The 72,089-nt window shown below is 32.3% G+C and overlaps 2 pseudogenes; both read right to left on the reverse strand.

Annotated features, from left to right (window-relative positions):
• The window catches only part of LOC120149303, a 19,033-nt pseudogene extending 11,912 nt beyond the window's left edge, over nucleotides 1-7,121 (reverse strand).
• Nucleotides 7,122-14,108: 6,987 nt separating this feature from the next.
• LOC120149280 lies at nucleotides 14,109-27,266 on the reverse strand (annotated as a pseudogene).
• Nucleotides 27,267-72,089: the final 44,823 nt, after the last annotated feature.

A 72,089-nucleotide genomic window follows, 5' to 3' on the forward strand; every position in this document is an offset into this window, starting at 1 on the left:
TTTTATATATAATTCTGCATATTTATCCATCGAGTAATCTACCTGAACTGGAATAAAGTGAGTTGTCTTGGTCAATCTGTCTACAATTACCCATATCAAGTCTTTTTTACCTGGTGACAAAGGTAGCCCTAAAACAAAATCCATTGTAACTCGTTCACATTTCCATTTAGGAATGATATCGGTTGTAACAATCTAGATGACACTTGATGTTCAGCTTTCACTTACTGATATGTCAAACATCTTACAACAAACTCTGATACAACTATTTTCATGCCAGGCCACCAATAATGACTCTTTAAATCCTTATACATCTTATCTCTGCTTGGGTGCATCGTCAAAGGACTATAATGTGCCTCAGAAAGAATATCTTTATTTAATTTCTCATTATCGGAAATGCAAAGTCTTCCATGATAATATAACATCCATCAGCCCTCATTTCGAAGTCTTTGACCTCTTGTTTTTCTACTTGCCCCATTCGTGCCAAGCATTTCTCATCTCGACCTTGCAACTCTCTTACTCGATCCAAAAGCATCAGATTTAACTTAAGTTCAGCAATCAAGGCACCGTCTTTCTTTAAAAACATTCACGCATCCAAAGCCTGTAAATCGGCAAAAGTCTTTCGGCTATGTGCATCCGCTACCACATTAGCTTTTTTGGGATGATAATCAATGATCAAATCATAGCCTTTTAAAAGCTCGATCCATCTTCTCTGTCTCAAATTCAACTCTTTCTGAGTTAGCAAGTACTTTAGAATCTTGTGATCCGTATAAATATGGCACCGCTCACCATACAGATAATGACGCCAAATTTTCAAGGCAAACACGACCGCTGCCAATTCCAAACAGTGTGTTGTGTAATTTTTCTCATGATTCTTCAACAATCTTGAGGAATAAGCCACACATTTTCCATCTTGCATGAGTACACATCCCAACCCATTATGAGATGCATCACTAAAGACTACATAGTCTTTACCCGACTCAGGTTGTACGAGCACTAGGGCCTCTGTTACTATTCTCTTTAACATTTCAAAACTTTCTTGGCATTTCTCTGTCCAAACAAAAGGCACATCTTTCTGTAATAACTTAGTTAGCAGCGAAGCTAACATTGAGAAGTTCTTCACGAACCGTCTATAATAACCAGCAAGCCCAAGAACTCTGAACTTCTGAGATATTCTTTGGGGGTTGCCAGTCCACTATAGCTTGAATATTTTTTGGATATACTATTATTCCTTCTGTGTAGACTATATGACCAAGGAAAGCAATCTCAGCTAATCAAAATTCGCACTTGGACAATTTGACATACAACTTCTTCTCTCGAAGTGTCTGAAGAACCACTCGAAGATGAGCATTATATTCCTCTCTTGACTTGGAATACACCAAAATATCATCTATAAAGACTATCATGAATTGATCCAAGTAAGGTTGGAATACCCGGTTCATCAAGTCCATAAATGTTGCAGGAGCATTAGTCAATAAAAACAGTATCACCATAAACTCGTATTGTCCATATCGAGTCCTAAAGGTTGTCTTTGAAATATCATCCTCTTTTATCTTTAATTGATGGTATCCCGACCTCAGGTCTATCTTAGAGAAAACTGATGCGCCATTTAGTTAATAGAACATATCATCAATCCTCGAAAGAGGATACTTATTCTTTATTGTTACTTTATTTAATTGACGGTAGTCAATACATAATCGTATAGACCTGTCCTTCTTTTTCACAAACAACACAGGTGCTCCCCAAGGAGAAACACTGGGTCTCACAAATCCCTTATCGAGTAACTCTTGCAATTGAGCTTTTAATTCTCTTATCTCCGTTGGAGCCATTCGATATGGAGCCATAGAAACAGGTTCGGTACCCGGGTAAACCTCAATCTTGAATTCCACCTCGCAATCTGGATGTAATCTCGGTAACTCCTAGGGAAAAACATCCAGAAATTCCCTAACCTTGGGGATATCATCTACTTTCACTTTCGATACTCGAGTGTCTATCACATTAGCTAGGAAAGCTATACACCCTTTTGACATCATTTTCCTTGCAGTCATGGTTGATATCACATTGAATGGTGATTTCTCTTTTTCATCGATCACCACAATTTATGAGCCTTCCGCATCTTTTATAAATAATCACTTCTTGCAAAAATCCCACATGATTGTCCTACTGTTACTGACAAGTCAACCTTAGATTGATGATAAATGTTGCTACTATTGCACTCCTTACTCAGCTAGTCTTTGCCTTTACCTACCCGTGAAATCAATACACGTTAAGTATTAGTGAGGCATAACACTGTAATTAAACTATAATTCATACGTAAACATAACATGACTATCAAAATCCAAAATAATTTGTATATTTCATGAGAATCTTTTAAAACCTTTTAAGTTAAACCAGGGGTGGCACCTTTTCTGCCAAAATGCATCGTTATGCATTTTCATTTATGGCACCTCTCTACCAATAATGTACTGTTATGCATTTTCATTTATGGCACATTTCTCCCAATAATGCACCATTATGCATTTTCATTTACGGCACCTTTCTGCCAATAATGCACCGTTAAGCATTTTCATTTATGGCACATTTCTGCCAAAAATGCACCGTTATGCATTTTCATTTATAGTACTTTTTTGCCAATAATGCACCGTTATGCATTTTCATTTATTCATTCATTTTAGAGCACTTCTGTTAGGATTTTCGGATCAACAACTTCATACTCTAAAACTTATTCATAATATCATTTCCATACACATAATGAAAGTATATTAAATACTGTAAAACATACATTAAATCAAAACATTCTAAGTTAACTCATTATTCGGCTAGTTTTTGCTTTTACCTACGCGTGAAATCAACACACGTTAAGTATTTACTTAGTGAGGCATAATACTGTAATTGAACTACAATTCATACGTAAACATATCATGACTATCAAAATTCGAAATAATTTTTATATTTCATGAGAATCATTTAAAATCTTTTCAGTTAAACCATGAGTTGTACATTTTTGCCAAAATGCATCTTTATGCATTTAAGTTTCATTTGTGGCACCTTTCTACCAATAATGCATCGTTATGCATTTTCATTTATGGCATCATTCTGCCAATAATGCACCGTTATGCATTTTCATTTATGGCACATTTCTGCCAATAATGCACTATTATGCATTTTCATTTATACATTCATTTAAGAGCAGTTCATAATCTAAAACTTATTCATAATATCATTTCCATACACATAATGAAAGTATATTAAATACTGTAAAACATACATTAAAACAAAATATTCTAAGTTGACTCATTGCGAGTCTTCCTCATCTCATATAAATACAATAAATATACTCACCTGATAAGCCTCGCTAATAAGATGTAGTGATGTCCGACTATTCGACATCTTTATCTTTGCTCTTTTTCTTGCTAGACTCAAGAGCTTGGTTATGATCTATACAAGAATCCATTAATGCACATACCATACCAATGTTAGTATATTCCCTAACATTTATACTTTAATAATACTTAAAAGTACTATTATTTTCAATTTTTATTACAATTTCAGCCTATCTTATAATTCCAGGCTCAATAGTATTGGTACTCCTACTATGGTATCGATACTTCTATACTATGGTATCGATACTCCCTTTCAATATCGATACCGTTTATGCATTCTGTAATTCATGGTATCGATACCTTTCTCTTTGTATCGATACCCACATCAATATCCATACTAATTGCATCAGTATCGATATTGTTTGTCATAATTCTTCAAATTTAAACCTATAGGATTGATATTGTTCTTCCAGTACTGATTCCCTACCCAGATTTTCCATTTTTCAGCTCGATTTTCACCAAAATTTTGTTTAATTCTCTTAATTTTACCTTAAACAATACCCTTAAACTTAACATCACTTAACCCAGCTAAATTTCCTCTATTTAGCTTCTTATAACATCCAAATTTTCTAAAGAACATCTCAAACCAAAAAAGCATACTACTTTTTCAAACATGTTTTTAATCACATCCAAGGCTTCTAATCTCTTATTTACTTCTTTGACAAGTCAAATATACTAGTAAACGTCAATAAAAACTCATATATCAACATATCATTCAAAAACTCATTTTCTTCAATCTCAAATAAATCATCAATCTCTTAGTTTTAATCCTATTTAACCCTTCCTTAAGCCTCTATAACACTCAATGTTTCAAGAACAAACCAAGAACGAAATGAAAAGCTAGCTAGATGAAGCCTTATCTTTGGCTATAGAGGAGAGCACTGTCACGGGAAAGAATGAGAGAAGATAACGTAGTGTGTTTGTCAACTTTCCCCTTTTCCCTTTTTCTTTAATACCCTAATTTAAAATAAATTTTAAATTCATTTCCCTTTAAAGGACCAAAATACCCCTTTCATTCTTCTATTCTTACTAATTGGTCTTAAACATAATTTCTAAATCATTTTCTTATACTTTTCTATTTATTCAATTTAATCCTCCAAATTTTTAAATCCTTTCTATATAGTCACTAACATGATATTTGGGGTATTACATTCTGGAAGTGGAGTCCCGGTGAAAAACAAATAAGGTCCTTACTAACTACACTAAATAATGAAAACCCAAATATAACAACAGAATTCCATGTATTATGACTCCGAGAAGTCTGTCAACGAGAAATACCCACCTTGAAACTTCAATAGCTTTAGCAGTATCAACAACAACAATTGCTACTTTGAAAGCAACAAATAATGCAACTTCATCATTGTTAGTAGTTTTGAACTCCTGAGGATAGAAAGAAAGTAATTGATGATAGATCTCTAAAGCAAAGCCAAAATTAATTTTCTTTGAGGGGAAATGGAAAAATGAAACAACATAATTATTAGATCAACCTTGTACCTCTAAAGCAACACACTTGACAACTTCGGTTGCAGCTTCGTCAGTAGCTTCTATGGCTTTAACAGGTACATTGGTTACCCTAGCTCAGCTTCAACAGCTCTAAATATTTTTGACCAAATCAGAAAAATCTTTACTTCCAACTCTGCATCCTTGAAAGCATTCATCATTATCTTCTCTTTCCACTACCAGATTATCAACATTGGTCTTTCCCACACCCTTCTTTGCTTCCGGCACCCTTCTCACATATAAATGCTTAGATGAACTTCTGTCTCTCATACTATGTACGAGTCCATAACGACTTCCAATCCTGATGAAGCTAATGATTGTTCATTCTCCATAATCTCCTCAGAAGTCCTTCCCTTACCGTTTGAACTTGTAGAACCATGATTTATCTTACGCCTGGAGGATTCATCTCTCCCATTTACATCGACTACACCATATCTCAATTTTCCATAACGAAGATCTTGAATATGCCATATTTCCTCACTATCAGCATCCACACTACGCATGTAAATCCCCTCACACACCCCATCAGGTAGTTCTCGATCATGTTCGGGATAATGGTCATCAAAGGTTTCTCATCAATTAGTCTGGAATCATTTATATGAGTTGTCTCTACAACTTTCCGAATCCTACTTCGACCTTCATCTCTACTTCTGAAAGAAGAAGCACCAGATAGGCTCTTACTTTCAAAAAAATGTAAGGCATCATTTTGACATGTAGTAATCTCCCTAAGGACGCGCACACGAAGATAACACATAAGCTTGGCAGACAACCCAGAAGTTAGGACATCTTCTCCTACTTGACCACCACTGTAACATCCAATAAAGTTAATAATGATCGGAAGGGAAAACGAACATGAATAATAGATGAATTTCAACACCATCCAATGAAGGACAAGAAAAAGAGAGAAACAAAAACATTGAGATAAAACCAGACATTTCCAAACACACTACAAGAAGTCCAGTGTAATAGGTTTTTAAAATTTCAGCATCTGAGGCTTCATTTCTCATCAAATCATCTTTACAATTCTGATCTTCAATAGAAGATCTAGAACTGTCATTCATTATCTGAGTTTTGATGTTCTTCAAAACTAGGTCTTCAAAAGCATTAGGATATTGTGACCCATTTACAGATCAGTCAGAAAACATCTACAAAATTGAGATAAAACTGAAAAAATTAAATACTTTGACAAATATAGAAAATCTCACAATCCAAATAATAGAATAACTTAGAAGAAGTCTAGCAGTAGCTGCCTAAATAGAGGTTGAATATCTACTCTCAGAAAGAAACTTGATGATATCAAATAAAAAAAATCATCATTCTCCTAAGGGAAAAGGGAAATGCTCCAAGTAAGAACTTTTCAAAAGAAAAAAATGTTCTAAAAAATCATATCATAATACAATTATTGTTATTAGTATAATAACAAACTTATATTGCAGTAAAAGCAAAAAATGATTCTAGTAAAGAAAAGTCAATTACCCTGATTAAGTTCCCTAACTGTCCAATATTATGAGAGGCATGACCATTGCTAGAAGGATTGTTCTCTTCAAGGCATCTAAAACTGAATAAAAAGATAATTCAAAAGAATGTACACTACACAATAATCAAAGATGAATACCCAAATGAAGATAAATCACTTATAGTACTAGAAACTTAATATATCATCCACACATTTACTTGTCAACCTCCCCAACTTCATATATCAATTTATGCATTTTGCTATGGCTCATTTTTGAAACACGATTAAATATTCAAACCAACAACATTTCTCCACCTCTAAACCATATGCTTAATAAGAATTTGTAAGCAATTGATTTCGTAACCTAGCATTAGACGTAAATATTATACTAAATTGAACTACCAGAATTTGCATTATGGCATGGTTGTTTAGTAAAAATAAACTTAGTAAGTAAAAAATTCATTTAGTAAACAAATAAATATGTAGGGCATACAGAGACTCATGCATTTTGAGAAGGGAGGAAAAAGCATGGAGCATGGTAGGATTAGCGTTATCAAGAGAAGAAGTGATATTCTCCATGAGAACCAGCGTTTTTCCATCAATTCATCGTCTTCCTTCCACCCTTCTTCTTCTTCCTCATCTTCCTCCGTTTCTTCTATTCCTTGGCGTTGCAGCTCCTCTCTTTCTATAGGTTGTTGCCCTTCCGTTTGATTCTGATTATCATTTTTGATTGGGATTAAAATTGGAATTGAGATTGGTGGGTTGCGCTTGGCTCGACATATCATCCATGCCCGTTGATGTAAGGTACTCCTACCTTAAATTGATTGTGGATCTAGGAATGAAGCAAAACAACCAGCATAAGTGAATGGCTCAAATAAATGGCTTGGTAGTTTATGTAAATGTGAAATGGAGGGCTATTTATGTTATGAGATTGGTAGCGAAAGTATGTTGATATGACTATGGTATGGCTTATGGAAGACATGATGGTTGGTGAGGATAGAGGTTGACGCCACAAGTAAGGATTTACTTGATAAGTCGATAAAAGTCACAAGAACTTGATAAAAGAGAATAATCTCACTTTAATTAAGAACAAATGTTTATTTTATAATGGAAATAACCTAGCCTATTTATAGGAAATGAAAAGGAAATAGCCAAGAGATAGGTGGTTATTCGGCTAGGTACATTCCTTTTAATTAAAAGACACAATTTAATTAAAGAAATATAGATAAATTGACTTAATTATTCGGTCACAATGAATGAATATGCCCCTTGGCCAAATGGTTTTTCTTGATTGTTCATCTTGGCGCCATTTTGAAGAGTTAACTTGCTTTGGCCGAATGGTTATGCAACCATTCACATTTGCACCACACGCATAGCACATGGGTGGGCTGGTCATGAGGTACTCACATGGTGTCATAGGATGCTTATGGTATGGCCTCGTCAATGGAATGAAGATAAGCAGCAACTAGGCGTGACTTAGCTTCATACAAGCTTTCAATGAGTTAGCTAGGCAAGTAAGGGTTGATATGTTTCAAGCTTGTTAGCCGTGACTTCATAAGTTTTCCTAGCATCTCCTTTAGCTATGTTCAGCTGCGCTTGGCATCACTTATAGTAACTTGACTTCAAATGGTTCATCCAGCTATGTTCAGCTACATGCTAGTCCTCCATCTGAGTTGAGCTTTCCATAATTCTCCATGAGCTAACAAAACCTTTGTGAGCTAATTGTGAGCTGCATATGAATTCCAAATACTCCCTTAAGCTACCGCAATGTGTTCCTTGCTTCCATGTACCTATATGTGCAAAGAAAACAAGGTAAATCAATGGAAATGAGCTTGAATGAATTAAATACCTTGTTGTAGTGCATGTATATGTCCTTGTGATCTATGATTGCATGCCATGAGCTAAGTATAGGATGATATAACATATGTAAGCTAATATATAAACTTAGGAGCTGAATTGAATGCAAATGAGCTAAGAAATGAAAGATTAAGCATGATTCCATTTCATGAATGAATTGAAACATACTTAAATGAATGCAAAACTAATATAATATAATAATATGCTTTGAAATAACATTGTGCGTCAATTATCATAAAAATGTGGAAACATATATCATGTATGAAAATCATATAGTATGCAAGTGAATGATAACATATGATTATTCAAGAATAGTTTAAGGAGAAAAAGCATGCTTATAAGATTACGTGGTGCATATAGAAGATAATAAAGGATAAAGTAAGGAATAACTCCCTTCGAATCAGCTTTGAAGATCATCCATGGTGTGATAAAGTCTTGGAGAAAGTTCTTCCCTTTCTTTTAGGCAATTTTCCTCAAATCGAAGTAGTTTCTCATTAAAGATATTCTTGATGTAAGAAGGATTGAACCCTTATGCTTTCATCCAATAGATGTTTCACACGAAATGTTCAACCTCTTGGCTTCGAATATGGTAACTTCGCGTCCTTTGATGGGAGGACACAATGTTTGAGAACCATCACTTGTCATTTGAATGGGAGAGACATAACCCTTCACCAACCAACTTGTTCCTTTTTATTTATTCTTTGAATCATCACAATGCTTGGAAAGGACTTCTATCTCTTTAATTTTTTCATTTAATTCATCATGCTTGTTGGTGAAAAGGTTTGTCTCTTGGTTGGATTCATCACATCGCTTGGTGAAGATATTTGTTCTTTGAATGACTCATTGGTGCTGATTTAAATGATCACGTCCTTTCACCTTTATGCCTCTCCAAATGATTGCCTTTAAGGTTGGTAGGATTTCACCATAAGGATGAAACAAGTTGCTGCAATACAAATCAAAGTTAGTAAATGAAAAACTATTAACAAGATGAATGGAAATAGCAAACCATGGAGGATGTTTAATGGGTGTTGGTTGCTTGATGTTTAAAAACTCCATTGGTTGTTGAATTCTCTTCAATAGTTGTAATGTACTTGGAGCCTCAATAATCACAACTCGTGGCACTTCAAGTGACACATCTTTTTGAACTTCAAGTGGCATAATTGTTGGAACGTCAAAGGACATGTCTTGTGGATTACCAAAGGTCACACCTATTGGTTTTTCAAAAGACATGTTTCCTGAATTTTCTACTTGAAGTGACATGTCTATTGGATTGTCCTGCATAAAAAAAGAAAGAATAGGAATATGATTAGATAAAATATGTTCTTCACCCTCATTTTCCTTTTCCTCTTTGCTCCCTGATTCAATCCTTTCAATTTTCTCATTTTTCAACTCTCTCCACTCTTATTTGTTTCTCATTCAAAACTTCTCTTTCAACTTTCTTCATGCTTTAGTTTGCTCTCATTCCTCTATACGTGACTTAAGGGTCACTTGGCACTCATGGACTTGATTTAAAAGCATAGATACCAACGTGATCTTCCTCCCTTGGTGTTGGAATGAATACTCATTGGAAAATCCATCGTGAGTAACCTTCTTGTCAAATTGCCAAGGTCGTCCTAATATAATGTGACTTGCACTCATTGATACCACATCACAAAGAACATCATCCTTGTATCTTCCAATAGAGAAATGAACAATTACTTGTTTGGTTACCTTGGCTTCTCCCACATCATTGAGCCACTACAATTTTTAAGGATGGGGATGCTTGGAAGTCTTTAGGCCCACTTCTCCACCATGTGATTGCTTGCTACATTTGTACAACTTCCTCCATCAATGATCACTATGCATACTTTATCTTGCACATGACATTTTGTATGGAAGATATTCTCTCTTTGTTCATCTTTATGACTTTGAATGTTCAAAGTTCTTTTAACTACAAAGATGTTGGATGGAAGAGACATGTTAGCAAAATAAGAAAAGGAAATGTGTAAAGAATCTTACCAAATAATGCTCTCACAAAGCCTCACGAGTTCAATCCAAGGAAACTTGAATGCCACTCAATCCTCTCGTTTTTGCATTCTAGGATTTTAAGGCTTTTATTAGTCCTCTTTTAGTCTCCCATTCTCAAGCCTTTTTCCTCTCAATCTCTTTGTCTCGAGTTCTAAGTAACTTTACTCAAAAATATACCAAGTAATGCTTACTTGTTGTGCGTCGGCTACAAATGGTTAGTAGGTATGGAAAAATAAATAATAATGTAAATGGTGGATTAGAAATAACAAAGAAAAGAATAAAGGGGTTACTAACAACAAGTCATTTCACAACCTTTCTATCACCACAATCAATTTGAGATGCTTACTTGAATTGCTTGGTGATGAGACTTGTTGTTGTGCTTTGCACTTTTCTTTTCTTTTTCCTTTTGTTTCTTCTTTGAGTGCTTTGCAATTTTCTTTGCTGATTATTTTTTCTTCACTTGCACTTAACTTGCACTTTTTTTGCATTTTGTTTTTGTTGTTGTTTCACGTTACTTCTTCCACCAAAGCTCTGAATACCGCTTGATGTAAGGTACTCCTACCTTAAATTGATTATGGATCTAGGAAGGAAGCAAAACAACCTGCATAAGTGAATGGCTCAAATAGATGGTTTGGTAGTTGATGTAAAGGTGAAATGGAGGGTTATTTATGTTATGAGATTGGTAACGGAAGTATGTTGATATGGCTATGGTATGGCTTATGGAAGAAAGGATGGTTGGTGAGGATGGTATCTTAGAAAGACGAAGGAAGAACCAGTGCTACAATGAGCAAAGACCCAGCCTTACAAATCTCTCTAAGGGATGGTAGAAAAGGACTTGGACCCGCTATCTATAAAGAGATAGGAAACACAAGTATCAATGGAATAGAGGTTGACGCCACAAGTAAAGATTTACTTGATAAGTCGATAAAAGTCACAAGAACTTGAGAAAAGAGAATAATCTCACTTTAATTAATAATAAATATGTGTTTTACAATGGAAATAGCCTAGCCTATTTATAGGAAATTAAAAGACATAATTTAATTAAGCAAATGTAGATGAATGGACTTAATTATTCGAACACAATTAATATATATGCCTGGCCGAATGGTCTTCTTGATGGTTCATCTTGGCGCCATTTTGAAGAGTTAACTTGCTTTGGCCAAATAGTTATGCAACCATTCACATTGGCGCCTAATTGATCCACACGGATGACACATGGGTGGGCTGGTCATGAGGCACTCACATGGGGTCATAGGATGCTTGTGGTGTGGTCTCGTCCATGGAATGAATATAGGCAGCAACTAGGCGTGACTTAGCTTCATGCAAGCTTACAATGAGTAAGCTAAGCAAGTAAGGACTGATATGTTGCAAGCTTGTTAGCCGTGACTTCATAAGTTTTCCTAGCATCTCCTTTAGCTATGTTCAGTTGCACTTGGCATCACTTGTAGCAACTTGACTTCAAATGGTTCGTCTAGTTAGGTTCAGCTACATGCTAGCTCCTCAAGCTGAGTTGAGCTTTCCATAAGTCTCCATGAGCTGACATAACCTTTGTAAGCTAATTGCGAGCTGCATATGAATTCCAAATACTCCCTCAAGCTGCCCCAATGTGTGCCTTGCTTCCATGTATATATATGTGCAAAGAAAACAAGGTAAATAAAAGGAAATGAGCTGGAATGAATCAAATACATTGCTTTCGTGCATGTATATATCCTTGTGAGCTATGAATGCACATGAGCTAAGTATAGGATGATATAACACATGTAAGCTAATGTATAAGACTTAGGAGCTAAATTGAATGCAAATGAGCTAAGAAATGAATGATTAAGCATGTTTCCATTTCATGAATGAATTAAAACATACTTAAATGAATGCAAAAGTAATATAACATAATAATATGCTTTGAAATAACATTGTTCATCAATTATCAAAAAGATGTGGAAACATATATCATGCATGAAAATCATATAGTATGCAAGTGAATGATAACATATGATTATTCAAGCATAGTTTAAGGAGCAAAAGCATGCTTATAACATTAGGTGATGCATATAGAAGACAATAAAGGATAAAGTAAGGAATAACTCTCTTAGAATCAGCTTTGAAGAAAATCCATGGTGTGATCAAGTCATGAAGAAAGCTGGAGTTAGTTTGGATCGTATCACCCGTGCTACAAGAAAAAGAAATCAATGTATGCTACTCTACCAATGGAATACTATGATGAAAAGAAAAGGTCAAAAATCAAATATAATATATACTGAAGGTGATGATAAGTTCCCAATATGCAGGAACTAAAGAGTAAAGAGATGGGTTTGTTTTCGTCGACACGAGTCGCGAATGGAATCTGGAAAAACCTAACTCTCTCTATTTTTTTTCTTTTATAATTAGTAGAGGAGGGAGATGGAGAAAACTAAAAAGGGAAAAGGGATCCGAAGCTCCATGATTATACCCAATCCCCAACCCATATCTATTCGGGTCTGAATCTGGTTCCTTTATATATTTTATATTCCGTGCAGGTTTTTTGCTTTTAAATTGTTTTTCTAGAATCATATATCAAATTTATTATAATTTTATATTTTTCCTACTTTATTATTTATATATTGCTTTGATTATTTATTTGGTCACTCATTTATTATTTAATTTTTTATCACTCAATTATTATTTTAAAATTATACCCAATGTATATTTTAATTCTATTTTGATAGTTTATAGTAAAAAATTAATATATATTATTTCATTGACTACTTAATTATTACACATTTTGACTTTGATCATCGTTCTTTCAATTTTTTCAATAAAAGCACTCAACTATTTAAATTTATGACATACGACGACATGTGAATGTTTTTATCTTTTAACTGATAACGTGTGATTATTTTTATTTTTCAACTCAAATTTATGTTAATGGATTAACAAAAGTTAGTAATTGAGCGACTAAAATAGAACAACTCAATAACTTAAGGAACTAACATTATTTTTTAACCGATGATTAAAACCGGATAGAAAAAAAAAAACTACATGTGTAATTAACTCTATTATATAAATATGACATGGCGTCAAATTGGAGTTCTTCAAATTCATAATAACATCTGGCAAATTTCCAATAAACAAACTCGTAGCTTTATTTGCGTATGCTTAGGTCAGTCCCTTCGCCTGTAAATATTATTTAATAAGATTTCCACTCCATCCACAAAGCGCTTATTTCACCATGTAAAATTAATTCATGTATATTTTTTTTTTGAAATTCAAAAAGAAATATTTAAATTTAATTTAAAACTTAAAAAAGATAAACATGAACGTAATTTAAAATATGATTGTATTTTTAATATTTTCAGTTACAATCTAAAATACTATAAATAATGTAACATTTTCAATTATTAATAAAAAAATATTATAAAATATAACATTTTAGATTATAATTGAAAATGTTATAAAAAATGTGACATTTTAAATTACGTCCAACATAAAATATTATAATTTTTATAATATTTTATATTATATTTTTTATAATATTTTATATTACACTCATTCTTGCCGTATTTCAACCGCATGCAAACCAGAAGTACCACAGAACTTGGCATTTCTTTGGAGAGTAAAACTCCAACCTCACAAGATGTATACGTGCACATGCATAGTAAATCCAGAATATTGTCCTCAAATCATTAGGGGAACCCCTGCATTATATTATTTACATGTTTTCATCGGATATTTCATATTTCTTCATGAAAATTAATATAACAATACATTTAAACTGATCCGGGTGACGTGTGGCCAAGACAAGACAACGGGGGACTAACTCTACTGGATGAGGGACTAAAGACTGAAAATATTTGTCGCCAATAATTTACTTGCTTTTGCAAAATGCAAAATCAAATAACCAAATACATCTCAAAAGGCAAAGGAATCTTTTGAAAAATATATTACGGTTCAAGCAGAGCCAGATTTCATGTAATGGGGTTTGTTGTCAGCCAACAGTCGCATATGGAACTTGTGCATCTTACCATTGTTTGGAACCAAGTTCTAAGATAGGCCTGAGTGGGGTACAGTGCAGTCTCCAACACAAAGCAAGTCATCCACAGGTCTCAGACTCATCCTACTCAGATCAGATCAGAAGCCACAAAAAGACCGACCACTAAACAATTAATGCCACAAACTTAAAACATGTCAATTTATTCGCCTTCTCCTATCCCTCTCTCTGCCTCTATCCCTGTCATGCTCGTCCCTTTCCCTGCTTCCACTCTTTTCACGATAAGCTCGCTCCCTGTCTCTCCCCCTTTCACTTTCCGGATCATGACTTCTACCTCTATCCCTACCCGTGCCCCTGTGCCTTTCTTGCTCCTTTTCTGAACTGTTTTCTCTATCACTCTTTCTGTTTGATTATTTCCAAGGAGGGCTCTCGCTTTGGCTTTCACTGTGATGCCGCTTTCTTGCAGAGTCAAGTGCATCATCCCGCCCATCTCTCCTCCCTGCAATTCCAATAATGCATAAACTAGCATTAGGTATGCCTTCAACTTTGGGAAGTACATTAACTACTATAGATCCTTCGAAATGTCTTGTCAAATGGATAAACTACTTACTTCTTCCTAAATTACCGTCACCGGAATTTGTTAAACCATATTCAGATTCTAGCTGTTTTCGGTGAACAGTAACCATTCTCTCAATATCTTCAGCATTTTTAATTCCCCGCTCCTCAAGAGATTCTCGATATTCTATCAAAGCAACATCTAGGCGTCTCAACTTTTGCCTGTGGTATTAAGAATATGGTGAAACATTAATGAAGTATCAACTACATGTGCAAGTGATACTGCACAGAGTCGATAACATTTTGGTTTTGGTGTGTGAGGCCTTAAGAAATGAGAATTCATCGTACCTCTGCTCATCATTGATTGCACGTTCTGATGGAGCTGGAGTGTTCACATCAGTTCCAAATTCCAATTCATCAGCTTTAATAAGGCCATCATCAGCATTCTCACTTCCAGAAGACAACCGAGTGCTTCTATTTTCTTCGTCATCGCTGTCATCATCCTCTCTAGCCCATTTAGAGGCTGGCAAAACAGGATCGATTTTATCTTTCTTTGTTAATGGTATTAGTTCAGGCTGTGGGACTGGAAAGGTTTCAGCCAGAGGTACAGACACTTTTCGTTCTGAATGGATCTCGTCCTCTCTATAACGAGTCCATTCAGACAACCCCAAAGACTCTGGTTCAGTATATGCATCTCTCTGACCACTAAGATGCCTACTAGAACTAGATCGAAGCTTCAACTCGTCATCTAGTTCATAATTCCTTTGCTTTTCTGCATCTTCCAAGCTTAGGAGTCGTGCAACCATTATTTCTCTACCACCAACAAGAGACAGCCCGTTATGTCTACGTCTTTCAAGCTCAGCAAGTGGGAGATCCATCAACTCCCTCATAGCTGCACCTTTTCCCATTGCCAAAGCAGCATCTTGGTTGGCCTTAATCCCATCAACTGCATCTTATGAACTAATTTTCGTTTCAGTTTCTGGTGCATTACCACATATGGAATGGAATGAGGACACACCAGAGTTTCCTGATCGAAGAAAGGTAGCTCGCAGTCCATTAACATATTCATCTGAAAAAAGAAACCAGTCTGACCATACTTGCAACACTTTCAGAACCCTTTCCTGCAGAAACCAAGAAAAGATTAAAAAAATCCAAGAACCAGAAATAAATACATGCACATGGCCACAAGCCAATTCATTTTGCAGGTCCCAGCAGAACAAACATAATATAAAGCATACTGGAAGCAGCATTAAAGGTCAACATTATACCTACCTTAAGGGCCTCGGCCTTGATCCTTCCTGTCACACTGCGGTACAAATCATTAAAGCTCTCAATTATATAAGGCAATGTTGTGTCATGATCAGAGGAGAAGCGATAAGAATCGGAGCAAGAGAATTGGGGAAATCAGATAAAGGGTTAGGGATTTGGAATTGGGACTGGACCTAACACGTTTTACAGCCCACTAAGAATAAGAAACATCTTGCTTAACTGTGCAGGTGGTTATACTCAGTACAACAAGGACTGCAAGTTGTAGGGTAACTATGAGAACACTGTAATTATATAAACCATGTACTAGAGGAGGAGAAAGTATGCTTTGATTGAATGAATTCTAAGCTTCTTGAATCTTTTCTTTTCTCTCCTTAATCTTAATTCTCTCAAATCTTCGTCTAATTTCTTCTCTAATCTCCTAGGGTCATAACATGTTTCAAATTTGGTACAGTATGCAGATGCGTTTGTAACAGTAGCGCTGCTGTTATGAAGAATGTCAGAGAGGAGCATAAGCCTTGCAACTTTAGTTGGAATTGGGGTCTCTTTAAGTGTCAAGGACTCTGTCAAAACTTCAACTATCTGCTGGTGAAAAAGAGGAGGGGTGGACATGTATCAAATTAACTTCTCATGATATTGTTTAAGGTTCAAAATGTGGAATAAAACTAAGGATATACAGGATTTTGCAAATAATGAATCAACACGAATACTAGATCTGGAATGTTGTTCTTATCGCTGGTGAATTTTCTTTTGTTTCCACAAATCTCCTTTTTTCAACATTTAAGAGAACAATCAGAAAATTAAAGGGAAACCCTAAAGACAGACCCAGCCAGGAACCATTAGAATTCGAAGAATTGAAGACAAAACTTAAAGAGCATGAAATGCAGGAAGGCATGCTGTAGATATATGGAATACCTCTCCAGCAGCATCAACATTATCCAATGAAAAGCCCATAGCTTCCTTAATCCGACTCCTCTCTAATGTCAAGGCCCGTAGCATGTCCTCAAATTCATCTCTTTGAGGATCAGTAAGTGTTCGTTCTGGCTCCAGCCTCTATAATAATAAATAAAATATACAACTATTAACTCACTGAAATAAAAAAAGAATCATAATTGGAAACAAAACAAATTCATCTTTGGAATACCCTGCTTCTTCCTGCAGCATATGTGGCAGTGGACTCCTTTTCATGCTCCTGGCTTTTTGTAGTTGGCAGAGGAAGTGATACCCATCTAGAAAATAAATAAATAACAGGAACCAAAAATTATGCACCGCTAATACTACTTTCTGTAGAAATCAGAGTAATTATCTGTAATTTCTTATTCTTTTCAATAGGACAAATTATATATTTATATACAAATCATCTCTCTAAAGTAGGAAACTCTAAGAAAGGAAAAATACTAATCCTAGGAGATATGATCCCTTAAAATAAGGGATTGTAGAATATTTACAGAATCCCTTAATTAAAGGATATTTACATAATCATATATTTCTATAATTCCTATACTCCCCCTCAAGTTGGAGAATATACATTGTATAATCCTAGCTTGAATAGGAATTTATTAAAAACAGGCTTTGGCAAAGCCTTAGTAAGAATGTCTGCAGCTTGTTCTTCTGAAAGAATGTATGAAAGTGTGGTTGTCTTTTTGTTAACTTGATCAGCAATAAAATGCATATCAATCTCAACATGCTTTGTCCGACCATGTTGAACTGGGTTCTTGGCAATTTGAATAGCAAATTGATTATCACACAAAACTTCAAAGTGATCCTCTTGATTAGTGACAAGTTCTTTTAGTAGTTTAAGTAGCCAAATTCCTTCGCATATTCCCAATGTTAGTGCTCTGAATTCAGCTTCAGCACTACTTCTTGAAACGACAGATTGTTTCTTACTTCTCCAAGTTGTAAGGTTTCCCCAAACAAAGGTGCAGTAGCCACTAGTGGATCTCCTTTCAGTAAGGTCTCCGGCCCAACTAGAATCTGTAAAGATCTTAACAGTTCTGTCTTGTGTCTTCTTAAACATTAAACCGTGTCCTGGAGTTTTCTTCAAGTACTTGAGAATTCTATTTGCTGCTGCCATATGCTCTTCAGTAAGATTAGTCATGTGTTGACTTATCACATTTACAGGAAATGTTATATCTGGCCTTGTCAAGGATAAATAAATAAATTTCCCAACTAATCTTTGAAATTTCTCTTTGTCTACTAAGGACCCATCTTCTTTGTTAAATTTCAAGCTTGCCTCCATTGGTGTATCATTCGGCTTACAACCAAGAAAACCAGTTTCTTTGAGTAAATCAAGTACATATTTTCTTTGGTTGATCACAAGTCCTTCTTTTGACCTTGCCACCTCCATTCCTAGGAAATACTTTAGCTTTCCCAAGTCCTTGGTTTCAAATTCCTTATTTAACAACTTCTTCAAATTGCAAATCTCTTCTTCATCATCTCCGGTAAGAATTATGTCGTCCACGTACACAATAAGGATAGCTTTCTTATTTGTAGAAGTTACCTTGATGAAAAGAGTGTGATCGGCGAGGGATTGCTTGCAGCCGTTTTTTAGGATGACTTTAGTGAACCTCTCGAACCAAGCTCTGGGTGATTGTTTTAACCCGTATAGAGACTTGTTGAACTTCCACACCTTGTTACTTCCTTCAACAGACTTTAAGCCAGGTGGCAACTTCATATAGACTTCTTCTTCTAGCTTGCCATTAAGAAAAGCATTTTTTACATCAAGTTGGTGTAATTTACAATCGCAATTTATAGTCAAACTTAGGAGTACTCGAACAGTATTCAGCTTCGCCACAGGTGCAAAAGTTTCTGTGAAATCTATCCCATATGTTTGTGTAAAGCCTTTGGCCACTAGTCTCGCTTTGTATCGTTGGATGCTACCATTCGAGTTATACTTTACAATAAAGATCCATTTACAGCCAACAACATTTTTTCCTCGAGAAAGGTTCGTAACAGTCCAAGTAGCATTTTTCTCCAGTGCACAAATTTCCTCTTCAACAGCCCTTCTCCATTTTGAATCCTTTAGAGCTTCAGCTATGCTTGTGGGAACCTGTTCTTTATCCAAGTTTGTTGTAAATGCTTGAAAAGACGGCATCAATGAATTATAACCAGCAAATTTTTCAATAGGATACTTGGTGCACTGTCTAACCCATTTTCTAATAGCAATAGGAAAGTCATCTAGAGTAGGGGAAGTGGACTTACTGATTTCTTCTTCTATTTCGGCAGCTGGACCCAAATCCAATTCTTGGCAAGCATCAGATTGCAAAACAGCCTCAGGAATATGTTTTCTTTTCCTTGTATAGAAACGGAGTTGTTTGATTGGTGTTGTTTGTGGAATATTTTAAATAAGAGTAGGTGTATTTTCAGGAAGGGTATTTAAAGTGAGTATGGGTGAAGTAGTGATAGGTACTACCGGTGGATCAATGGGAGTACTTACAGGTGACAAATCTGTAGGTAAGGATAAAATTGGTGGCAATTCTGAAGGTTGAGAATGAAAAGTAGGAGGAGATACCTGATGTGGCTGAAAATCCTTCCATGTCTCCCCCTGAATTTCAGCCTGAGTGAAATAAGGATCCTGCTCATAAAATGTTATATCCATAGTGGTAAAAAATCGTTTTGAAGGAGGATGATAGCATTTATAACCCTTCTTAAGTGAAGGATACCCAACCAATACACACTTTAATGATTTAGGACCTAACTTGGACTTATTAGGAGCAATGTTTTGGATAAAAACAGTACAACCAAATATTTTAAGTGGAAGAATGGAGGAGATAGGTTTAAAATGAGAAAAGTATTGCAAAAATATAGATTGAGGTGTTTGAAATTGTAAAACCTTACTAGGCATTCGATTGATTAAATATGTGGAAGTTAATAAGGCTTCCCCCTACAAATATTTTGGAACATTAGTGGTAAATAGAAGAAAACGAGTAACTTCAAGGAGGTGTCTATTTTTTCTTTCGGCAATACCGTTTTGTTATGGGGTGTCAACACAAGAACTAATATGAACTATGCTCTTTTCCTTGAAAAACGCACCCAAAGACTTAGCAAAAAATTCACTGCCGTTATCAGATTTAAAGAGCTGAATTTTAGACCCAAATTGAGTGAGAATCATGTTATAAAATTGGGTAAAAACACCAGCAGTTTCAGATTTATCTTTTAGCAAATAAGTCCAAGTTATCCTACTGTGATCATCAATGAAAGTGATAAACCACTTACAATTATCAGCATTCTTCACCCGAATATGACCCCAAATATCACTGTGGATCAAAGCAAAAGGGTGAGAAGGCTTATATATAGAAGGAAAATAAGTTGATTTAGTATGTTTGGCAAGAGAGCAAACTTTGCAAGAAAAAGAATTTGGCCTTTTATGAATGAATAAAGCAGAAAAACTTTTGCAAGATAGTGAAAACTAGGATGACCTAAACGATAGTGCCATAATACAACATTATCAACTTTTTCTAAAGCGGTGAAAGATTTCGAGATTTCGGTTTTAGTAGAGGCAGGAAGAATGTAGAGACCATTCTGCAAGCTGGCCTTACCAATCATCTTCTTCGAGTTCAGTGCCTGCAAAGTACAATCAATATCATTAAAAATTGCAGAGCAGTGCAAGTCGGTGGAAAGTTTACTAACGGAAACGAGATTGCAAGCCAGATTTGGTACGAAGATGACATTTTTAAGTACAATCTGGTCATTGAGAATAACAATGACATGTCCTTCTATTTTGCACAAAGAACCATCAGCCGTTTTGACAACTTTACCAAAGTTTGGAAAAAAATTGCAAAACAAATCCTTATTACCAGTCATGATCCGTAGCACCAGAATCGATGATCCAATTAGGGGACGACTGGGAGGAGAAAAAAACTGTAGCATGAGGTTTACTTTCTGGTTCTTTCATGACCAGATTACCTTCTGATTGAGCAGCAGAACAAAAAAACTTTTCTGGATTTGAAGTGATCTCCGGAGTAGGAAAAGTTGTGGACATCATCTAGGTTGGAAAGAAACTGTAACCTAAGCTGATACTATGTAGAAATCAGAGTAATTCTCTGTCATTTCTTATTCTTTTCAATAGGACAGATTGCATATTTATATACAAATCATCTTTCTAAAGTAGGAAACTCTAAGAAAAGAAAAATACTAATCCTAGGAGATATGATCCCTTAAAATAAGGGATTGTAGAATATTTACAGATCCCTTAGTTAAAGGATATTTACATAATCATATATTTCTATAATTCCTACACTTTCTAACACAACTTGTGAAAGGAATGTAATTAACAAAAAATTATTGGCGCATAATTACCTTCCACTACCAGTTATCATGATAAAAGGCTCTGTCCGCCACCTTTGAAGAGTATCACCCTGCATTTCCACAATCATTTAAGTTATACAATAATTATTCATTCTTTACACACATCCCAAGCATGTCATGTTCAGTTACAAAATAACACCAGGGACAAAACTAGAAGATGTATTTGAATAGCTAACACGATGGACCTGAGCGAAGGAATATAGTCTCCAGACATAGTAAGTATGTTCCTTTGAGCCAAGCTCAAACAAAAAATTGAATAAAGGATTGCCACGACCCCTCTCCATAACAGCTTGTTCAAAGGCACAACCTCAATCAAGAACATAAAGAGCCATTGTATTGATCACATGGCGAAGATGGTCATCATCAGGGGGAATAACCATTATATCTGGAACATTTGGAGTAAGAACCTAGGCAAGATATATCAAATTAAGAATTACCTCAGGCAGGAATATATATCAAATTACCATTTTCTTAAAGAAATAAAATGACGAAGATAACTCAGTTAAATACTTAACTTACCAGTTCAGAGTTCTGATTTGGAACAGATGTGACTGATGGGCCTGAAGGACCAGATAAGATTATAGAACTACCCTGCCAATCAAAAAATAGATTTCAGACAGCATAGAAAAACACCAGACTGGATTTTTTCAACTGCCTACTTAAATCAAAACAATATTATTAGATAATAGCTTCGGGAGAGAATTGTCTTGAGCATCTTTTATATAAAAACATATATGCATTTTAATCAATAGATAAGAACTCTTTTGCAAAAGAACATAACCAACCTCCTTACTCCGGATAGCCATTTGTCCAGGTGGGGGAGCAGGTAATGCTTGTGATGGGAGAGCAACAGATTTACCCCACCCAATTTTCAACTCATATTCATATACAACTCCTCCTGCCAAACAGCACATATGTTGAAGTCATATTTCAGTTAAAAAACAGTTATTTATCGCAACTGTTGGGTACAAATCAATCATAAATTATCAATAAAATCAGCAAACAATGTAAAAACAAGGGAGAATTTAGCATTTACAGAACTTTGGAAATTAGATGTCACAATTTAGAAATGCATCATATAGCACAGTTTATTAGTAGAAAAAATCATATCAAGTTAACTAAAAATTTACTTCCTTCAATCTTCAAGATGTAACTACGTACTAGATAACCAAAACCAACAAGCCTTAATCCCAATATATTTTAAGTCAGCTATAAGACTAAAACATAGATACATTTACATTAAACACACAAATCCTTCTCCTCCAGACATTCCTATCCACCACCATTTCCTCTCCAAGAACTTTTTTTTATAAGAATTGAAGGCCTCATTAAAAACCTCATTCTTATTTAATGGAGCTTGAAAGTAAACTCCTTAATCATTGGAAGGAGGAAAAGAGTGCCTTAAAGTTTCATTCATCAACTTAATTACATAAGATACAACCAGGACAACACCCCTATCAAAACCAAAAAAACGAAACAGAGCCCTTAAACAACGAAAAACATCAACACAAACTTAGACTTGACCTCCTAAGCTATGTCCCCATCAACTGATGGTGAGTCCTGATTGTCAAACCGGCGAAATTAATACAAAATAAGAGCCTATACGACCCAAAGAACAGACAGAAAACAAGCAACAAAAGGCCTTCTACAGTCAACCAATTCCCTACTTAGCTAGCCTGTCAGCATCCAAATTACAGTTCCTAGGAATCCATTTAAGAACACAGCCCTTATCAAAAATTACAACCCCAATTTCCTCCACCAGATCACTGAAAAAGACCGGGACAAAATGCAGTTTTAAAATCCATTCCACTGCATTTTTGTAATCACTCTCTATAATTAGCCTTCCCTTATTAGCCCAATCAGACAAATAGAACAAATCAATTCCTTCCATAATAGCTTTCAATTCTGCCAAAGTAGAAAGACCAGGCCCTACTGCAGTAGAGAAAGAGGCTAAGGGATATCTGTTAGAATCTCTCAAAATACCCTCAATTCCACCTTGCATACCATCTCCATTGACTACCCCATCCACATTAAATTTAAACGCACCCGTTGGTGGAGGAGTCCAGCCAATACTCTTCTTTGGAGTAGAAGGACGATGAAAATTATCAACCCGCATAGGATACCCCATTTAGCCAACCTGAATCTAATAATAAAGTACAGACCCGAGCTGTCAAGTTTCCCATTTTCGAACACAACCAGATTCCTTGCGTTCCAGATTGACCATAAAACAACAGCCGTGATGAACTTCCAAATGGTAAATTTCTGCCTTAGGTTCGGCCAAGAATAGAGAAGGGAAGAAGGATCTTGCGGCAGAACAGAAGAGATTTCCCAAAGCCTTAGAAATTTAGTCCAGATTTCCCTAGCAACAGAACACAAGAGGAACATGTGTTCTATTGTTTCTTCATGGGAGTGGCATAAGGGACAAAGCACGTCCACCATAGGAATCCCTCTTTTTACTAGTTCCACTCTCACTGCTAACTTGCGATGACAGAGCTGCCACAAGAAGGTTTGAACTTTGGGAGGGGCCAACCCCGCCCAAACCCACTTATTCCATTCATAACTCCCTTCATAACTGCCAAATAACGTCAATCTACAAGACTTGACCGAGAACATGCCATCACCTTTTCCCAACCAACCCAGAAAATCATCCACCAAATCAGAAAGCTAAATAGGGTCAATCAACGACATTAAAATGATCCACTGGTCCAACTCCAAATCACAAAGGTTTCTTCTAAGTTGAATATTCCAGACCCAAACGTTATTTACAAACTCACCAAACTCATAAACCTTCCCTCAATTTGCATATCATCATTTATCAGATCCAATCATGTTTGTTGTGGTCTCCACCTTTTTACCCTATCCAATGTGCTTACATATACGTCCCTCAATTTGCATATTATGTAACAAAACCACCAGAATGATTTCCTCTCACCTTATCCACTATAGGAGGCATCCCAACCTAGAGATGTATATCCACACTCTTAACAATGCCCTTCCCAGTCTTACCACATTACTATTATCAAGCATCTAACTTAGAGCAAAATAGATAGCTCAAGAATTAAGGACATGAAAATGCACTCTCTCAGAAGATTAATGACACACCACATCTACAAAAAGGCTCTAGGGAATAATACCTTGCATTTCAGCTTTTGCAGCTTATCCATCAGCTCTATTCATGAAAGCTACAAAGCCACAATTTCTTTGCCGATTCCGCTCTTCCTCTGTCCTAGGCCACATAATCTTCACACTAGCAATAGGCCCAAATCTTCCAAAAGTCCGAAGAAGAAAATTTTCATCCACCTAAATTAACAAGAACATAGAAAATAATTAAAACTTACTGAGAAAAAAAGGGAAGTAAGATTAAAAGCAGCAATTAGGAAACAATAATAACATGCCTTTGGTGAGAGATTTCTAACATAAAGATTTATTGTTTGAGGATCACCATCATCAAATGATCCAGACAGTTTTCCGCTAGGATCGAAATCATCAGGCAGTTCATCAAAGCGACTCGATGCCTGGGAAAGTAACAACCAACAGATAAGATCCGTATATCTTACTGACAAAAGAAGTAGAAAAAATATAACATGTTGGACAGAATAGAGATATTCTATATGAGGACTGAAAAATACTCAGGTGACACATAAACCATCCTCATACATCTAAGTAAAAGAAAAAAGGGAGGAAAGTTGAAATATGGATAAAATTAGCCACTACTAGGGAAGAACATTTCAATCCAACTGAAGGACTTACAGCTGCATTGTCACTATAATGCCCGTCGAGCCAATGTTCTCGTTCTTGATTTCTCCTCTCCCTCATTTCTTGTTCATGCTTCAACTCCTCCATAAAATGATCAATGTTCCGAGACTTTACCTTCTCTTTCTCTTTTGGCCTCTCCTCCTCCTTCTAGAAACATCATTGTCAAAGTTTGAACAAAATGTGCATATCACATGTGAGAAAACTCAGTTGAGAATGATATAGATACAAGTGTATGCCATAATTTTACTAACAAAATTGCCTTCTTCTCAGTTTCCTTTCCCTTGGCTGCCAAAGGAGGTGGTATGAAAGATGGAACATACCTGCATATATACAATGAAAGGTAAACTTCCATTTTCCAAAAAGATTTCTTTTCACAGTTCCACCCATTCATTAATAAAGCTTTATTCCTTTTCCTAATCAATGAACTTTAAAGGATACTATAGGATAACCATCATTAAAACATTTTATGTGACCTAAAAATGTTCCTAGAATTCATTAGTGGATTCATTTTTAGCCAAAAAATTTTTGTTAGCATGCAAGCATGCTGGAATGGAATCCAACAAAAATCAATTGAAAGCATTTTAAAGAATTTGGTAGCAAACAGGACTTTCTTTAAAGGAAAGATGGAAATTTAGGTAATTCAAGTCAGATCACACCAGGGGGGTATAATTCTCCTATGTACTGTTGTTACTCATGGTTTCAGATTTTCTAATATGCACTCTAAACCGCACAAATTGGAATCACTACAAAATCCTAGAAAGTGCAGTTTCTCAATTATCGTTAAAAGAAGAAAATGCTACAGTGGCATTTACATATTTAAAAGAAAAAAGAAAGGTGCAGCATGCTAAAATCCTTCAAAAGTCAAAACTCTAAACCGCAACTTGTTTGTGATGGAACTTAACTGAGTTAAGTCCCTCCTAATCTAATGTCAAGGACATTATACATTTATTTTCCATATAACAGAATGACTACTTTCACTGGAAATTTGATCCAAATTTCTATACTTTGTACCTATTCAAGCCATACAATATAAGAATAAAATTACGGCTACTGACTTCGTGACATGAAGGTATATAATATGATGACAATTGAAAAAGATAAAATAGCCAAAATTGCAGAATAACCATTAACTTCAATTGTTCTTTAAGAGTTAAAATGAATCATATTTTTAACACTTCTCATAGAAACTTCAATTACTACATTGCCTTTCTATCAACTAGAAGTGGAACTCTTACAGTTTCAAACACTTTTCATTTCATATGCAGATTAGGACTTATAAATAAACTAAAAAGGTAATAATTCCACAATGGTGTGGGAAATGAATTTTATTTCAGAAGATGATAAATAACAAGTATTTCTCTTTCTAAAGTAGAAAAGAAGCCAACCTGATTAAATCTTTTCAAATTTAATGACATACAAGTGATGAAAATCTTTTCATGAAATTATATAAGCCTCTAAAAATACATGGGTGGAGTGAGAATTCATCACCATGTAACTTTTCACTTTAAGACACCTCGCCAAAAGAATATTAGTATTGAACATGGTTAATCAAAAGTAATAGTTTACCTACTTCCCTTCTTTGGAACAGATACCCTATCTTTCGACTTTTCACCTGTCATCCGCAAATGAATAAACAAGGCCCATATTTTTATTAATGTGTCCTCATGATATAATACAAAAACCATTCTACTTGCTCAAAATCGCTGACACTTAAAACCAAGGCAAATATATTAAAAATTCTGCCAAAACAAATATCGAGTGAGTTCCTGATTCAGACTAACCTTCAGAATTGGGCTTGAATTTCTCATTGGGATTGATTGTTCCACCCCGAATAAATGCCTTCGACCCTGGCGCAATATCACCTTGAAACGAAGCCACGAACTCCTCATATAATCGGGCAGTTTCATCTTCCTCGCTCTGATAATGGGAAAGGAAGAGAGGGTGCACCAAAAAAGTTAAAATTAATCATTTTAGCTCAAAGTAGAAAATAAAACCAAATCAACAAGCTGGAACCAAATTAATTAGAGGTTTGAGCATTGTAGGTGAGAGAAATCGATGCACCTTCTTCTTGGCTTCCTCCTCCTCTCTGTGCTTCTGGAAAGGCGTTTTCTTACGAGTGGTTAAAAAGGAACTCATCTTCAAACGATTGAATCAGATATTAAAGACCCTTATCCCTTAACCATATAATAAAAATTTTATGAAAAGGCTCAGCTAAACCCCCCACCCCAAATTCATTCAATCCCTAACATGTCGTAAACCCTAAGGAAGTAGACCTCCCAACGTTGAACTGGAGAAACCCTACCTGGGCAAATGAAAAGAATTGTGCAATTTGGACTTGGAAGGATGAATCGGAGAGAGATGTATCCAAAATAGGAGGCAAAAACATGCTATGGTTTAAGTCGATTAGAAGAGAAATCGAGGAATAGATAAGACAAAAAGAGAGAAATTTAGAGAGAATTCAGAGAAGAATTGCTTGTTAATTCATAACATGAGAAATCAGAGTGATTCTACATTATCTTATTTAGTTACAGGGCTCCAATTGTCATTTAATAATGAGTCAGCTGTCTGTACAAATAACAACCTATAACAGACTAATTTATCTTCTCTCCTTGCAGGTTGTTGGGCCACCAAGTTGGACTGCTTCACTATTCTCGTATGTAGACTTGGGCCAATCCACTTCTGCCAGAACCATTATCAGGTAACTTCACTTCATCAGGTAAACGCTTCAGATCCTTTTCTCCTTTTCCAATCCCTAAATTCCCCTTTTCAATTCCCTCTCGAGCCTCAATCCCTAACCCTAGATCAATGTTTCCCCCAATTATTTCCCCAATTTCTTCTTCTCTTCCCCGTTCATCTCCTCGTTCATCTCCTCCGACTGTAACAATACCTGTCGCTGGAAAGGATCCTTGTCCCCAAGGATCAAATTCAAGGAATTGGCCTCGAAGAACCGTATAATCTTCCCACGTATCACTGGTTTCATCAAGGTTCTTCCAGCGCACTAGCCACTGCGTTACAGGTTTGTTTTGTCTATTTATGATTCGTCTACCCATAATCTTATATGGCTCGATTTTAATCTGTCCTTCATCATCCATGGCAGGAGGGTTCCTTGAAGAGACAATTGAATCCCTGACGTGCTTCTTCAGGAGGCTCACGTGAAAGACAGGATGTAATCTAGAAGAATCTGGTAAGTCTAACTTATACGCAACTTCACCAATCTTCTCAATAACTTTATAAGGGCCGTAGAACTTAGCTGCTAACTTTAAATTCTTACGCAGGGCCAATGAAGTCTGACGGTAGGGTTGCAATTTCAGGTAAATCGAATCTCCAACTGCAAATACTCTTTCTGTTCTTTTCTTGTCTGTTTGTTGTTTCATTCTGTTACTTGCATGCTCAAGTTGTAGCTTCACTAACTGTCTGATATCTTCTCTACTTCTCATTAAGTCACTAACAGACTGCACATTAGTTTCTGCTTGCCAAACCATAGTTGGAGGCTTGTAGCCATACAATGCCTCAAATGGTGTAAGCTTAAGGGCAGTGTGGTAGGTAGTATTATACCACCACTCTTCATGTGGCAGCCATTTAGCCCACTGCTTTGGCTGAAAGAAACATAAACCCCTCAAATACTGTTCCACATACTGATTCACCCTTTCTGTCTGACCATCAGTCTCTGGATGGTATGCAGTACTAAATAGAGTTTTAGTGCCCAGTTGCCTCATCAGTTCTCTCCAAAAGAGACTGGTAAATGTCTTGTCTCTGTCAGAAATGGCCATTTTAGGCTGGCCATGAAGTTTATAAATAGTATCCAAATACAATCTGGCTACATCAGTAGCTGTATAAGGATGTGATAAGGCTAGGAAGTGGCTGTACTTAGTAAATTTATCAACTATCACCAAAATGCAATTTTTCTTCTGAGATGTAGGCAAGCCTTCTATGAAGTCCATAGTAATAATCTCCCAAGCCTGTTGAGGAATAAGCAATGGTTGTAGGAATCCTGGCTTAGGAATATGTTCTACTTTAGTCTGTTGACAAACTGTACATCCTCTAATATAATTTGCCACCATAGCCTTTAACTTAGGCCAATAAAAATTAGCCTTAATCCTTTGATAAGTAGCCTGTGTTCCAGAATGTCCCCCATGAGGTGAATCAAGTAAGAGTTGAAGAATTTGTAATCTTAATGTTCCAGCACCTCCAATATATACTTTGCCCTTGAATCTAAGAATACCCTTAGAGTATGTCCACCAAGGGTCAACAGTAGGACTTACTGGTAATATAGATAACCAGTCAGTTGCCATTTTGTCCCCTTTATAGCTGTCTTCCACTTCTTGCACCCAACTAGGAATGATTAGGGTAGTACCCATAGCCATATACTGACCTTGATCTTCCCACTGTCTAGAAAGGGCATCAGCAACCACATTGGACTTACCCTTCCTATACTGAATAGAATAGTCCAGCCCCAATAATTTAGTCAGCCCTTTCTTCTGGATGGCAGTAGTTAATTTCTGCTCTAACAAATATTTTAGAGGTTCATGGTCAGTTTTGATGATAAAAGGATTGCTTTCTAAATAATGCCTCCATTTAGATACTGCCATTAAAATAGCAAGATATTCTCTCTCATATATAGATAGGGCAGCATGTCTAGGGCTAAGAGCCTTACTAAGGTAGGCAATAGGTCTACCATCCTGAGATAAGACAGCCCCAATTCCTCCTGAACTAGCATCTGTTTCTAAATAAAAACTCTTCCCAAAATCTGGTAATGCTAGCTAGCACAGGGGCAACACACATAGCATACTTCAGATTTTCAAAAGTAGTTAGAGCCTCAATACTCCAGTGAAAATTGTCTTTCTTAAGCATTTGAGTCAAAGGTTTACCAATGGTACCATAATTCTTAATAAACCTTCTGTAATAACCAGTCAATCCCAAAAAACCTCAAAAAGATTTTAAAGATTTTGGCACAGGCCAATTCTTCATAGCTGCTACTTTAGTAGGATCAGTAGAAACCCCAGAAGCTGAAATAATATGTCCCAAGTACTCAATTTGAGTCTGTCCAAAGAAGCATTTAGACATCTTGGCAAACAATTGATTAGTTTTCAAAACTTCCAGAACCAATTGTAAATGAATGATATGATCAGCCATAGAAGTACTATAGACTAGGATATCATCAAAAAATACCAAGACAAATTTTCTTAAGAATGAACTAAATAATTCATTCATTGATGCTTGAAATGTAGCAGGGGCATTAGTAAGCCCAAAGGGCATTACCTTGAACTCATAATGGCCCTGATGAGTTCTGAAAGCTGTCTTATAGATATCCTCAGGCTTAATTCTGATCTGCCAATAACCAGACCTTAAGTCAATTTTAGAAAAATAGACTGCTCCACATAATTCATCCAGTAGATCTTCCACAACAGGAATAGGAAATTTATCCTTCACTGTCATACTGTTTAGCTTCCTGCAATCAACACAAAACCTCCAGGTACCATCATTCTTCTTAATTAAAAGACATGGAGAAGCAAAAGGACTTTTGCTTGGTTGAATAACAGAGGAGGAAAGCATATTAGCAATCTGCTTCTCTATCTCAGCTTTCTGAATATAGGGAAATCTTTAGGGTCTTAAATTGATTGGGGTAGCTTCAGGTTTAAGAGGAATTGCATGGTCATGGTTTCTTGTAGGAGGCAGTCTTGTAGGTTCAGCAAAAATAGATTGATATTGGTCCAGAAGAGTCTGGATAGCTGTAGGAGTAATCTTGGAATCTTCACACATATTGAATAACACTACATGTCCCAAAAGAGGAGAATCAGAAACTGTCATCTTCAATAGGGTAGCTCCTGAAATCTGCTGTAAGAAATTTGACTGTTGTTGACATTGTATAGTGATTTGCTTCCCCTTATGCACAAAGCTCATTGTCATGTTATTAAAGTCCATCAAGATTGGACTAAACAATCCCATCCAATCCACCCCTAACACCATATCACTGCCCCCCAACTGAAGTAGTCTGAAATCATATATAAAAAAGTGCCCTTGCATCTTCCATTCCACTTCATTACACCTTGCTGAACTATAGAGTTGCTTCCCATTAGCTACTGTAATAGCCAGAGGATGAAGAGTATTTATCTGTATACCAGCCTCAGCCCATTGAGGTGTTAAAAAACTGTGGGTACTCCCACTGTCAATTAGTATATTCAATGGTCTTCCCTGAATTGTTCCTTGAATCCTCAGTGTATTATGACCAATACATCCAGTAATGGCATTCATAGATATTTCTAGATTCTCTTCCTCCTGTAAATTCTGTTGTTCTGGATCATTAGATAAAATTTCTGATGGTAAGACATTTTCATCTTCAATCATCATATTCAACTGTTTTGCTTTACACTGATGGCCTGGAACAAACTTTTCACCACACTTAAAGCATAAATTGTTCTGTCTCCTGTAGTCTATCAGGTTCTGTTTTTGTGTTGTAGTGGATGTATTCTTCAGTGGTAGTGTTAGCTGGTTAGGCTTAGAACCAGGTAGAGGAATTGAATGAGCTAGATTTTTAACAAAAAGTTTGAACCTCTTACTCTCAAATTCCACAGAGAGCTTATATAATTTAGCTTGTCTGCTTGTCTCAGCCAATATTTTAGGGTCTAGAGCTTTAACTCTGTGTTTAATGTCATCCCTTAGTCCACTAATGAACAAAGAGACAAAATATTCTTCACCTAAAGTAGGATTCTGCAGAAGCATGTGAGGCTGTAGTTCTTCAAATCTATCCTGATATTCTTCTACAGACCCTTTCTGGACCAGTTTTGTAAATTCCTCCACTATATCAACAAAGGCTTTATCACAAAACCTATGACATAAATATACCTCAAACTCATGCCAAGTCACATGATGTTTTTGCATAATATACCCATCAAACCAAATCTTTACTTTACCTATCAGGTACATTGTAGCTACTTCCACCTTCTGTTCATCAGCAATACTACATAATGAAAAATATTTTTGACATTTCTGTAACCAACCTCTGGGATTACTTCCATCAAAAAATGGTAGCTCAATTTTTGGTCTATGCAATATAATCCCTGACATTCTAGAAGACCCTCTTGTACCTCTTTTTATCCACTTCTAAAGCCACTAACTGAGTTATAGCAGCACTGTTCTCCCCCATTTGGTTATCATTTTTGAAGCTAGCTATATGAGCAGGCAAGACATTTGGTTTAGACTTAAGAATACCAGGCTCACCCGGTTTATAAGTAAACCGAGTCTTATCATTGATTACTGTCACCTTAACAGGTTGTTTGTTACTCATATTAGATGAATCAAGGGTATGTACCTGATCCTCAAACTGATTTTGGTCCTCTTTTCTGCCAGTCAAAATCTTCAAGATTTCCTCCACATATCTATGATTCGTAGCCAATCTAGACTCTAGTGTAGAAATCCTCTCTTCCTGAGTCTCCTACCATTTAGGTGGATTAGACTCATCTCGTCCTTGTTTCACCAGTGCTGTCAGTTCTTCTATCTGCTTCTGCAACCCAGCTAAGTCTTCTGCCATATTCTGATTTTTCTTGGGCATACCACCAAACTTGCCAGGAATCGAGGCTCTCGATACCAATTTGTTATGGTTTAAGTCGATTAGAAGAGAAATCGAGGAATAGATAAGAGAAATAGAGAGAATTCAGAGAAGAATTGCTTGTTCATTCATAACATGAGAAATCAGAGTGATTCTACAGCATCTTATTTAGTTATAGGGCTCCAATTGTCATTTAATAATGAGCCAGCTGTCTGTACAAATAACAACCTATAACAGACTAATTTATCTTCCCTCCTTGCAGGTTGTTGGGCCACCAAGCTGGACTGCTTCACTATTCCCGTATGTAGACTTGGGCCGATCCACTTCTGCCATAACCATTATCAGGTAACTTCACTTCATCAGGTAAACGCTTCAGATCCTTTTCTCCTCTTCCAATCCCTAAATTCCCCTTTTCAATTCCCTCTCAAACCTCAATCCCTAACCCTAGATCACTGTTTCCCCAATTGTTTCCCCAATTTCTTCTTCTCTTCCTCGTTCATCTCCTCGTTCATCTCCTCTGACTGTAACAAAACAACACATGAAATTGAGCTCTTCAGTACACTGACTTATTTACTTGCATTAAAATAAAAAGGCATTATTTTGTTAAAAATAGGATAAATTACATATTTAATATTTAAATTATCACTTTTATCACGTTTTAAAATTTAAATTTTTCTTTTTTGAAATTGCATGTATGTTTTCTTTATTCATGTGTTATTTCTTCTTTATCCTCATTTTAATACTTTTTTTATTTGTCTCCCGCTTCGGTTTCCAATAATGTGTTGAACTCACGAGACAAGTTGTGTCTATGTGTGTTGCTTATGCAACTGTGGGGTGTTGCATACTCTATTATTACTCCTATTGCTCTCCTTTTCATTTTCCTCTTTCATTCTCCCTTATTTTTATACTTTTCTTTGTTTTCTAAACAAACCTAGTTATGTTCACCACCTTCCAATAGGAATAATTTGATCCATTGGAGTAGAAAGTCCTTGTGACGCAATGAGAGTCCTCAAGGTAGTACGAGCTGGATGTCGAAGTCATATTCTTGATTGAATAGAAATAGATAAAGCTTCTTTAAGGATCACCTCAAGGTTATTAAATCTTCTAACGAGTCAAGCTCAGATACTAATTGTTGTGATTTTTAGGCTCTATGAACAATCGAAAAAGTGCCAAGAGGGGTGAATTGGCGTTTTAAAAAATTTGGGTGTGGAAGAGAAAAAATAAGAAAATTTGCACAATGATTTATAATGGTTCAACTTCCTTAATGAATTTTACATCCACTACCTTAGCTACACACTAAGGATTTCTAACAAATTCACTATATTTTTTTCTTTTTTTAGGCTCTAAAGTGACCTTGATACATGCATTACAAGACCCACATCAAAGGAAGATGGACTAATGCTTCGAATTGATCAACATGACGAAGCCTTGAAAAAGAAGACCATAATAGCAGCAAACTTGCGATGACTTTTTGAATGGGATCATGATGTTATTTGGTCAACATATGGAGTTACGATTGTCTATCTCTTAGCTTTCCAAAGGTTCTTGAAACGCATCAATCCGATATCGAGAACTCAAGATATGCTCATTTAGTGAAGACAATGCATGTAGAAATTCATATACGGTATTAATACGAGATTTTGTAATTATTACGAATTTTCAATATTTTCATTGATTATTTGTAATATAATTTTAATATAGGGCAATAAATTATCTTTTAGGATTAGATTTATTATTTTATTAGAAATTAAGATCGAGTTAAAACATTATTCTTAGTTTATTATTATTTATTAGAAATTAGAACTAGAACATGTTTAGTTTATTATTATTTTTATTCATTAGCTATTTAGGACTTTTAGAACTCTTCTCTTATAAAAAGAAGGCTTCATTCAACTTTAGGACTTTTAGAACTCTTCTCTTATAAAAAGAAGGCTTCATTCAACTTTGTAAATACATCTTTTCTTGAACACGATACATTGAAAGTTTTCTCTTTTGCAATTGGTGATACTTGTGCCTTCGAAGCTTTTTTCCATTGAGTTCTTTTCAAGTTCTTGAGAGAGAGATATTCACATTTTCCTCTTTATTGCGATTAGGAGAATTGGTTAGAGCTGTATTATCGAGTTTACCTTTTCATTGCAATTAGGAGTGTTCGATAGGACATTTATCGATCTATCTTCATCTTCCACAAATCAATTATCCTTTTCCTCCACTATTGTCACCCACCTCCATCGACTAAGTTTAATATTTCCATTACATAATTTATCTTTATTGTTATTTCAATTACCCTTGTTTATTCTTGTCTTTATTTTATCCATATCTTTTATTACCCTTGTTTCTATTATCTTAATCATTGTTTCTTTTTCTCAATTTCCAACAACCCTAATCCAAATACCAACATCTTTTTTTGTCGCCCATAACATATCATTATTTCCTCTCATTCTTTAATCAAATCTAGAGCTTTTTAGGTTTGGTTCTTTAACAAGAGTAATAATCCATCATTCATTGTCACTTCTCTATCAATTGGAATCAAATTTGGGATGATTCTTGGAAGAATCAAAAGTTATTGATTGTTCTTGCAAGCATACATCGCCAAGGTACCCCAATGAAGCTAGTTCACACAAGATCATTGTTTTCGGGTTCTTTTTCAATTTTTTTAGTTTAGTTTCAATTTCTTCTTGTTAGTTTACTGATTTTCATCAAAAAGAAAAGAAAAAATCAAGAAAAGGAAAGGAAAAAAAGCTAAAAAATTAAAATAATCCATAAATTGTAAACGAAGGAATTTGGGGTTGATTTTTTACAGGTACTTGTTTCTTCCTAAAAAAATCTCCAGTCTAAAATTCAGAACAATCAAACTTCATTTGAACCCTCTGATCCATTGTTCAAGATTGTCCGGCAGATTTGCGCACCGATCCTTTTCAAATTTTCGTAGAATTTTCCAGAAAGAATTTAGTGCTGAATTTTTCCATTTTGTAACAACATAAATTGGAAGACATCCAAAAAATTAGAATTTTTGGAGATCGAAAACCCCATAAAAAAATGTTGTTCAAGTTGATCATGTGTTTGTTCAGTAGATTTGAGACTTGTATTTGACAAATTTACAGAGGATTTTCCAGAAAAAATTTCATGATGAATTTTTCTAGATTAAAACTAAACTCATTGAGGAACATTAAAAAATTTAGAATTTTTGGAGATCGGCAACCCCCTAAAAACGATGCTCATATTGATCCAGCGAATCAGGGTTTTTCCAGGTTTAGATTTTCCAGCTTTCCTTTAACTTTTATTTCTTTAGGTTCATTTTCTTTACATTTTCTTTATTCCTCTACATCATCTAACATATTCTCTTACTTATGTTAATAGGATTAAAAGAGTTTGCATACTTCTTCTTCCTTACATTGTCATTCACTTGGAGTCATACCTTTAAAGCCTTTAAGTAACCTTTTCCTTTTGTTAGCGATTGAACTCTGATATGAACATTGAAAAGCTTTTTGGAGAGAGAGTTTTAAAGAGTATAAGGTCGGCTTCCTTGTCTCTCAGAGTATTCTTTTCTTGGAGTGATTTGTGAGGTTTCTTGTTTTCTTTGGTTTTCCTTTTGTCACATTATATGTTTCGTTGAGTGTTGTGAATTTTCAAGATGTTTGAGCCATCACAATTTTTTAGACCTAGTATGGGTATATGTCGGCCTTTAAACATTGAAGATACGAAATATGTTGATATTCAAAGAACAAACTTATTCCATTCTGGGTGTTTGATACAAGGATAACCTTACTCCATAATCATTGATAACGGAAGTTGTACAAACATTGTAAGTAGCTACTTGGCAGAGGCACTCAACCTACCTTGTCAACAATATCCAAAACCATATTTTCCACAATGGATTAATGAATGTTTCGAGATGAAAGTCACAAAACAATTCATAGTCAACCTACGTATGGGCAAGTATTGTGGCAAAATTTGGTGCAATGTACTTTCAATGCAAGCATCTCACATTGTTTTGGGAAGATAATGGATTTACGACAAAATAATACACTTTGAACTTGAATGGTAAGCCTTACAGTCTTTGGCCAATGCCATCAAAGGAAATCTTGAAAGATCAAATGAGAATTATTGAGGAGGTAGGGAGAACAAAAAAAAGACTATGAAAAAAAAGGAAATATAAAAGAGGCCAAAACCCATGAAAACCAATAATATGACCCAAGGGAGGTGAGTGAACCTAATTTTGAGAAGAAAAGAGTAACTCAAAGTCTATGTGTGAGAACAAAAGAATTAATAGAGAACCTTCTTCCCAAAAAAGCATTGCATCCTTGTTCGCTTTAAGGAAACAAGGATTTTCTTAGTGTGTTTATTTCTCTCTTATAGGATTTTTGAGAAATATTAGCTGATCCACCTGACGAATTACCACTGAAAAGATAGAAACAACACCACACCGATCTAATTCAAGGTTTCATCATACCTCGACGAACAAACCATTTCAAAGAAACCAAAGAGTTAGATTTACTGCGAAAAGGCTACATCCAAGTTCAAATACTTGAAGTTTTGCAACAAAACATACTTCCAAAAAAAGGTTATCATCCATAGTCACCATGAATTCTTTAAGTGGTTAAAAGACTGAGATGATTTTTCTTTACAACTAAACTGGTTCTGCATTCCACAAAGTTCCTCATGAGAACTATTAGTTATTGAATCACACTTACGAGATTTCATGGATTATTTTCACGAATCACTTTATATAATTTTTAAACACACATTCTCTCCACACATGAGTGACTCCATAGAGAAAACATATGAATCAATCATAGACAAAGACAACAGTGGCCGACACCATATGAAATTTGAACACAACATGTTACAAGACTTGTATGTAAGAGGATTTCTAGATAACACAAAATCAGTGCCAACAAGGAAGAAACCTTTACTAAAGCGTATAAAGACACATCACGGAGATCCAAATAAGTGTTTTACTTTTTTTTTCCCACACTCCAATTTATTTTCTCTTGAATTTTCAGATTAGTGGATGAATCCTTTTGAGCAGAGGGGGAATGATACATGCACCAAAGTCCATAATGATGACAAATCTTTTTCATTTGGGATAATGTTTCTACTCGAACCTATTAGAAGAATAAAGTCTCGAAGATTCAAAGCATATATATCCTATAAATATAATACGAATGGATTCTTTAAAGATCCTAATGTTTCTCCCTTTTGATGTTTCAGATTTGAGGTTGAATCATTTTGAGGAGAGGGATGATGATAAATGCATCACAAGTCTCACATCAAAGGAAGATGGTCTAATGTTTCCAATTGATCAATAGGACCAAGCCTTGGAAAAGAAGACCAAAATAGAAGAAGACTTGCGATGACTTTTTGAATGGGATCCTGATGTTATTTGGTCAACATGTCTTCTGGAGTTATGATTTTCTATCTCTTATCTTTCCAACAGTTCTTGAATTGACATTAATCCGATATGGGAAACTCAAGATATGCTTATTTTAGTGAAGACAATGCATGTAAAATTTTTTATACAGGATTAATGTGAGATTTTATCATTATTACCAATTTTCAATATTTTTATTTATTATTTGTAATATAATTTAATATAGGATGATGCATTATCTTTTAGGATTATATTTATTATTTTATTAGGAATTAATATTGAGTTAAAACCTTAGTCTTAGTTTATTATTATTTATTAGGAATTATAATTAGAACATGTTTAGTTTATTATTATTTTATTCATTAGCTATTTAGGACTTTTAAAACTCCTCTCCTATATAAAGGAGACTTCATTTAACTTTGTGGACACATGTTTTCTTGAATATAATACATTGAGAGTTTTCTCTTTTGCAAGTGGTGATATTTATGCCTTCGAAGCTTCTTTCCATTAAGGTCTTTTCAAGTTCTTGAGAGAGAGATCTTCACACTCCGATTTGCCTCTTCATTACGATTAGGAGGTCTAGTTAGAGCCGTATTATCATGAGGGTTCGATAGGACATTTATCCATCTATCTTCATCTTCCATAAATCCATTATCTTTTTCCTTCATTATTATTTCCCACCTCTATTGGCTAAGTTTAATCTTTCCATTACATACTTTATCTTTATTGTTCTTTCAATTACCCTTGTTTATTATTGTATTTATATTATCCATATCTTTTATTACCTTTGTTTCCATTGTCTTAATCATTGTTTCTTTGTCTCAATTTCCAGCAACCCTAATCCAAATACCAATATCCTTTGCCGCAGCCCATAACATCTCATTATTTCCCTCTTGTTCTTTAATCAAATCTAGAGCTTTTGTAGGTTTGATTCTTCAACAAGAGCAACAATCTATCATCTGTTATCGCTTCTCTATCAAACCTTTACAATTCCTTAGCTTTTCAAAGGCTAAATTAGAAACACTCCCCTTTTTTATAAAAAAGATAATAAAAGTAAACAATAAGACATCTCTAGGTAGGTGTTTATAAATTTGAACTCACAAGAATGGATAAAAAATATATGCAATTAAGCTCAAAATACTATGCACAAGAGAAAATACAAAATAATGAGTGAAAAGGTTTTTCTTTTAATCTAGATTGCTTGGATAGGTGTAGTAATCTTCTTCAAGTGTTCTAGTGTTGTTTTTATAAGTTGGAAAGGATTTCTATCCGTTGGGGATGATTCAGAGACGTTGGAGAATTAATTTGCTACAAAATAAAACTACCTAGAATATGGAGTATTGGTATTGCCTAAGGGGGTATTGGTACTGCCTAAGGGGTATTGGTACTGCATAAGGCAGTATCAATACTTCTTTTATAATTTTTAGACAAAAGGGTCACTTTTACCTCTGTAATATCGATAATGATCGTTGGTCTTGACTAGTATCGATACTAGGATTTCACGATATCGATACTATTTTGTAAAATAGTATCGATGCTCCTAAACTATCAATATCATTTTTTCTTACTAGAATTTGATCAACTTGAAAAACAATAGGTAGTGTCGATACTACCATGAGGGTGCTGATATTTCTCTTACCTTTGGTATTGGTACTACATGAACAATATCGGTATTGTTCATGCGATATGAATACTATAAGAACAAAATCGATACCACTTACCCAAAAAATAGTTTTGTGTTTAAATTCAAGTTTTATGGACTTTGAATTATTTTGAAAACTTTCAACAAATTCAATTAAGTTCAACAACATTTTGTCCTTAAATTGTTATATCAAAATACATGGTTAAATTAGAAAGATACTTGGAGCTTAAGATAATTATAAGTAAATATATAAAATAAACTTCATGCATGATATACGAGTTCAGGTTTACGTAAATAAAAGTTAAGTTAAATTTGATGTAAAATAATAATAATAATAATTTATTTTTTATTTTTAATAATATATTTTTTATATTTAATTTTCTGAGCATTTATATATTTTAAATTTAAAATATTTTTATTCTTTTAAAAAATCAAATAGACCTTCGAACTAGATAAACAATTTAACTCATTTGTCAAGCCATCAGTCATGTCATTAATCATCGTGAATCGTAATATCAACATCGTAAAATACTACATCAGTGTCGTAACAGTTAACGATGAAAATAATTAATTAAAAGGCCATATTGAATTTTATCTAAGTTCGAGGATTATATTAACGGCATAGTTTTAGGGTCATATTATTATTTTTAAATACAACAGCCTTAAGTTTGGATAACATGTAAGCTTCTCTCCCCTAGATACAGGCCCGCCCTGTCATCAACTTGACAAAGTGTTGTATTGTCTTGTTCGTATAAGGAAACCACCTAGAAACACAAACCATAATCCAATGTTAGGGTTCTTATCGAGCAATTCGATTATAAACTGGGAAGTGTTTGAATCGTGCTTGTTAAAAAAATTATTCGACTAAACTCTTTGCTCATTAAGCTCATTAAAATTTTTCTCGACTTGTTTTCATTAAAAAATTTATTGTTCGACTCATTGCTCGTTAAACTCACTAAAATTTTTATCTTATTTTTAACTATAGATAAAATCTATTGATACTATATAAAGCTTAATATAAACATAAATTAATGAATTTAATCATAAAGTTATTAAGATAATGTATGAAGCAATTTCATTATCTAAACTCTAAAGCAACAATCCACAGATATATCAAACTAATATATTAAAATCAAGGGTAAAGAACACAAATGGTCCCCTAACTATATGATACTACTTTATTAACCCCTTCAAGGATTACAAATTATAAAATGGTCTTTTGACTATAGAGTGTTGTTTTGTTGAGTCCCTTAACTATTAAAAATTACAAAATGGTTACTCGACTATTCAGTATATTTCAAACTCGACTGTGATATGATAAAATTTAATCCCAAAATCTCAAACGATTTAGTCATCATGTTAACATCCAACTTAAACAACCACCAATTTTTTAACTAAAAAGGAAGAGTCTAGAACATAATGAATAGTCTGGGTGATCATTTTGTAACTTTTAATAGTTAAGGGACTCAACAAAGCAACACTCCATAATCTCAAGACTATTTTGTAATTTTTAATAGTCGAGTGACTTAATGAAACAATACATCAAAGGACCATTTGTATTCTTTATCCTAAATCAAAGTAACTAAGACGTGAAGAGGCACGAGAGCTGAAGAGTGAAGTTCTGTAATTAAGGTTTGATTTTGGGTGTAGAATAATTATAATTAATAATTTAATATTTGTTATTTTTATTAGAAAATAAATAAATTAGTAAATTTATCATATATTTTATTATCTATTAATACATTATTAATTAAATAAAATAATTTTTTAAGATAATTACTATAAAAATATAAAAATCTAACGAGGTGTTTGTGAACTTATTAAGTTGAGTTGAATTTTGCTCATCTCAATTCATTATGATCTTGAGTCAAGTTCAAGTCTAGTAGAATTAAACTAAATCAAATTTTAACGAATTTTGACCGAGTCAAATTGAAACTACTCACCAACGAAGTGTTGAACTCATAGCCAATGCTACAGTTTTCACTTTAATTTCCCTTCACATACTACTGTTACCATTCTACGCATTTACTTGTATAATTTAAATATCATCATTATTATTTTTCTTGAAAAAAGAAAAGAGGAAGAACGAAAAGTAAAAGGCGCCCTTGTATATATTGATTTCTCGTATCTATCTCCATTCTCCATCACCTTCTTTCACATTTTCAACCTTTTTCACTCTCTATCTCGCCACCCTTCTTTCCCTAAATCTATCTTATATCTTTTTTTTCTTCATGCATATCCATCTCAGTTTTCAACGAATATCTCAGTTTTCGCTTTCGTTGGGAGGATGAAGACGTTGAAAGATGAGTGGGTTCGGGAGGCGATGACTGATGACAACGTGGTTGTGGAGCTTCTGGTAAGGCTCAAGCTAGCTCAGGATGCATAATCGCCATCTAAATCTACGCTTAGATGGGGATGTGTATGTTAGAACCAAACCATAATAAATATGAAAAATTAGTCAGGATCTAATCATGTCAAATAATCAAGAATAAAATACTAGATATTGAAGCATACCTGAATTAATTGATGGGTTGAAATCCTTGAATCTTTCTTTGGTTGTAATATTCCAAGAAGATAGAGTTCTCTTGAGTATAAACTATCTGACGGGGATAAGACTAAATACGACGAGATTGTCTATTTCTAGGGGACCATATCCCTTTTATATAACTGATTTAAGAATCAATTATTGTTTGTACTTATAAATTTGCCTTATGACTTTATAATATAATTGTCAATTTATGTCATATTTTATGATAACAATATGCATTATAAATATGAGTCCATAATTATGGATTTTAATCCAACAATCTCCCACTTGGGCAACATATGTTTCATGATAAATGTATAACCTTATGAGCTCAAAACTTGTTATCATACCATAGGTATTTTATAACAATCTCGTCCATCAACTATATCCATATAGGATCAAAGCGGTCTTTGCCATATCAATCATGACTAGACCCATCAATGATCGCGTATACATGCAAAGTCAAATGACATAGATCATGATGGAGCGTAGCATGGAAATTACATACAATATGAACCACACATGTCTATTTTCAACTGGTCCTCTTTAAACATTAGTGAGATTAAATTTTACCGAAATCAGAGTGTAAATAAACCAAAACAAACTTTATTTTTGCAGAAAATAAATTTAAAATAAATATCCATAAATTGAAGTAACTGGTTTTTTGTTTATAATAAATTAGTATTAAAATTACAAACTCTCACTAAAACCAAATATCCTTAAATGATATTATACCCACATGAGTAGTGTGCTCATGAAAGACCTTGGGTGATAGTTTTTTAGTAAGCGCACAATTATGAGTTTATACCAACATACTCTATAAACACATAATCACTCCGAATTTTCTTTAACGACAAAAAACATAATGTATATGTGCTTAGACTTAAGATGTTTCAGTTATATATGGAATAAATGACTGCAACTTAGTTGTCACAAAAAAATTGAAGTGCTCTTTCTTATCAATTTATAATTAGCAGCTTATGTGACAAAATTTTACATCCATATTTCAATAAGTCGAAGTCTATAAACTTGATGATATTTTACTTACTAGACCTCTGATATGTGAGCATGTAACATTTTTTTTTCTTAAATATATCATATAAATCAATTTGGCTGCTATCTAATGATCTATACCCAAATTGCCTAAATATCTTCTTAATATCCTAAAATCATATGCTATGTTTGAATGTGTATAAACCTGAGTATACATTAAATTATTTATTTATTTTGAAGCATAAGGAACATTTTACATTTCCTTAGTTTCAAAATCATCCATATGGCACTGATCAAGACTAAACTTGCTTCCTTTACAGTAAGGGGTATTATTTGGTTTACTCCCACTGAATTTATAATATATACATTTATCAACAAAATTCATCTCAAAACCAAATAAGATAATCACTTGGTGAAATTTGTTATACAATTAACGAGAGTAATACTTGAACTTGTAAATGGATTTCCTTAATTTGTATATCATTAGTTTGTATCATTTGACACAATTTTATAACTGCATCATATAATATATTTCATCAATGTTACCATTGAGAAACACAATTTTGAAATCCAACTTATGTAACTCAAAATCAAATATGAACAACAAGTATCATAATCATCCTGAAAGAGTATTTCAATGAAATCAAAAAGAAAGTCTCTACGAAATTAATGTCTCCTTTCTGAGTATATCTTTTATATACAAGATATGCCTTATACTTGTCAACATCTCCATTTACATCCATCTTGATTATAAATATCCATTTATAACCAATAAACTTTGCATCTTCATGTAATGGGATAAGTCCTCAAACTTTATTACTTGTATAAAACTTATACTCTTCTTACTTGGCATTAATCCACTTTTGGGAGTCATGACTTTATGACATGATGAAAGTTGATTATATCATCTTTCATCATTCTACTGTCATCATTATTTTTTGTAGAAATATAATAATATAAAATAATATTTCTCTCACCTCGTGAATCTTCCTAATGACACTTGTTCTTTGAGATTCTTAAGTTTGATCTTCAATAACAATTTCCCATCTTAATTGGTGAATTATTCAAAATAATCTTATTGAGATTCTAGACTCACTTCTTGATTAAAAACATGTATGAACATATGAATATCATTAAAAGTGATAATATGAATTGAGTTATAATCCAATTCCTCCTCAAAATTAATTCCTTAAACTTTATTTTTCCCTTCAAACTCAACATCCTAAAATATAATCTTATAGATCTCACCTTAAAAATATTTTTAGTTTTGAGATCATAAAACTTATAACCCCTAAATCACGTAAAATAACTAAAGTAATTGCTTACTGTTGTAGAATTCAATTTCTCCTTATATGTCCTAACTTATCTCAAAAGAGAACAACCCTTTGTAACATATCATTGTCTCTTTTGAGCTGAACCCTTAACAACTACATTCTGATTTTATTTTTGCCCTTATCTTTATATGCACTTTTCAAATGAGTACTTTAAAACTTATTATGCTTTAATCTTTTTTCCTCTTGCACACAATGAAAAATGAGCTCATTTAGAGTTCATTTCACCTTTGAGTTGATTAAACTTTATAGGAAGCAATACTGAAATCACAAGAACAAGTAATTCTTCAAAAAAAAACTTGATCTTAAGTGTATGAAGCCTTGAAGCAATATGAAGCATATCCATAATGTACTTCCTCTTATACTTTATAGACATCAAATAAGTCAAAAGTGATGTCATTTAAACCTTATTGTTTTTGGAAAAATGTTTCTCAATTTCATCAAGGAAACAATTAGTCTTAGTAATATTTTCATATTATATGCACCTAAAGGCTTCTAAAATGTTGTGCTTCATGACCACTATACTTATGAAATTTAAACAAATTTCATCTCTAAAAATTCCTTATACCAATTAAGAATGTTATCCCCTAAGAGAGGTGAAAATTGTTCTATCCTTAGCGCAAAGTCTATGTTCATACAATCAAAACCTTATGTAAGTGCATTTTTCCATTCCTTGATATTCATTTTCCTAAGTGCATTTTTCCATAGAGAAAATATTGTGGTAGCAATAAATAAATAAATAAATATAGAACAAAATATAAATAAAACTGAAGCTCACATCTTAAGTAAACAAATAAATTCAAAATTATAACTAATTCCTATCACAAGATACCAAACACTACATCAATATCAAGTCCTTAGATAGTAATATTAACAGTAAAATGTACTCTTGTTATAGTAATCAAACATTGACAATAACCTATGTCGAACAAAAAACTAATCTTTGGACTAATGTAATGCTCACATAAAATAAATACCTCATAATTTTCACATGTTATTACCACAGGTGTCACTTGAAATCTAGCCAAATATTAACTTTCCTTTGGGCCAATTAATAAACGCGTAAAAAAATGGATGTCCCTTGTTTCCATATGTAATGGGGTAAAGGGGAGGTAAGATAGTAGGCTGCCCCCAACACCAGGTTGAGAGCAGCTTCCATAGAAGACCTCCAAATTATGAATTACAAAAAACACATAATCATCTTGATATTTCAAATAAATCAATCTACATAAAAGAGGTCACTTTGACGACATTTTGTTTTTACTAATCTATCAAAATATCATACTTAACCATAATATGAATTAATTTGTTTCAAAATATATATAATCTATTAACCAACAATCAAAACTGAAAAAAAAACTTAAATGAATTTATACATATAATGCATTAATAATATAAATAAAATCATAGAAATATTGTCAACCAATCAATTTCTCTTAATTTCTCTTTTAATTAAATAAAAAGATAATCAAAATAATAATAATTTTGAATACACTTAAATCTTATCTCAAGATATCATATGTTTCATTAATATTTCATCTTTAGAAAAAATATTCACCTTAAGTGATATCTAATGCGGTAACCAAACATTGATAATAAAAACATGCCAAGCAAAACTCTTCCTTTGGGTCAATTTATTTCTCACACATCAAACTGAATAACTATCACATGCTTATAACAAAGTTGTACATGCAATTATGTCAACTATTAATCTTCATTTGAGTCGATCAATACTAACATATCCTAAGTTACATGTACATAATCTATATAAAAGATTTTCCATAACAGATGTCATTTTAACGACTTATTGCTTTAATTAAGTCGACTCAAAATGAATATTAATATTCAAATTTAATATTTCTATAACAATAAAAGGTTAAAATTGATTTTTTTATTGTACTACAATATTCGAAATAACCTAGAATAATGTTACATAAATGGTGCAATGAAAAATCGGAAACTCAAGTCTTTGTTTGTTTATGAAGAAATTTTTAAACATGCAATTAATTCATAACTACATAAATCACCAAAAAAATGATTTTTTTATAAAAAAAAATCAATATTGAACCAAAAGTTAAAGTCAATCAAAATTGAATATAAATTACATTCTAAATACATATTTCATCAAAACCAGAGATCTAAAAATAAAATTCACGATCAAACTGAATCGAATATATCAATGCAAGATATATATTCTATAATCCATAATAGTAAAAAAATAAAATTAAATTTTCTAATCAAGTCATCGTTTCTAAAGTAATCCATAATAAAGTTGTATAAACGACGTTATTAGAAACCCAAAAACCTAAATATTTGATTATTCCTCAAGAATTTCTTAATAATAGATTCACCAAATTAAACCAAAATATGATTTACTTTAATTTTGAGTGTCTACTTTTTCTTTATCGACATCCAATTGTTGATTCCTCCGATATCGACAATGAATGGTTTTAAACCCTCAAATAAATAATGATGAAAACAAAAAGATGCAATAAATTACACATCATCGTAATATTATTGGAGGCAACTACGTATAACCATGTAAAGCAACACAATAAATTGAATCCATAACAACATAAAACATAATAACCTAATTTATTTTGTATTCACCTCTATATATATATTATCGGCAAATATGAAACCTAAGCATCCTATCAAAAAATAACATAATGAAATTCCCTTATTGAATTAAAAAAAAATACAGTAAGACATTAATGAAATTTGGAATGAATTTTAAAAGTTCAGGCCAAATTCACTAAATTCAATTTCTTGAAATCGATCATTACTGTTTGCACAACCAAACAATAAGAAAAGGAAATTGTGTAAAACAAAATTTACAAGACTTAAACGTTAAAAAGAAACATGAAATAGAAGAGCTTTTTGCTCAATAATCGAGTAAGAAACGTATGACTTTTAAGGTTTATTGTATTATACCCTAATACACACTTATAAAATCAAAGATCAATACAATTTTACAATTGCAAAATCCATGCAATATTCAAAGATATTCTAAAGATTATTGAATAGTTCATGATTATTATTGAATTTAAATATTAAATTCTTCGTATCTTAAAAACAAATCAAATAGAAAAAGAATAAAAGAAAATTTAAATTTTCAATTATTCAACATAGCAGGTGATGAGGCCACTTGTTAGAACCAAACCATAATAAATATAAAAAACTAACTAGGATCTAATCATGTCAAATCATTAAGAATAAAATACTAGATACAGAAACGTACCTGAATTAATTGATAGGTTGAAAACCTTGAATCTTTCTTATGTTGTTATCTTTCAAAAAGATAGTATTCTCTGAGTATAAACTACTTGATTGGCATAAGAGTAAATAAGAGATTGTTTATTTATTGGGGACAATAATCCCTTTATATAGCTGATTTAAGAATAAATTATTGTTTATACTTATAACTTTGTCACTCATCGAATTATAAATATAATTTTAATAATATCTACACTTTTATTTTCATGACACTTCTAACATCTTATGATTTTATAATATAATTAATCACTTAATTTATGTCATATTTCATGATAACAATATATATATATGTCAATAATTATAGACTTTAATCTAAGAACGTAAGCCTAGATTCATGGTGATGCGGTATGATGTTAAGATAGACGGAGATGATTTCAACGTCGTCAGTATAGGTAGCCCCACCACGCCTCTTTCTTGGAACGGCGGCAGTGGGGTTGCCGCATCTCTTTCCGCTGCAGATGGTTTTGAAGTTACTTGTAGTAGTCACCTCCGTGGCTGTCCACCAGCTGCACCTTCAGATCCAAGGTTTCTTTTCACTTTTTCTGTCTCGAGTTCGTCTAAGATAAGGAGAACTTTCTTTGTGCTGTGCCATACTTGAAACTGTAGGAATAAAAATTCTCCAGTCATTTGGTAAATAAAATCAGACTTGCCATTACCAGTTTATGGTTTTCAGTAGACGACAAATTCATTTGAAAAAAAGAAGAAAGCTTAGTGGGCCCATCTTCTAGATGATCTCTTTTATGAATATGATTCAACAGAAAAAGGGTTTATGCGTCTTAAGGAAAGAGAATTAGAGGTTATTAGGTCCGTAAACGAATAGAACGCACATAAATAAAAGTATGTTAATGTTCGTTATTTAATAAAAAAATGAACATAAACGAACACAAACATAAACGAACAATTTTTTTTTTGTTCATGTTCGTTTATTAAGGAATATAATTTGTTCATGTTCGTTAATTTAATAAATAAACGACGAACATGAATATAAACAAACACAAACATAAACGTTGGAGATCCTACATTCCATTGTTCTTTCATGAAAAATAGTCGACAATGCAAATCAACCAAATCTACAGTGATAAATAGCGTAAGAGTTGATTAACAGTGATGAAATGTTTGAAGATATCAAATATTTCGATCGATCTTTTAAAGATATTAAATTATTCACACGACTTTAATTTAACGCTATAACATTTATCTTAGTCCATGATTACATATGAACAATCATTTTTCACTACGTTATTCTAATAAATTCATCGGCTAAAAGTTTTGTGACAGTCAGACTTTAGTGAGGTTTGTTAATAATAGTTCTTTCCGTTGGCAGAGTAGAAAATTTAACAGCATGAAGATTTCGAACGGTATAAATTGGACTACAAGGCAATAACATAGATCCGAAATCCCTTCAATGCTACATATCGTAACTAATATTATTGCTAAACCACCATTCAAAATTTTAACGTACCTAAAGTCTACTCCACAACTAAATGTCACACAAGAACTATGAAAACAAAAGTTCATTGTCAAAGTGTATTTTCTACTTATTAATGAGTTCTTCCTGGAAAACCCATTACTTCTACTATTACACTCTTTTTTAGAAATTGCATAGAAATCTTTGTTTTGTTTTCTGGCAAATTCTATATATTTTTCTGTTTACTGATGCTCATATACTTCCGATTGTTACATTTATCTTCCCATCTATTTCTAGAAAGAAGTATGATGTTTTCTTGAGTTTTAGATGTAAAGATACCCGCAATAACTTTACATATCAACTATTAAGCCAAATAAAACAGAGAAAGAGATGAAAACAGACCTGTAAAACTTCAGATTGCACTATAATATAACTTGTTTTGAAGTTTTCAGCGATCGTCTTCACTCTCCAGTGAACATTAGGGTTTGGGAAAAAGGGGAGAAATGAATATAGGAACATAAATTGATCATCAGAATATCAGATTAATTAATATTTTTAAGATACTTACAAATTGGTCACCAAAATTGATTTAAGAAGATTGAGTTAAACATAAATGAGCGAACATAACCGAACGCTCACGAACGTAAATGAAAGAACGAGACTTATGTTCATGTTCGTTCATTTAATTAAACGAACACAAAATCTTATTCATGTTCGTTCATTTAATAAATAAACGCATATAAACGAACTTCCCGCCGTACAGTTCATTAACTGTTCGCTGAACGTCCAGTTCATTTACAGGCCCAGAGGTTATACAGCCGGTCATGTCAAGAAGGAGTCATGTGCTATATGTCACGTGACGTGAGGTAGCAATGCGAATATGGCATGCAGGAGGGAAAGAAAATTCTTGTTCGATTGACGTGGCATTGTTATTTATTGGTCCACTTATCTCTGTTTCTAAAGCTTCAAATTGCTGTGCTAGGCTTCCATTTTAATGAATGTTGCAAGGCACTACTGGTAATGTATTAGAAAAAACGTGCAAGTTAATCCGAAAAATGATATAGTTATAAATTTTAAAAGTACAAAGTGATAAAGAGAATGAATTAGTTTATTCTTATCTTGATTATATTATCTTAAATAACAATTTGAGACAAAATCAATCATGTAAAAATAAACTAAAAAGATTAAACTTCTTAAAAGATAAGACAAAAATAAATAGAAATAAAATACTCCTTTTATTTTGATCTATCGATCGGTCTCAGGTGAGGTCTGTCGCTACACAATTTCCTTAAGACATATTTTCGGTCACTCATTTGGTGTTCGAGTTCGTTGGTCGTCTGTCTCCCAGGATACAACAACTTATGATCAGCTATAATAACACATATGCACAGATCACGAACGATCCTTGACTTCGACTATCACGAGAGAAACTAAGGAAGAGAACTTTTTCAAGACAAAAGAAGTTCTTGAAAACTGAGTTGTGAGATCTGTTAAGATGTGAAAAACCTAACATGTTTATGTACTATTTATAGGGGATTTTCAATAGAGATTTAATTCAACCAAATATCTTTTAATATTCAAAATTAAACAGATAACAATATTTTTTAATTTGAAATATTCAAAAGATAAAACTCCTTTTATCATTCAAACTTAAATAGATATTATTTTAATTTAACAAAAATATATAATTATCTTTAATATTCAAAGTTAAAATGGTAACAAATACCTTTTTAAGTTGAAATATTCAAAGAGTAATTATCCTACTAATATTCAAATTAAATAATATATTTAATTTACAATGGTCAAAAGATAAACTCCTTTTACTATTTAAACTTAAACAAATATTATTTTAATTTGAAATATACAAAAATATATAATTATCTTTTAATATTTAAAATTAAAAAAGATAACAAATACATTTTTAAATTGACTTATTAAAAGAGTAATTATCTTACTAATATTTAGGGGGCGTTTGGATGGGGAATGTGGGATTCTCATGGGAATGAAATCCACATTTTCCTGTTTGGTTAGCCCGGGAATCTCATTTCTGGTAATGTAAGATTACCAATAGTGTATTTTTGGGGTATATTATCGGGAATGTCATTACCTCCCTTTCTTTAGGTATTGTTGGATTACCGGCATTTTGGACTAAAATGCCCTTAATTTTTTTTCTCTAAAAAATATTCTTCTTTTGTTATTGAATAATAAAAATTCTACGAAGGTTAAATTACAAAGTTATCCTTAAACTATTTTAGATTTACAAAAAATAATCTATAATTAAAATTTTATATGAAGTTCAGGAGTTAAAATAAAATTTTACTATTTCATTAAACATTTTTATATTTTCAATTTTATAAAAAATTATATAAATTTTATGAATTTAAATTTTTTAAAGAAAATATATAAATATTTTCCATCTTGTTAAAAAAACAAATATATAATAAGGACAATTTGGTCAAATATGCATTCTAATAATCTTTTATTCCTTTAACCAAACACGATAATCTTACATTCCTGCTAAACCAACCAAACATAACACACAACATTCCCAGTAATCACATTCCCTGATAATCTTATTCCCTGATAATCTTACATTCCGTTAACCAAACGAACTCTTAAATTAAAAATTATCTTTTAATTTACAATAGTAAAAAAGAATATGAATTTAATATAATTATTAAATCCATCAATCAAATTCACCATTTTTCCAACAATCCCCCACATAAATGAAATTGATGATTTAATCACAAACATTTCGGCACGATGTGGTGATAACCTCTACAATTGATAGTTGCATAGGATAAGTAGGTGTCCTCATTTGAACCTTCCCTCGTGACAATATATTTACTTTACTGACTAAGAAGTAGAAGCGATGTCCTTGAATTGTTTTGTCGTTTGTGTAAGCGATGACATACTTCACACAACTTCCCCTCTAAAAATAATTTAGTTCTCATGGGCATGTCCTTAAAGCCATGGACATCTGCCTGGTTCTGCAAGAGTTTGAAAGAACCATACCCAATAGTATCCTTGAAGCGGCTCTACTTCACTCTCACATAGGTGACTTATGTTGCTCGGCTCATCGCAGCACACAATGGTCATTAAAAGCTTTTGCTTAACCTATGCCACTTTGATCATTGTTTACATCATAGGAACAGACTTGGGATAAGAAACTCCCACAGTGACCGTACACGGGTTATGCAATTAGGTTGTCCCTTTTAACCTAGATCTTGAGATTTCTAATCAACAAGGTAGGGTTTTCCATCACATAATGTTTTTAAATTTCATGGGCCTTTTTCACATTCCTTTAGATGTTTTCTCAACTTGATATGGATTTAACCCTTTTGGTTAGCGGATCTGTAATATTATCCTTTGATCTTACAAAATCAACAGAAATAACTCAATTTGAGATCAATTATCTATGGTATTATGTCGACGACGCATATGTCTCGACTTACCATTACACTTGCTAGTCACAGTATAAACATATTGTGGGCATATGTTTAAGTCATTTAAGAATATCCTCCAAGAAATTCCAAAGCAATTTAGCTTATTCTCCAAACTTATCTAGAGCTTCAAACTCAGATTTCACTATGAATCTGGTTATAATCGTTTTCTTAAGGATTTTCAAAACACAACTTTTCCTTTCAGTGTGAAATATATTCACTTGTGCCGTTGATATCTTAAATGTCAAAGAAAATACAATTCATAATTTAAGATTTATTTTCATTTATTTTGATAATATGATCATTACCATTTCAAGACACCCCCACATTTTCAAGTGTTTGTATGACACAGGTTTTCAACCTTTTCATAACTCATATGGTGTCTTGTCATTTTTCTTTCTTGGGGACCTTATTTAAAAGGTAATTAGTTGACAGAATAACTTCTCTCCCCCCATATGATATGTGACAACTTAGAACTTTTGAGCATTGCGTTCATTGTTCAATTCTTCCGCTTTGCTACTCCATTTATTTTAGGAGAATATAGTGATATATTTCATGAGTAATATCATATTGTGCAAACTTCTTACCATCTTAATTTATTTATTAAGTTGGTTTTCAATTTCATGTTTATAGTAAGTAAACTTCTCTATAGCATCATCCTTGCTCTTAAGAAAATACACATAGTAAACACTTTTGCTATCATCACTGGAGGTAATAAGATATTTATTCTTCCTCGTTCGTACCATTATTACGAATTTTAAGAACTTGACCACTAAAATTTCCTTAGTGTCAGCATCTTCCGTTTCGTATACATGGTCCAATATCATACATAATTTCTTTAGCCATTTTAAATGTTGTACACTTCATAGAAAATAATTTCACATTTTATTTTCTTTTACCAAGCAGACTCATATAAGATTCATTACAAATAAATTCAATGATTTATTTCATTTTTAAAGTTAGAATACACGTAAGATTCTAAGGTGAAATAAATTCAACAATTTATTTCTCTTTTTCCAGTAATATATCTTCTGAAACATATATAAAGGCAACCGATTTTGATTAACAACCAGAAATAAAAGGAACTAATCCTTTAACTTTGACAATCCAATTTTAAAGAGCCTTTGATTAAACTCTGAATTTGTTTGTATCTATAAAATTTCTCAAAAGAAATTTATATTGTGTTTCCAAACACAAACCATAATTATTATAATAGTTTATAATAATTATACATATCAAACGACATTCTTTATTCATGCTATAAAAAGGTTATGATCAATACTTACACATTTTAATGTGGTAACAAGGTTTACCTCATCCTATTTAATAATAGGAAAATCATCTTACATTTGGTCAAATTCACCATGACCAAATCGAATAACATCTTATGTTATCACAACTTGAAATTCTATCTTTAGAATTGTACAAGCTTCTCATTGTGGCTTACAACCATCAAACATTGTTGAATTTAAATTCAAAGTTTGACTTGGAACCAACGTTACAAATCACGAATTAGGTGAATCATTGAGATTGTTATTCCATTTAACACGAAATAATTCTAACAATAAACCAAAATTGAATTTTAATTTATTCAATCAATATAATTTATTCATGAACTAAAATTCTGAAACAAATCAGTAACACGGTTGTTACTTTCCAACGATTTCTATAGATAATTCTGTTACATGACAGAATTAAAATCACAATTGATTTCAAATATGAAATCAAAGATTCCAATAAACAAAAAAAAATATTTTAGTTTATTTTCGATTTTGTTATCTAACAGAATCAAAATTCTGGAACAAAATCAATAACTAAAGTTACTTTCACGATAATTTCTGTTATACAGATTTATTCACTTTGAGATTATAACAAACCTATTAAGAAGATAGGATAAATCCTGAAATAAATTTATTTGTTGATTAACTTCATTGTTGTCAATCAAAAATTACAACTATCGTGATTCACGCTCTTTAGAATCATACACCAAATGTATTGAAGGTGCAACATGTCCCGCTCTTTATCACGCTTATCGTATCTTAAGTGGGGACCCAGCTTGCGTTGAACGGTAGTAGCAGATTGTTGAGCTCACAACCTATGCACCAAATCTAACAAATTGTTAAAAAAACATATATGCAATCATATCGACAACAAGAAGTTTAAAGTAATTTAAAAATTAACATGAAATCCATAAACATAATTATAGTTTGCGATAAGCTTCACAAGCTTGCGGTGAAGCAACACGGTAGACATAAATTGAATCCGTTCATCTCGAATTAAAAATTTGAATCTATTTTAAGATTGCTATAAAAAAAATACGCACATTAATCTGAGAATGATATAGAAAAATAATAATGAATAAATATTATCATAAAATATCAAAAGTACAAAGTGATAAAGAGAATGAACGAGTTTACTCTTATCTTGAGATTGTTATCCGAAATAACAATTTGAGACAAAATCAATCCTGAGTAAATAATCAAAATGGTTAAACTTCTTATAAGATAATATAAAAATAAATGGAAATAAAACAATCTTTTATTTTGATCTATCGATCGAACTCAGTTGAGGCTTGTTGCTACACAATTTCCTTAAGATAGATTTTCGACCTCTCCTTTGGTGCTCAAGTTCGTTGGTCGTCTGTCTCCCAGGATAAAAACAACTTATGACCAGCTACAGTAGCACATCTGCACAAATCACGAATGATCCTTGCCTTCGACTATCACCGGAAAAACTAAGGAAGAGAAAACTTTTTCAAGATAAGAGAAGTTCTTGAAAAACTGAGTTGTGAGATATGTTGAGATGTGGAAAACCTAACATGTTTACTCACTATTTATAGGGGATTTTCAAGAGACCAACCAAATATCTTTTAATATTCAGCATTAAACAGATAATAATATTTTTTTAATTTAAAATATTCAAAAGATAAATCTCCTTTTATCATTCAAACTTAAATATGTATTATTTTAATTAAAATATACAAAAGTATATAATTAGCTTTAATATTCAAAGTTAAAAAGGTGATAAATATTATTTCCAACCAACCCTTTTTTACTAATGAAGATTTGATTGCAAGGGCAGTGTACACATCCTATCTAGTACATTACTAATGAAGTTCTTTCTTAAGACAATCCACCACCTAAAACATGCTGAGTGAACAATGCTTCAATAGGATTGATGTCCCAAAGGCAACAGATTTCATCCAGAAAATCATGGCAGTCCATCTCTTAATCTATCTTTATTTTGGATGCCAATGTTATTATTGGACAAGATGTTAGGAGTCATGAAAATGGACATTACTTCTCTGCTTTAAATGTTTTAGGCAGAACCAAATTTCCTTAATGGTTAAAGGAATAATTATTATTTCTAGAGACATCAAGTTCAAACACCAACGACTACACCAAAGATGATTGAACGTTGATTACCAAATAGTTAAAAGTATATAGAAAGATATCGTCACTTTAGGTTAATAAAAAATGTTTTCACGCGGAGAGAGCCTTGATAGTGTGCTGAAGTTACGGCAAAAGATTTATGTTGTTGCTGCAATTGGAAAATTGTACTTTTAATCCCTCGACATTTGATCACCATACAAATTAAAATTCCCTTTTTCTCTAAGGGACCAGATCTTACCCAAATGACACTCAACACACTGAAGAATCCAATTAAGATCATATATCGGCCCAAGACTATTCGGAGTAACTCTGATATGTTGATTTAAAATTTTGGACCGTTACACTAACTCAACCCCAGACACAATCGTTGTCGGTATAGTTGATCAAACTAGGTGTTAGCATTCGATCGAGTCGAATCAAAAAATTTTGTAGTTATTTGAGTTGACGAGTCATATTTTACTACTTGAACTTAACTTGAAACTTTTTCGAGTTGAGTAAAAAAAATTTCTAGTTGAGTCAAAAAAAATTCGAGTTATTTGAGTTGACGAGTTGTATTTTACAACTTGAACTTAAGTTGACATTTTTTCGAGTCGAGTTATTTGAGTTTTTTATACTAATTTTATGATAATTATTTATAGTATTATGACAAGGATTTGTTCCTAATGTTTTTTACTTTCTCTAACCATATAAGATATGATAGTATATTTTTTCACATTAAAATGTTATTTAATACATCAAATACAATCTACAATTATGAAATATATTCATAATATTATATTTTAAAGAAAATATTTTGAGGGTAAAATATTGATGAAAGTATAAAATAGTCAGGGAATTGATGGGAAGAAAAAATTTGAAAACAATTGTATTCAAAAGACCAAACTGAGTAAAATGTAAAATTAAAGGACTAAATAAAAATAGAGAAATTACATTTTTTTGTAAAAAAAAAGTAAGAATTGAAGTTACATGGGTATTCTATTGTGGTATATGAGCATGTGGTTCAAATTTGATAAAAGCGGACTTAAAATAAAGGTGAATTCAAGAAATAAGAAAATTAAAAAAAATTGAGGGACTAAATTGAAAAATAAAAGTTTGTTATCAAAAAGAGGAATTGAAAGTACATATGTATTCTATGATGGTTTAGGAACATGTGGATCAAATTTGGTAAAAAAAAAGACGAACTTAAAATAAATGATGAATTGAAGAAATAAGAAAATTATAAAAAATTGAGGGACTAAATTGAAAAATAAAAAATTTGTTATCAAAAAGATAAATTGAAAGTACATATGTATTTTATGATGATTTAGCAGCACGTGGTTTAAATTTAGTAAAACAAGACTTAAAATAAAGGATAAATTGAAGAATAAAAAAATTAAGAGACTAAATTAAAAAAATAAAAAATTTGTTATCAAAGTAAGGAACTTTTCAATTGTTTCAATCAAATAAGTTCACTGAAATTTGAGATTCATAGGAAGCCTTTGAAAAAAAAACTAGATTTTTTTCTTTCTTTTTAAAGAAAAACTAGAAAGAAAAATCTTTCAAATGTAAATATTACCCATATATATTAGGATAACATAAATAGTCCCCATTATGGGAATAATTTTATTGAGTCATTCAATTATTAAAATTTACAAAATGGTCTTTATAGGATGTTATTTTGTTAAGTTTATATGTTATTAAAAGGTACAAAGTGTTCACTCGATTACTCATATATTTCAAACTCATCTTTTTTTGTTAAAATATTGGTGATCTTCTGAGCTAGACGTTAACATGTTGAGTGAAATATGATAAAATCTAATATCAAAATCGTTTGAGTTGTATTTTGTGGATTGACTTTTTGTTTATATTATGTCATTAAACTAGTGCTTGAAACATTATACTGTCGAGTCAGTGCTTGAAAACAACGATGATGCTAGTAGATATAATTAAAATACGATTTTATTATATCACAATCAGCATGTCAACGTCCAACGCAGATTGCCGTCAAATTTTTAATAAAAAAAGTAAGTTTAGAACATATGAATAGTCGGGTGACTATTTTATAACTTTTAATAGTTGAGAGACTTAAAAAAACAACACCCTATAGTTGGGGATCATTATATAACTTTTAATAATCAAAGAACCCAACAAATCAATAGATATATTTAGAGGACCATTTTTGTATTTTATCCTATATATTATGAATGAATATAAGAGTGAATTTATGTTAATTTATCGAGTTTTCTACTAATTAAAGGCGTTGTTGCCTTGGTATGAATTTGGGTTTAAATAATTCCTTAATGTAGCAATTCTAATGAGACAGTATATTTTACTTATTTAATTTTTATTTAATATTTAAAATTAGGGTAAATTATAGTAATGATCACTGAACTTTTCTAAAGCTTTCATTTAGGTCCCTCAACTTTTAAAACTTGCAATACAGTCCCCCAACATTTAGTTCATTTGTAATATGGTCCCCCAACAGTTATGTCGAGGACCATATTGCAAACAGACTAACTGTTGGGGGACCATATTGCAAAAGGATTAAATGTTGGGGGACTGTATTGTAAGTTTTAAAAGTTAGAGGACCTAAATGAAAACTTTGAAAAGATTCAATGACCATTACTATACTTTACTCTTAACTTAATCATAAAATATTAGTCTTTCACCTCATTAAAGGAATTTCCTAGTAGGAAAATGGTAACCTCACTCGCTATTTCAAGATATGCACCGACCAAAACTAAGAAAAAATAATTAGTTTATTTTTTTGATAAAAAAAGTATTTTTTATTTATTAATTAATATATGGGGGTATATTGGAGAATTACATTTTTATATCATGCGTAACACAAATGATCTTAACATTTTTTATTGAAAAAAAGTAGTAATAATCTCTATCAACATTTTTCTAACAAAATAAATAAATAAATAATAAGTTTTTACCATGAATGAGATTTAAAAATAAAGTATTCTTTTAATTAGTTAATCAAATAAATCAAGTGCAGCTATTATTATTAAGAATTAAAATATGAAATATTATATTTATATACCTCAAGAGAAATAAATGAGATTTTAATTTCTCCACGAAATAACTGGGAAGGCTATAGGATAACTAATTAAACCCAAAGGCAAAGCAGATTGGTAGTCACAAACAAAATTTCATGATAAACACTATATTATGTAAAGTTATTCTACGTTGTTGGTAATTATGAATCTTTTTAAGTTAATATTGTAAAGAGATGTTGATGATTTTATCAAAGTCATAAATATCTATTAACGATTTTGATGGTCCTTGTTGGCCTGAACGAAACTTGATTATTATAACGGTGACAGACATAAAAATTATCTTTTAGGGTGATCACATATAGCACAAAATCTTTTATACGAGGTGGATACAAATAAAATTTTAGAATGAACACAATCAATCAAATGAGTAATTAATCGAGAAAATTCAAATCTCAAAATGGACACATGTATGTTCTAAAACAAGTTAAATATGCATTGATTACAACTATCGACTCATTCTTCCTCTAAATATGTAAGCTTAATCCAAAATGACAAAATTTTAAAAAATATATCTTTTCTTATCTTTATTGCCAGTCGATGGATTTTATTAATTTTGAAGTATATTGCTCTCTTCTGCGTGGGGTACACGTTCACCATCGGGATTCAAAAGGTTGTGCTCTAAGCATAAGGAACCCGAGAACTCGAATGATATAAGTTTCTCTCCTTCTCTTCTTTTTCGATTTAGATTTCCTTTTTCCTTTCTTCTTTTAATTCTTTGTGAATCCGCTCTCTTCCGTTTCAGATTTGGTTGTAGTGAAGTGATGATGGACGATGGAGCTCGTGGTGGCTATTAAGGTTGACTTGATTATTAGTTTTGGATATCCAAACTCATTAATTACATGTGTATAATTAATTATTCTAATCTTAATATAAAATAAGTTAATCTTATTATTTAGTTAAAAATTAAAAACATGAAACAATTTTTTCGAGTATCCGTCTTACCTGAAATTATGGCCTGGGTTCGATAAGTGTTTTTTTACTATTTTAAAATAATTTTTAAATTTCAGATGAAATTCAATATCTTCGAATAGAATAAAAAGAGAAAAATTAACAAACGTTATACATCAGAAAATAAATAAAAATATTATTTTTATATTAGTATTAAAATAGTACATCATTAATTTAATAAAAATTAAAATTTTTAATTGTAGAATTAATAACTAATGATATAACCCTTTTAAGGGTAAAGTATGTCATGGTCACTGAATTTTTCTAAAGTTTTCATTTAGGTCCCTCAACTTTTAAAACTTGCAATACAGTCCCCCAACATTTAGTCCGTTTGCAATATGGTCCCCGACGTAACTGTTGGGGGACCATATTACAAACGGACTAAATGTTGGGGGACTGTATTGCAAGTTTTAAAAGTTGGGGGATCTAAATGAAAGCTTTAGAAAAGTTCAGTGACCATTATTATACTTTACCCTAAAAATTAAATAAAATGATATTAATAACAAAATGATGGATTATATTATAAAATTTAGAAATAAACATGAATTAGTTTAGGATTAAATAAAATTTTAAAGAATTAAAGTTAATTATTAAAATCAAGGTATAATGTAAAAAAGGCTCTTAGTGTTTGATTAAATAGTTACTTTAGCCCTTAATTTTTTTTTTATAATTTTGACCCCAAAAAAGCCTGTATATGAATGGAAATTGTTAGTTGATGCATGGTTAATTCTCTAAAATAGGCGTCTTTAATAAAATATTGATGATCAAAATGCTCTAAAAAAGAAGGGTAAACTACACAGGTGACCATTAAACTTTGATAAAAAATCACTTTGACCATCGATATTTCATTTTGATCAAACATATCACTCAACTATTTAAATAGTTCATTCAAGCCACTCCCCATTAATTTTTAACAGTGTTGACGACGTGTTAATTAATATAGTTAACATAAGTATACATTTGACCCTCAATACTTACACATTCTATCTATTTAGTCCTAATCTTAATTTAATTTAAAAATTAACCCTCCAAATCAGGTGTGCCACTTGTCAATATATTATTGTGACACATTTATAAGTGACACGTGTCACCACATGATTATAGATTTTTTTAATTAATTTTAATATTTTAATTGGATAAATTTATCCACCAACCAGGTGGTGACACGTGTCATCACCTATGCAAAAGAAAAAAATTTATGAAATTGCTTTTAGGGAGTTTCAAACTAGAGACTAATGGTAACCTTGGTAAAGCTTAACCATTAGGTTAAATGTTCCATTTTTTTATATAATTGCAAGCTTTTACATATATATATATAATATATATATTTGTTTTAGAATATTTCACACATAGTTAATGTAAGATTTAAAAAAATAAAATTGAGTTTAATTTTTTTATATTAATATTTTTTAACAATTATTTTTAAATGATTATAAATATAAAGCAAATGAGAAATAATTTTTTTTAAAAAAATTTTAAAAACAAAAAATTAAGATTCAAATTATAAATTTATTTTATGATTTAAGTTATTTTTGTGACTTTAGATTCTCTAATGAATTTTTAATAGTTTTATTTTTTAATATAAATCATATATAATTATTTAAAAATAATTGTGAATAAATTAATTTAATTTTAAATATAAAATTATTAAACTAAAAATCTTCTATTAACTATAATTTTATATGTGTGTGTGAAATATAATTTATTTATTAGATTTATTTCAATAATTTAATATATATGTTTATGTGTGAAATATTCTAAAACAAAATATATAAAAGCGTTTGCAATAATATAATAAATGGAGCATTTACCCCAATGATTAGGGCTTACCGAAGGGCACCATTAGTCCCTAGTTTGAAACTCCTTAGAAGCATTTTTATGATTTGTTTTCCTTTGCACGGGTACCTGTTGGTGGATAAATTTATCTAATTAAAAATAATTAAAAGTAATTCTCCAATAAAGTGATGACATGTGTCACTTGAAAATGTGTAACAATAATGTGTTGACAAGTGGCATCTTTGGATGGAGGGTTAACTTTTTTAAATTAAATTAAAAAAATGACTAAATTGATAGAAAGCGTAAGTATTGAGGATCAAATATATAATAATATCAATTATATTAACTAACATGTCACCAACGCCATTAAAAATTAATGGAGAGTGACTTGAATGAATCATTTAAATAGTTGTGTGGTTTGTTTGATCAAAATAAAATATCGGTAGTCAAAGTGAATTTTGACCATAGTTTAGTAGTCGCATGTGTAATTTACCCAAAAGAGAATAATAACCAACGTGATCAAATGCTAGAGACCTTTTACTCTAAAATTAAATAAATAGTTTTGACCTAATCAAAATATAGGTGACATATCATGATCTTATTGATTAATCAATTTTTAATTAGCAGAGACAATTTAAAAAAATATTATAGACATTAAAAATATTCTTTTTTAAAAAGTTTAAATACCAAATATTTGAAAAAATAAATGAGAATTAATATGACCAACTTTTTTTTTTAGTAAATATTACATTTCAGAGTAAAATAAATAATATTTATATAATTACTTAATTTAGACTAATATTACGTGATAAATGGTGTATTAGCTATAAAAAACTCAATGATGTATTAATGGTGATTGATAAACGTGTAAACTACACTGAATATCATTAAGTTTTAAGTTTGAACAATTACATTGTTAGGTGCGTGTACGTTATTAATTGATTTAAAAAATTATAAATATATATTACTTTATAATTATCTTAGACTATTTAAAAAAATCAATTATATTGATAAAATTTAATTTTAACTTTAATTATATATGTAACATCCATTTATCGTATATATTTCCGTACACAAGTCACATGTGTCATATGACTTTTAAAAACATTTCCTTATTTGTAAATCCATACAATTTTGTTTCTAAAAATAAAGCATTTTAAAATCATAATAATAAAACGTTCTTTAACTTTTAATAGTAAAAAAAATCTTAAAGTTATAACATATTACAGTAATCATAAGTCAAATACATTCCAGAGCATTTTCATAAGTTCAATACATGCCATCTAATTATTAAAAGTAGACATAATTGTCCTACAATTACTGATGAGACAACCTTTGATTGATGATATTCGTTGCACTCTTTACTTCGCTAGTCTTTGCTATTACCTACGCGTGAAACCAACACACGCTAATTATTTACTTAGTGAGACATAATAATACAAATGAGGTGTAACCTAAACATAAGTATATCATAAAATATCAATATACAAATTTAAATCTTATAAATCATATTAATACTTAAACTGGCTTGGCAAACCAAGGTTCATTCACATAACCTGAGAAACTATATTTGGTATGCCCAGCGTACCTATCAATTAGTATTTTTTTTCCAATTTATCCTTTATTTACCCAATGTATGTCAAATGAGAATTCAAGGTACATGTATTGCAACTAAGTTCCGAAATGGTAATTCACAAATTCATTATGAATTTCATGGATGCACACATAGTGCCGAGAGTACATATAGTACTGATACGAAAAATGCAACATATGCATTAAACAAAATCAATAACTTTTATACATAATTGTATGTCGAAATAGTAATTCACGAACTCATTATAAATACCATGGTTGCACATCTAGTGCCGAAAGTACACATAGTGCTGATACGAAAATGCACCATTATGCATTACACAAAATCGATCGATAACCATTATATACAATTTATGTTGAAATGCACCTATGACTCTCAATGCACATAAAATGGGCTTTTAAGTCAAATTCGTAGGTTAAACATTTATTTCTAAAACATCGATAGCCATTAAACAACATAAAAGTTCATCTATTCATTTTAGAGCAGTTTGTACTCTAAAATCTTCATAATATCATTTCCATAAACATTATGAAAATATATCAAAACACTGTAAAACATACTTTTATCAAAACATTCGAGGTTGACTCATCACAAGTCATCATTATCTCATATAAGTACATAAAATGCATTCACCTGGTATGCCTTACTATTATGCCTTAATGATGTCCAATTACTCGACAACTTTATCCTTTTCCTTTTTCTGGCTTGACTCAGGAGCTTGATTACGATCCACACAAGCATCCATAATTATACATATATTACAAATGTTAGTATACTATCTAACATTTATACAAAATAATAACACTTAAAAGTACTATTATTTTCGAATTCTATTAAAATTCATCCTAACTTAAAATTCCACGCTGAATAGTATCGACACCCCTCCTATGGTATTGATACTTCTATACTATGGTACCGATACTCCCTTTAGTATCGATATCATTTTTGTATTATGGAATCCATTTTTCAATTACAGTATCGATATCGTCCTCTTGGTATCAATACCCCCACATCAATATCGATATTACTTGCATCAGTATCGATACTGTTCATCGTGTTCATTATTTTTCCTCAAATTTAACCCTATAGTATCGGTACTGTTCTTCCAGTACCACAGTACCGATACCTTTACCTAAATTTTACATATTTCACTTCGATTTTTACCTAAATTTCGCCTAAATCTCTTACTTTTATCTCCAACCATACCATTAAACTCATCATCACTTAACCCAACTAACTTACCTCCATAAATATTCTTATAATATCCAATAACTCCAAAGAACCCTTAAAACTAAAAATCACAACCAAATTTCAAACATGTTTTTAATCACTCCTAAGGCTTTAAATCTCTTATTTACTTATTTGGCAAGTCAAATATACTTTTAAACTTCAATAACTCACCATATTTCATCAAATCATTTAAAAACCCATTTTCTTAAATCTCAAATAAATCACTAATCACTTTATTTTATTCACTCTTAAGCTTTCCTTAATCTTCTATATCACTTAAGGCTTCAAAACCAACCTAAAAACGAAAAGAAAAACCAAAATGAAGGAAATCTTACTTTAACTACGGAGGGAACATGGACATCGTGTCGAGTTAATTGATTGGCGAAATTGCCAAGAGGGGGGGTGAATTGGCAACTACAATTTTGGTGGAAGCTTTTGCAGAAAATAGAAAATATTTGCACATCGATTTAGAGTGGTTCGACTTTCTCAACCAAAGTCTACGTCCACTACCTTAGATATCCACACTAAGGATTTTCCAACAAATTCACTAATTTGTTCTTTCTTTTGAGGATAAAGAGTAATCTTAAAATTCCCTCAAGAATTATGCCTCAAATTCTTGACAACACTCTCTCCCAAAGAGAAGATTGCAAATTTCGCAAACTTATAGAAAAACCTCACAAAGCAAGATGTTTGCACAATTCTAGAAAAAAGAAAGAACACTCAAGAATGAATACAATTGAGTACAAATGGTGTTCTTGAAAGAAAAATGAATATTGAATGAAAAATAGGCTTAAATAGATCAAACTTGATGTTTAAGGCTTTCTCTTTGATTCTCTCTCAATTCTTGTTTATCAATGGCTTCAGAACTTGTTTATATACACCTTGGATTGATTCTAGTCGTTGGGAAACATTTGGGGTGATGTTAGAGCTGTTGTAGTGTGAAAACCCTCTTGAAAAAGGTTGTTGGGAGCGTAGGGTATCATTACACCTTCAATGGGTATCAGTACATGCAGTGTAAAATTCAAATATTTCGACCGTTAAATGACTAGGGGTATCGGTACCTCTAAGGGGGTATCGGTACCCATTGGGCATTCTGTTTTTGTCGGAGCCAAAATTAGCATACGGGTATTGGTACCCTATGAAGGGTATCGGTACCCATTTGGCATTATGTTTTCCTCAGAGCCAAAATTGGCATAGGGGTATCGGTATACCTTATGAGGGGTATCGGTACCTCCCTATTTAAAACTTATTTTTGGCTCGATTAAGGCTCAAAATACTTTGTAAAAATTGTTTCAAAAATATTTTAAGATTGAAACACAATTTTACACTTAAGTAAGGATTGAACTTGACATTTGAAAAACTTGGAGTAATATTTTGATATTTGAATAATTTAATCGAATTATAATTTAAGATATAAAATCTTAAAATTCATTAACACTTAATTTGTTATATTGAAACATCAAAATGTTTTCAACAATCTCCCCATTTTTGATATAATAAAACATTTTTGTAATTTTAAGATTTTCTTTGAAAAATCATTTTTGAAATCAATTTTGAAAAATTACTCCCCCTTACTTTATTCTCCCCATTTTTGTTAAATCAAAAAGACTCTAGAAAACGATTTTAAACAAGAGTTTAAAATTTAAGCCAATTGATATTTAGATAAAGCTTAAGCTGCTAAAATCAAAATCAAGTTGGAACGATTTTAAACGATTTTTGTCCATAGCATTGAAACGATGATTCATTGCTTTGTTGTTAGCAGTTAAGTGTGACTCGATGGATGTGAACCTCATGTTAAGATTCTCCATAAACGATCGGAAGTATGGAGGCATTTGACGCTCTTGTTATGCCGACTCGTTCTCAGGTACGAGATCTTCGATATCTTGAAATATATCTTGAAGTTCTGGATCATCATCAACTGTCGTTGCTGGTGCCGCTCGTGAAGAACTAGCACCTGATGTTTTCTCGGTAGATTAAACCCATTGGTCATTTTCCCTTTTCCATCCCAATTTATTTAAAGATGTCAAGTTGATTTCATTTTTAAGAGGGATGACTACATCAAGCAGTACCTTAAGTTGGGCTTTGATAAACAAGTTACTCAGAAGACAACCGTAATCTAGAGTTTCAATAAGTTTTTTATTAGGGACAAGGTTTACGGTTTCAACGAGTTCAACGAGTTCAACAAAGATAATTTGTGGTAGGTTTATTTTCTTATTTTTCTGGATACAATGTATCCACCAAAGGTCTAAAGCTCTAAGAGTGGAGTATTTACCTCCGGATGGTCTAAACCACCAAGAGATCATCAGATAAACAAAACGATCGTGGTGATCTAACACACTCGCACTCGACTTGGCTTTGTAAGGAGTGCCTACTAGTTCTTTTTCATTATCTAAGCCATTATTATCTAAACCAAATGTGTTAGCTATGTAGTCTGAGTCAATATAAATGAATTGACCTAGAAGATATGATATAATTCCTATTGTTTCGGTTCGAGCTTTGTTTTTGACACAAATCGTATTGGAATAGAAAATTTGAACAAGTTGTTGGTAAACTACTGGCTCGAGTTGAAAAAGTTTATCAAATTTCCAAGTTTGTAGGGTAGGAAGATATTTAAAGTTAATATCTAACATAGCTTGAAGAGAAGGGATACGTTCTTCCCGAATTTTATAATCGAAGAGATAAACAAACCTATGGTGAAGATTTTCTCTACGGCCAGGTTCGTTAAAGAACGAGTTTTGAATAGTCATTTCAGGGTCATCATGGTTAGGATTTTGTGGTTGAATATGAGGTGGATTTAGAGGTCGGTTTGGAGGTCGGTTTGAACGACTAGATGATGACCTAGGATGTTTATGAGACATGGTTCAAGAAATTGAAATAGGATAGATACCTATAATTTTAAAACATATGTATGCAACAATATCAATCCCAAAACTCAAATGAGTCCTTAATATTTCAGGGTTCTCTAAAACTAATCCTTATGGGTAATTTGGAAAACTATTTGAAAAATGATGTTTGAAAAATCATAATAAGTATAGTTTTCATGAAAACAACATAATTAAATCAAAAACAAAAATTTAAAAAAATCATAAATATTTTTTTATTTCGAAAATGTCAAAAGATTTTGAAAAAACTTGTGCTTTTGATGAAATTAGTTGTAGATTATAGTTCTAGACTATCTAGAACTAATTAAAACTAGTCTTAAGTTTAAAAATCAATAAAATAGAGTTTTTAGAAAAATTACCTTGAAAATTTTGGATTTAAGAGAGATTTGATGTTGTTTGCACGATTTTGTTGATTGTAACAGGTTTAGGAGTTGAAAACTTGTTGATTTCTGACTTAAATGCGTTGATTTGAGCAATTTTAGAGAGAGGAGGTTGAGAGCATGAGAACGGCGGGTGTTATGGTTTTATGAATTTTGAGAAAATGAGAGATTTTTAGGGATTTTAAGCCTAAACCTGACAGGGGGTATCGGTACCCTTATAGGGGTATCGATACACATTAAAAGATGGTATCGATACACGTTGAAGGGGTATCGATACCTAGCAAGGGGGTATCGATACCTGGTGCACAAAAATGTCAAAAATATGTATTTAAACACTCAAAATGCTAAATTAATTAGCTCTAGTGGTATTGGCAACTCATATATCGAAAATTAATAATGTTCAATCAAACAAATCTATCTTTAAATTTTATTTTAACATAATATTAATTTTCTCTAAAGATCATAAACTCCCCCTAACTAATAGCAAAGAATACAATCAAAAGTTTTTATAAGCATTTTTAATTCTTAATTAAAAGTGCTAAAATATTTAAACACTAAGTGAAGATAAGTCAGTTAAACCTAATTCTCTTCTAAGTGTCCAAATTCTTTCTTTCTAAAGGTTTATAAAAATTAGCTAATTGGTGCAAAGTATCAACATATTCTAGAACTATATCACCTTTTGTGATATGATCTATAATGAAATGATGTCTAATTTCAATGTGCTTAGTTCTAGAGTGTTGGATGGGATTTTTAGTGAGACAAATAGCACTAGTATTATCACACTTTATAGGTATGGTACTAACTTCAATTCCATAATCTAAAAGTTGTTGTTTCATTCATAAAACTTGTGCACAATAACTACCGGCTGAAATGTATTACGCTTCAGTGGTAGATAATGTAACACAATTTTGTTTCTTTGAAAACCAAGAGATCAACATATTTCCTAGGAATTGACAAGTACCGGAGGTGCTTTTCCTATCTATTTTTGCATCCTCATAATCCGAATCAGAGAAAGCATAAAAGCTAAAGCTAGAGTCTCTAGGATACCAAAGTCCTAAACTAGGAGTGTCCTTAAGGTATCTAAAGATTCTCTTAATGGCTAGTAAATGTGATTCCTTAGGGCATGATTGAAATCTAGCACATAAGCAAACATTAAACATAATGTCCGGTCTACTTACAGTTAGATAAAACAAAGAGCCAATCATTGACCTATATAATTTAACATCCACATATTTACCTCCTTTATCTTTGTCAAGCTTTGTAGAAGAGCTCATTGGAGTGGCATGAGGTTTCCCATTTTCCACTCCAAATTTCTTGAGCATATCATTGACGTATTGCTTGATTGATGAAGATTACATCTTTTCTTTGCTTGATTTGGAGTCCCAAGAAAAATGAGAGCTCCCCATCATGCTCATCTTGAATTGACTCTGCATTAGCTTAGAAAATCTTGGAAAAGAACATCATTAGTAGAACCAAATATTCTATCATCAACATAAATTTGAACTACTAAATATTTACCTTTTTGCTTTTAAAAACAATGTAGTGCAACCTTCCCTTTTGAAAAACCTTTTTCAATTAAAAAATTGACAATATTTCATACCAAGCTCTAGGAGCTTGCTTTAAACCATAAGCACTTTTGTCAATTTAAAAACATGATTTGGAAATTTGAATCTTCAAAACCTAGAGGTGTTCCACGTACACTTCTTCTTTTATAAAATAATTTAAAAATGCACTTTTAACATCTATTTGATATAATTTAAATTCATTAAAACATGAAAATGCTAATAACATTCTTATTGCTTCCATCCTAGCTATGGGAGCGTATGTTTCATCGTAGTCTATGCCCTCTTCTTGAGTATAGCCTTGAGCAACAAGTCTACCCTTGTTTCTCACTATATTACCACTTTCATCAAGCTTATTCCTAAATACCCATCTAGTACCTACAATAGATTTATTACTAGGCCTTTCAACTAATGTCCATACTTTACTTCTCTAAAATTGATTTAATTATTCTTGCATAGCCATAATCTAATTTTCATCATCTAATGTTTCTTTGATATTCTTAGGCTCTATGCATGAAATAAATGCAACATAATTACATATATTTCTAAGAGAAGATCAAGTTGTTACCCCTTTGGATGGATCACCTATTATCTCACCATCATTGACATAGTTGTATTCTCTCGGGTAAGAGACTTCCCTTTTTTCAATGGTTGGATTCTTGAGAACATCGTGAGTTTTCTTATCTTTCATTTCTTCCTTTGATGATGGTTCTCCAACGTCATGTCTAATGTCATTTGCTTTTACAATACCTACGTCATCATCAACACAAGAAAACTTCATCGGAAGGGGATTATCATCGAAAACAACATGTATAGACTCTTCTACAACTAAAGTTCTTTTATTAAATACTCGATAAGCTTTAGAATTTAAGAAATAACCCAGAAAAATTCCTTCATCACTTTTAGCATCAAATTTGCCAAGATTGTCTTTACCGTTGTTTAAAACAAAACATTTACATCCAAAAGGATGAAAATAACTAAAGTTAGGCTTTTTATTTTTGAAAAGTTCATATGGAGTTTTCTTTAAAATTGGCCTAATCATTACTCGATTTATAACATAACAAGTGGTATTTGTGGTTTCTGCCCAAAAATATTTTGGCAGATTGTTTTTACAAAACATGGTTCTAACCATTTCTTCTAAATTTTGATTTTTCCTCTAAAAAACTCCATTTTATTGAGGGGTTCTAGGTGCTGAAAAATTATGGTTAATACCATTAGAATTACAAAACTCAGTAAATCCAAGATTTTCAAATTCAATACCATGATCACTCCTAACACTAGAAATGGAGTAACCTTTTTCGTTTTGGATTACTTTTGAAAACGTGATAAATTTTTCTAATGCTTCATCTTTAGTAATTAAAAATAGAACCCAAGTATATCTAGAATAGTCATCTATCAATACAAAACAATATTTTTTTCCACCCAAGCTAATAGTCCTAATTGGCCCAAAAAGATCAATATGGATCAATTGTAATACTCTACTAGTTTATACATCATTAATGGAATTAAAGGAAGCTCTTTGATGTTTTCCTTTAGCATAAGCATCGCATAATTTATCTTTATCAAATTTTAGCTTTGGCAACCCTCTTAATAAATCTCCTTTAATTAATCTTTGTAAAACACTTATGCTTGTATATCCTAGTCTCCTATGCCATAACCAACAATCATGTTCATCTTTAGCAACTAGGCATAAATTTTTCGTATTAATGGAATCTAGATGCACCATGTAAATGTTTCTTATTCTATGACCAACAAGCATAATCCGATTAGATGCAATGGCAATGACTTTACAACCATTTGTGCATTTGTTTCAAATAAGACATTGTATCCTTTATCACAAAATTTACTAATACTCAATAGATTATGCTTTAACTCATTCACATATAAAACATTTTTAATTTGTACGGAAGAGGTATTACCTATTGTTCCTATACCTTCAATGTGACCTTTTGAATTATCACCAAAAGTCACCTCTCCTCCATTTTTGTCATTAAGCTCTATGAACCGGCTCTTGTCTCCGGTCATGTGTCTTGAGCATCCACTATCAAGGTACCATGTTATCGAACTTGTTTCTCATGCCTTGTAGCAATGCTCCTTTCCCTACAAACATAGATTAATTTTTGATTTTTGGTACCCAATTTCTTTTGGGTCCATATTCATTAATTTCTAAAATTCTAGTCCCCTTGGGTATCCATTTGTGTAGGATATCCTTATCTTTAATAGTAATGAGTTCTTTAGGAAACCATATACTTTTGACAATTTTCCCATTTGAGGTTCTTTGGGGACCTCTATGATTGTAGTTTATAAAACTTTTTCTAACAAAGTTGGATTTTGAATTCTCCCCTTTTTCAAAATGTTTTGTTCCAACTTTATTAAAAGAAGCTTTATGATCATCAATTTTCTTTTGATGATCATCATTCACTCTTGAACGTAGGTTATGTAAATCAATATTTTTCTTTTCAAATTCATCTAATTTGATTTGCAATTCTTTGACCTTACTTTCAAGATCAATGTTGGTCTTGGATATGAGATTATTTTCGTTTTTCAATTTTGGAATATCATTTTTGTATTTTAAAAATAATTTCTCATAATCCGAAGCCAACCCATTATATTCCTCTAACAGCTCCTCAAAAGAATAATCTTCGAAATTAAATGAGCTAGAGGTTACCTGAGAATCCTCCCTGAAAGCCATCAAG

The sequence above is a fragment of the Hibiscus syriacus genome, unplaced genomic scaffold (genome assembly GCF_006381635.1).
Source record: "Hibiscus syriacus cultivar Baekdansim isolate YM2019G1 unplaced genomic scaffold, ASM638163v2 tig00111000_pilon, whole genome shotgun sequence".
Classification (NCBI taxonomy): domain Eukaryota; kingdom Viridiplantae; phylum Streptophyta; class Magnoliopsida; order Malvales; family Malvaceae; genus Hibiscus; species Hibiscus syriacus.